The sequence below is a fragment of the Coloeus monedula genome (assembly GCF_965178545.1).
Source record: "Coloeus monedula genome assembly, chromosome: 6".
Taxonomy (NCBI): Eukaryota; Metazoa; Chordata; class Aves; order Passeriformes; family Corvidae; genus Coloeus; species Coloeus monedula.
In genome coordinates this window covers 788207-857964 of record NC_138786.1, presented here as the reverse complement: position 1 = coordinate 857964, position 69758 = coordinate 788207, and the positions used below count along the sequence as shown (strand labels likewise).

General features: G+C 53.9%; 2 protein-coding genes and 2 long non-coding RNA genes across 4 annotated transcripts; 1 reads left to right on the top strand and 3 right to left on the bottom strand.

Annotated features, from left to right (window-relative positions):
* Positions 1–10131: 10131 nt before the first annotated feature.
* Positions 10132–11052, bottom strand: LOC309574587 (mas-related G-protein coupled receptor member A8-like; the record flags this gene model as incomplete). The annotated part of the gene is made up of 1 exon (XM_082284370.1): positions 10132–11052. The coding sequence occupies one exon, from the start codon at positions 11050–11052 to the stop codon at positions 10132–10134; it is 921 nt and encodes a 306-aa protein (XP_082140496.1).
* Positions 11053–40283: 29231 nt separating this feature from the next.
* On the bottom strand, positions 40284–44957 carry LOC309574427. The gene is made up of 3 exons (XR_014226533.1): positions 44809–44957; positions 44512–44663; positions 40284–40395 (listed from the first exon to the last, which is right to left on the bottom strand). It is a non-coding gene; the product is annotated as an uncharacterized lncRNA (long non-coding RNA).
* Positions 44958–49557: 4600 nt separating this feature from the next.
* Positions 49558–51864, bottom strand: LOC309574422. Its single transcript, XR_014226526.1, has 3 exons — positions 51731–51864; positions 50710–50815; positions 49558–50011 (listed from the first exon to the last, which is right to left on the bottom strand). It is a non-coding gene; the product is annotated as an uncharacterized lncRNA (long non-coding RNA).
* An 11389-nt stretch (positions 51865–63253) lies between these two features.
* LOC309574418 (mas-related G-protein coupled receptor member H-like) lies at positions 63254–64317 on the top strand. Its single transcript, XM_082284094.1, has one exon. It carries the CDS (start codon positions 63348–63350, stop codon positions 64293–64295), a length of 948 nt encoding a protein of 315 aa, XP_082140220.1. The 5' UTR covers positions 63254–63347; the 3' UTR covers positions 64296–64317.
* The last annotated feature ends 5441 nt before the right edge of the window (positions 64318–69758 follow it).

Sequence of the window (69758 nt, the reverse complement as noted above, 5' to 3'; positions counted from 1 at the left end):
GAAAGGACGCGAGCAGAGATCCCCGCTGCCACTACGGCCCAGAACGAGGCCGAGAAAGCACCGAGACGTAACAAAGCCCTGTGACACAGGAGAGGATGGACACAAACTACAGAACACAGACACAAATGACACAACACAGACACGAGCTGAACCTGCCCAGCAATGGGCACAAGATTCCTAGAGCAAGATGAGCCAGAGGCTGGCGATGCCGAAGGAAAGAAGGCTCGATGGCAACAGCACGCGGCAGTGAAACGTAACTCCTTCCAAGAAGGCAGTGCCAAAGCAGCTCAGAGGATGCTTGAGAAGCTCGGCAGGCCTAGAGAAGGAGGCAATGACTGCCAGGTGATACAAAGGGATCCCTAGGGAAGGACTCTGCCACCAAAGGCTGAAGTGACTTTGCAAAACGTGACCATCCAGCAAGTGGCCAAGATGCCCACGGGCGGCTACGGCAGCGAGGAGGTGAAATGGAGACCGTGGCGATCGTGCCAGACCCGAAGGCGAGCTCCTCGGGCAAAAAGATCCACGATGACGGCGAGACTCAAAGGCCGATGACAGAGATGGGTGGGAACTGCCCTGCCCAGCAAAGGCTCGGGTGATGCTGAGGAGAAACCCTCTCCCTTTGCTTCCAAGGGGCCCTCTCACAACAGCCCTCTCCTCTAAGCTAACTTCCAATTGCCTCCTGGAACTCCAAAGGTTTTTCCCTTCTCCCAGCCACAGCTCCCAACACTTAGCTTTCTGAAGACAAACGGACAAAATCCATCCTTGGCAGAAAAAATGCATCAGCACCGCAGATGTCAACACGTTCCCCACGGTCCGCTTTGGCAGCTGCGAAAGATGGAGAACAAGGAGAAAATTCAGCCTCTGACAACACACGCCAAAAGAGACCCCTTCCGCAAGGCCCCCTCCCTCGAAACTGCCGAGGCTCAGCGCTTACCTGCTCTCTCCAAACTTCAGCTCCACACCTGCTCACGGGACCTAAGACAACAAAACAGAAAACGTCACTGTTGCCCTCCAGAAGAGCATCCCTGGGCTACTCCACACCACTGCCCCGGCTCACCTCAAATCCTGATCTGACTCTGGAGGTGGCCAGGACAAACCTGCACAATGAAAAGGGACACGCTCAGCACGCTGCCATAGACCGCTGGCCTATCAGCCACCCCACCTAAATGCCAACTCACCTGCTCGCCTCTGGCCCTTGGCACGCCCAGGGCGGCAGCAGCACCTGCAGAGAAGCAAAGCAAAACCACATGAAACATGCTGAGACACTGTGAAACCACAGCCTCCCTGCTCCGACTGAAGTACACCACACCTATACCTTAGGCTTGCACCCTCCAGCATCCAGGGCCAGGACATCCTGCAAGTGAACCACCTAAAACACACAAACAACAACGGATGCTTAGAGCTGCACCAAAAATTGAGACTGAGGCCATAACAACTCATTCTGTCCACTGGTCACAGCTCACCTCGCTCCATCGCCCTTGACTGCCAATATCCAGCATTACTTCCTGTGGGGGGGGAAAAAAAAAAAAAAAAAAAAAAAAAAGACATGGAACAAGGCTGTAACATAGTCACCATTGACACTGCCCCTGCAAAGACAAACAGCAACTGACCTTCCCATGGGAACCCCCCTCACCTGGTATGGGGCACTCTGCCACGGATTTAATCCATCTGCCTCTGAAAGAAAGTTATTACACGAGTCAAGGTGCTGCATGGTAACTTAACAGCTCCAGCCATCCTGCATCAATCTAGGAATACCATCAATCGAGAAATGAACAGTACAGTCTTAGTCCCATTACACCCACACCCCAGACTATGCAGCAGGGCAGAGCAGCTCCAGGCCAAGCACACACAGAGGCCTGTGATGCAGGAGATGACAAATGAGGAGATGCAACAAGGAGAGAAAACTCTCAGCAAGAAGAATGACCACAGGGACCGAGAGAAGGCAGAATGAGATGACCCAGGCAAGACCGACAGTGAGCCAATGAGGCTCGAAGAATCCTGGCAGAAGAAGATGCCAACAGAAGGACTCATTCCAGGAGCCACCTGGCAAAACCACAAAGATGGATGCCTGAGAACTGCACCATCAGCATCCTCTATCTATCTCCACATCCTTACAAGTCCTAATCTGCTATAATGGATCCCTGTGGTGCACAGCTGCTGATACAGCTCAGAACAAGACCATAAAAGACGTCCGACTCAACGCTTCTAAAGAGAGATGCGATTCCGATGGGCGGCCGAGCTCCCGAGTCAAAGGTTCGACGGTATCGGCACCGGGCCGAGGAATGCGGAGTTGGAGATGCTAAGGATGATGCCTGGCATTTTGGAATATCCCCTCAAAGGGGTAAGACAAAAGACATGCAACACAAAATGCACAAAAGACACAGAACACACGATAGACAAGTGACACGACACGCACCGGGACTGCTCTGCCCTGCACACCTCAGTGTTGTGATCAAAAGTGAGACTTCCCCTTTACGTGGCCTAAGGGGCTCTTTCTCAGACATCCCCGACTCCAAAGCTTATTCAAAAACCCCTCCTGATGAGTCCCGACCCAGCACCCTGCTTTCATCCCCTCTGTGGGGTGTAGCCCTCGACTTATCCCTCGGATGTCTGGGGATGTGAATCCACGTCGGGTGCCAAAGACGGCCGCCTCTCCACCTGGGAAGTTCCTGCCCTCAGTGAGCTGTTCTCTCTTTGCTGGCTACAGTAAAGAAAACCAAACATCAGTGCATGAGCTGAACAGCACATCAGCCAAAACCCAACAATTCCACTACTCACCATCTCCTAAGAATGCCCGGGTCCTCGGCCCGCCTGCTCTGGCCACGCTCAGAGGCCGACGCCGTCGTCGCAGGGTGCACCTGAGTTAAGAGGAGACAAGGTTCCGTGGCATTGCTGAAACCTGAGTGGGACCTCGCTCCTCCTCCCCACCTCCCCAACTTGCTGCAAATCCTCAACCATTGCTGAAGGCTACCCAGACAGCACCTCCAAATGGAAAAGGCAAAAGCTTCATCACAGATTCCTGTAATACTTCCAGAGGGCTCACAAGAGCAGCTTGAGGGTGCCAAACCAACGCTGTCAGCTGGTCAGCAAGGGGGCTCAGCCCTGGTAGGCAAAATACAAGTGGAACACCTGGAACACACAAATGGATGCTTAGAGCTGCACCAGAATTTGGCACCCAAGCAATAACAACCGGTTCTGTCCACCAGTCACTGCTCACCTTGCTCACTTGACCTTGACTGCTGCTATCTGGCTTCACTTCCTAGAAAGAAGGACAGAGAACAACCCTGTAACACAGCCACCCTTTATACCACCCCTGAAAAGCCAAGCAATGACCAACCTTCCCAGGGGGAGAAGGGACAAAACAAAACAGAAAGGCACGTGCCCACACAGGGTCCAAAAGCGTCACATTGCCGGGGGAGTTTCCATCTGAAACCGTTCCACTGTGACCTCTTTCCACAAGGGTCTCTGTCACATTGGACCAGCAGTTTGAATGCTGCACACCACCTGTAAAACACACCAAAAAATGCTTACAGTTTCATCACTGATACAGCAACTCCAGTAGCACCCAGCTCTGTGCTGGAATCAATGCTCATCTCAGTTGCTGGTACTCATCCTGCTCACGGGTCCCCTGGTGCCCATACCCCACTCCACCTACCCCCCACTCTACTCCACAGGACAGAGCAGTTCCAAACACAAACACAAACAACACATGATGCTACAGTGTGACACAAGGATGATTAAAAAAGCTCTCAGCAAGAAGAACAACAGCAAGGATCGACACGATGCCAAAAGAGATGGCCAATGGTATGGCAACCATGGACACAGGAGGCTCTAAGGAGCAGAAGAAAAGACTGGAACAGTGACCTGTTCTAAGAGCTGCCACTCACAATGATCAAGATGGCTGTGAGACAGTGCCACATTCAGAATGCTCCCATATCCTGACAATCTTACAAGCCCCAGGACATTACAGCTCACAGCTGGAAAGGATGGATGGCAGCACAGCTGGGAACAAGGCCTCAAAAGACATCTGACTCGGTACTTCTGATCTGTGATGGCAAGACACAGCCAAGCCCACCATAAAAGAACAAATGAGATCGGCATCGTGCCAAGAAGAGTGAATGTTTGAGCACCTGGAGATGATGGCTGACACTTGCAATAAGCCCCCTGAGGGGAAAAGGCCTCCGAGATCTGATCCAAGGGAGAACAACAACACAGAAGACACGCTGGACAACACAACACAGACTGGAACTGCTCTGTCCTGCACACCCTATGGTCTGATCACAAGTAGAGCCACTCCTTTCAGCTGGCTTAAGAGGCCCCTTAGAGGACATCCCTTTCCCCTGTGCTAAGTTTTAAATCTCTCCTGGGAATTTCCAACCTGCTATCCTCCCATCTCTGGATCCCAGCCCCCAACTTAGCTTTTGGATGACCGGTGACATGAATCCACACTGGACACAAAAGGAGTCCACCTCAGCTGTCTCAGAAGGCCCCGTGATGGCTGGGTTAGCCTCTTCATCAGCTGCAGTAAAGAAAGCCAAAATCAATGCCTGAGTTTAGTAGCCAAACCCCAACAAGTCAGCTACTGACCATCTGTCCTAAGGGCACCCATGTCCTTGAGCATCCCTCTTCATCCCAAGACAAAGGTTGTGGCCATCATTATAATGGACATCTGGGTTAGCAAGAGTTATGTGGTGTTTCTGTGTGCCTTAAAACACGTAAATGCATCTGCTGTGCTTGCAGGAAAGCCTGACAAGGCCCCTGAATAGACACCATTTCCCACCACACTACTTTCAAAACCTCTCCTGGCACTTCCTAACTTGCTACCCTGCTCATGCTCCCTCTCACAGTTGCAATCCTCAACTTACCTATCAGAAGCCTCCAGCTCAGACATCATCTCTAACACAGGGCAGGTTCCTCTCGTGGCACAATGAAGCTGCTGAAAATTTTGAAGTGTCATACTTGACACAAGCTGGAATTTCAAGGAGTTGCAATGCTCCTAAGGAAAAAAAAACAACAACAAAAAAACCAAACAGGAAATTACAGAAGCACCTTACCACCCCTGAACACTCACCCCAAAACCATGAGTTTAAATACTCCCTGCACTCAAAGCCATCTTCTTCATGGGGTCTCCAAAGCCTCTGCTGCTTTAGATGCCAAAACCACCTCCTAAAATACAGCCAACACAACCTGAAAGAGCTCCTTCAATAAAAGAACAGAAGAACTCTTCCCCCACCCCAGCCCACAAACACAAGGAGCTCCTGGGCCCCAGGGCTGGGGTTAATTGACCCCTGGCCGGGCCCGCCTCTCGCTCCCACCACGCCCGGGAAAAGGGAGGAGGCAATTTTACCAGAAGGGATCGAAGCCCTGGGAGGAGCTGCAGCTGTTTGGCTGCTCTGCCTTAAATTCCAGGTGAGCAAAGGGCTCCGTAGATGCCTTCTGTTTTCCTACAGCTGCATCCACTGAAAGGGTAAAAAAGCTTCTTGTTTTGGCAGCGTAGACAGATGAGTTGCATGATTCCTTGTTAAGTTCTGTAATTGGTCATTAGGAACTATTGAGTAGTACTCCATACAGGACTGTGTAGGGTGGAGAAGAATAGTAATAATTTACATGGTGTAACTCCTGTTGGGGCCTCTAACTAGTGCTGTATTCACTATAAATGAAACTAAAAAAAGAATGGGCTCTCTGGCAGCAGGAGGGTTTTGTGTGTGCTGGGCTCTCTCCCTTGTGAGAGATTGGGTGCCAGTACCCAGCTAGAAGTGCCCTGAAATACAGATTTAAATTCTTAAAATGCTGAAAAAGGGGGAGCTTCCTTCAACTGAACCCCTTAAAATGAGGGACTAGGGAGTGTTTGTCTCTACTTAAATAGATGCCATGGCAATAAATGGGTTCTCTTCTCTGAATCCCCTAAAATACAGGAAAAAGAGGGGTTTCCCTTATTTCAGGTCTCTCCAGTGATAGAAGAAGGGGTTTTTTTCCCCCTCAATTCAAACCCTTAAAAAGGAGTGGCAGCAGGGCTTTTCCCTCAATTTAAACCTTGGGATGATGAAAATGGGGGAGTTATGTTCGATTCCAACCCATAAAATTGCATTGTCAAGGTTTTTCCCTTTTATTTAAACTGGAGAATACTGGAAAATGGGGATTCCCTGTCAAGTGATACCCCTAAGAGCATGGAAAAGGCAGGGTTTCCTTCAAGTGATACCCTTAAAATTGCAGAGGAAGGGGATTCCCCCTCAATTTAAACACAGACAATTATGGAAAAGGAAGCTTTTTCCCTCCGTTTAAATCCCTTTTCTCCTCATAACCCCCCTTTTTTCTGGGGGCACTGGGGAAGGGCTGCCAAGATGAAAGGGGAAAGTGGAATGTTTCCCTGGGACCCCACATGCTGCCCTGCCTGCTCAGGTGCTGCCCCTTGGCACGAGGGGTTTTCCCTGGGCATTTTCTGGGAGCAGTGCTCTGTGCCCAGGTGCCTCCGGCTGCTCCCCAGCTCCTGCCGGATGCTCCGACCATTGTCCCTGGAGGGACACTCGGGATGCCCCCATTGCCCCTCTGGACCAGCAGCTCCCTGCACAGCTGTGCCCGGGGAACCCTCGGAGAGCGGCCTCTGGCAGGAGCCGCCCCCTCCTCATCCTGGCCGCTCACACCTGGGGCTGCTGCGCCTTGGAGCAGGGGCTGAGGAGGAGAAAGGTCCTGCTGCTCCTTCCCTGCCCTGCACAGCCCTTGGTGTGCCCCTGAAACACCGGGGTGCCGGGCTTTCCTTGCTGTGGGAGACTGGGTGGTTCTTTGATCCCGGACTCTGCTCTTCCCCGGGCACGGCACATGGACAGGGGGCAGAGATGGGCCCTCAGAGGAGCGGGGGCTGCTCCTCGCTCTCGGGGCGCCGCGGGCGCTGCGCAGCCTTCCCCTTTGACTTCGCAATTCCTCATTTTGTGCCTCCTTTTCCCTTGGGGATGTGCCCGGGCCGCATTCCAGCGGCCGCCACGGCAACAGCGCCTGCGGGCGGTGGGGTGGGCGGGGTTTGCCGCGTGATTGACGGGGCCAAAGGCCAATGGGGAGCGGGGCGGGCCGAGGTCTGGCCAATGGGGAGGCGGGGCGGGGCTGCGCGCGGCCAGTTGGAACCGGCGGGAGCGGTTGGGGCGGGCGGGCACGGACGGGCCCGGGCGGTGAGCGAGGAGCGGGAGAGCGGGATGGGGAACGGGATGGGGAACGGGATGGGGAACGGGATGGGGAACGGGAACGGGATGGGGAACGGGATGGGGAACGGGATGGGGAACGGGGGGGAACGGGATGGGGAACGGGGAACGGGATGGGGAACAGGGGAACGGGATGGGGAACGGGAACGGGATGGGGAACGGGGGGGAACGGGATGGGGAACGGGGGGGAACGGGATGGGGAACGGGGAACGGGATGGGGAACAGGGGAACGGGATGGGGAACGGGAACGGGATGGGGAACGGGATGGGGAACGGGAACGGGATGGGGAACGGGATGGGGAACGGGATGGGGAACGGGATGGGGAACGGGGAACGGGATGGGGAACAGGGGAACGGGATGGGGAACGGGAACGGGATGGGGAACGGGGGGGAACGGGATGGGGAACGGGGGGGAACGGGATGGGGAACGGGGAACGGGATGGGGAACAGGGGAACGGGATGGGGAACGGGAACGGGATGGGGAACGGGATGGGGAACGGGAACGGGATGGGGAACGGGATGGGGAACGGGATGGGGAACGGGGGGGAACGGGATGGGGAACGGGGAACGGGATGGGGAACAGGGGAACGGGATGGGGAACGGGAACGGGATGGGGAACGGGGGGGAACGGGATGGGGAACGGGGAACGGGATGGGGAACGGGAACGGGATGGGGAACGGGAACGGGGAACGGGATGGGGGAATGGGGGAACGGGATGGGGGAATGGGGGAACGGGATGGGGAACGGGACGGGGAACGGTGGGGGAACGGGACGGGGAACGGGATGGGGAACGGGGGAACGGGATGGGGAACGGGGGAACGGGATGGGGGAGCGGGGGAACGGGATGGGGAGCTGGATAATGCCAGCGCCTTCTCCTGCTTTAAAACATCACCTGGAGCCCGAGCTCGGGGGGTGCAGGCAGCTGAATTCCAGGGAACTCTGTCAGGTGCCCCCAGGGGCATTGGGGGGGCTGGGGGATGAGGGTTACAAACAGCAAATTCTATGGAATATAAACCTGTCCTTGTCCCGACTCTGCTGAGCTTCCCTGGAAGCTCTGCTGGTTCCTGGCACAGCTGGTGTTAAATAGGCAGCTCTGCATGGGAATATCCATGCTCCAGGAGGCACTGGGAGGTCAGTGGGTTTGCTGCTCCTTTTCCCTTTGTTACCTGTGGCTGCCATTGCTGGTGTTTGTTTCCCTGTTACACACACACATGCCAGTGAAGGACTGTGATTCCTTCTCCCACAGCTTTGCCTGAAAGCCCCTTCATTTCAAAGTTAGAATCATTCGGAGGGAAGGGGGTCATATTCTGCATTCCAAGGGAGATTCTCTCCTTGTCTTTCAAACCAAGACAGCTCCTTCTGCACTTGCCTTGGGAGATGCTCCCTGGCTGAGTTGTTCTTTCCCGAACAAGAGGTTGTACCTTGGAAAGTTTCTCCTTTCCAATGCACAGGAAAATGGGAGACAGGGAGAGAAAAACCCTCCCAGATGTGGGAGTTGCTCTGCTCTCTTCATTATTCACAACTCTGTTAATAAATGCTTTTTAGGATGTTCAGCCTCACGTGTGTCTCCAAAGCCTGACTCACCCCCCACGGCTTTCCCTCTCACTTCCCTTTCCAGAACCTGTGGAACGTTGGTTTCCCCTGGATTTGAGGCTGTGGAAAAAGGAGGGACAACTTCCCCCCGAGTAAGAGATGGGGCTGCTGCCCAGCTCTCTCCCAGGAGGGATGAGGAGCTCTTGGCACTGTCAGCATCATCCCAACCATGGCAGGCAGCAGCCTTAGGAAGGGCTCTGCTATGAGACAGGTACCTGCCCTCCTCAGACAAGGCAGGGGCTTTAGAGTGGGAAAAAAGAAGGAAATGAGGCATTCTGGACACTGTTCACCAGGGACAGGCTCTGCAGCAAAGCCCAGATATTATTTAGTCACCACATTCTGGGGTCAGAGTTCCCACGTTGGAATGAAACAAAAGCAATAAATGCGAATTTCATGTAGGGGTAGGACCAAAATGGCAAAGATCAGCAGAGCCTGGATTGTGGCTGAAGCTGCTGTGCAGAGTCGCTGTTCAGCTCCTCCTGAGGGTGGCCAGGTTCAGGATGGAGGTGCTGAAGGGCTTCCTTGGACATGGATGCTGGGCAACCAGAGGACGGCCCCGTTGTGCAGGACAGCAGCACAACCCCCTAATTTCTGTGCAATCCAATGGTCCAAGCTCCTGCTGACGTCAATTTCCATATTTCCAGCGGGTTTTGGTCACAGGCACAAGAGTTCAGTGGAGTTCACCTCTGAGCCTGCTCTTTACTCAGAATGATTTCATTCTGGAATGAAGGGATGTGACAAATTGCCACTCCAAGAGGAAGGGAATGTTGCTGTCCCTGCCCAGCTCTGCAGCCCTACCTGGTGTCTCTTCCCATCACCGGGAATGCAGGGCCGGCTCTGCCGGCCAGAAGGGGAAGGATGCTCCGTGCCATCCCGAGCCCTCTCCTGCCACCCAGAGGCACCAGCCCCGCAGAGATTTGGGGAATCCCCGCTGCCCCGTGCTGGCTGTGTCCCCAGGGCTTAACCTGTCCCACCCTCTCCGGGAATGAGATCCCTCAAAACACCATGAAACTCATCTGCTGAGCCAAAGGAAACAGAGTTTATTCCCTGGAGCCCAGAGGCAGTGAGGGTCATTCCATGGGGAATAGAGCCAGGGAACAGGACTGAGCCCGGCTGCACTGCTTGGAGCCACGTGGAGGCGGGAGGGAGGAGGAAATCCATGCTCCAGTGTGCTCCCTGCAGAGCATCCCTCCCACATTGCCCGTGGCACTGACCCTGCTCCCTTCTCCTGCAGGAATACAGGCCGGGGGAGGTTGATATTCTGGATATTTATAAATCCGATGGCTCAAGGAATCCCTCAGTCACTGTCCCGGGGTCCTTCAGGAGCTATGGGGAAGGGATCAACAGGCTCAGACCCCCGTGTCTCTGTTGGTATCCTTGCTGTGGGCAGTTTTGTCTTTCCGTTCATCAAAGACCCTCTGTAGCGAGAGCCGGAGGGACCCCACAGAGCAGGGGCTCCAGCACCTCCCTGCCAAGAAGTAGATGAAGGGTTTGATGGTGCTGTGGATGCAGGTGAGCAGGAAAAAAACCTGGGAGGACACAACGATGTAACCGAGCTGCTGCAGGAAATTCAGGAGGCTCAGGAGGAGAGCCAAGAGCACAAGGAGGAAGACAACGACATCGAACCTCTCGGGTTTCTGCTGCTGGGAGCCACACTTGGCTTTAACGATGTTGATTGTGCTGGAAATGGCCACGGGTGCAGCAAAGAGGAGCAGGATGACAATGAACATGGAGGTGAGAACCACCCGGCAGTGCTCCTGCTGGTGTGATGGGCACAGGAATGTCACTGTGGGAATGGCAGTGAAGAGAGCGAAGAAGGCCAAGCATTGAGCGCCCCACAGCACCCACATCATGGGATAGGGAAGGTCACAGTGGCAGCAGAGCTTGCAGAGCTTTTTCATGTCCTTTTTGGTGCTCATGGCTGTCATCCAAAAGAGCACCCAGTAGCAGGAGATCACTGACACCAGGTAAAGGAAGCTCACGTACATCAGGGGCAGGATAGGAGAGCAGGACACATCCTCCAGCACGAAGACCAGGGCGGAGGAGAGCACAAGGAGGAGGAAGATGAAGTCGGCGACAGCCAGGCCAAAGATGCTGGCAGTATGACCTTTCCATCTGAGGAGGCAGAAGAGAGCCCCATTCCCAGCCAGCCCACAGAGGCTGATGAGCAGTGTCACACTGTGTATGGCCACGTCAGTGACATCCATCTCACATAGATCAGCTCCTTCGGTGGGTGACGTGGGAGGTGGGGACACGGAGCTCACCTCCATGGATGGACGCTGGGCAGGCGCTGGGATGTGGCCCCGGCTGTGGTCAGAGTGGATGGGCAGTCAGTGCTTGGAGAATCCAGGGATGGACCAAGCGGCTCCTCAGCAGCTCCCTGCAGTGGGAAGGATTCGGTGGAGAGAAGTGAGATGTGCAGGGGAGGAGGGTGGTGGGAATGGTGGGGTGGGAGATGGAGGTGGGAAGGTTGGGCTGTGCAGCAGTGGATTGATAAATAACATAGAGAATAAACATTTTCAGTTCCCTGATGTTGCTGAAAAGACCAACTGTGGAGGGTATCTTTTCAGCTTTATACCGGCTAGGCTAATAGTTTAATGCCTTAGAAAACCTCGAGCAGCCCAGAGAGGTAGCACGGGCAATCTAGCACTTCAGTAGCTCTAAAATCGGTATCTGTATCAGCTGCAGAGCAAATACCATCAGCAGAAGCAAACAGGGAGAAATATAGATGTCTGCTCGCTCAATTTCCCGCCGTTAGAAGCTTTCAAATGAGACAGACGACAAGAGGTGTTCACAGGAAGGAAGCTGAGCCAAGAGAGGACGGGGCCTCTCTCGATTTTGTCTTTTATTCGGAGAAGGTGAGAGAGGAGGACTGGGGGCGGACCCGGGGTGACCGGCAAATCAGACACTGCTAAAGAGCTTGAGTTACATTTGGTTTTGCCCACGCTTAGAAGAAAGAACCTCGGAGCACATGGCAGAGGCAAGTGTCTTGGGGAGGGGAAGCTCAGAACAGGCAGTAACAACCAACTAGTCAAAAAGATGAAAGAATTTAAATGTGTGCACCCAGGGCTAGAAATGAGGCTGGAGCCGCTGCAGGAACAGATCAGGAGGCCTGCAGTGGTTCTGGGGCAGTTCTGTAACAAGAAGCAACAGTGCACACCCAGAAAAATAGCTCAAGGCAAGGTTACCTTTAATACTGAAGCATTCCGTGAGTATGACCAGCAGAGACCCCTCTTAATGAATCTGCAGGACCATCAAAAGACTTCCAGGAGGAGGTGAATGCATGGAAATTCGTTCTAGGAAAGTGATTGTTGTGTATTAGATAAGAAACAGATTTGAATGCCTCTGTGTGTTTATAATGGATAAAACCCTGCTGTAAAGTCTCCCCACACACAGAACAAGGAGAGATCCTCCTGTGTGTCCTGCACAGGTAAAGAATTCCTGCTTCCTCACATTTCCCATTGTGTTAGAAAGTTTGTTCTGGCTCATTTGGGTATCAAGATACAGACAGGATGCACAGGAAAAGAGGCGGTATCTGGGGAGGGCACTGCGGTCACCGGGAGAGGGTGGCAGGAACAGAGCAGCTGCAGGAGGAGAGGAAGGTGGGGCAGGGAGGAAGGAGAACATTCCACTGACCTGTTCAGTGTGGGGCAGCAGCAGGCACAGGGGCTCTGTCCCCATCAGCGGCGCTTCCTGGCACCCCTTGCTCCTTTGGGATCCGTATCCTAAAGCGGCTCCTCCCAGGTCAGGAACACGAAGGAGAAAGTGCCCAGATCACCAGGAGGTGCCCACTGCTGTGCCACCAGCTCCTCTCCGTGCCCTGTCCTCGTGTTGCTCCCCCAGGGAGGGTGGAGTCACGGGGGAGTTGGAAATTGTGACTCTAGGTGTGTCAGAGCTCCACTTGCCCAGAGTTATTTGTCTTGGGGGTTTTTTTGCTACAGATGGTTTTGCATGAACAATTTGCATGAACAATTTTGCAAAGGTTCATGATTTCCCCCTGGTTAGAAACACTCCTTCCCTGCAGCATGTCCCATTCCCCGACTACACTCCCTCTCCCAACAGGCTCCTACCATTCCTCATTTCTCTTCCCTGAGGGGTCATGGTCCCTCCAGCAGCAGGGGGATGCTGGTGGCATTGGAATGCTGGCTATGCTGGCTGTGTTGGTGAGGAAGATCTGTACTTGTCAGAAGCAACTCCGATTCTGGGAAGAGCTCCGGGATCATTGCAAAACCTCTCCCGGCCCAAGGAAGCACAGCGGAGCTGCTCCCTGTCTTATCCCCATCCCATTCTCATTCCTGCTCTCCATCACCATCGCCACCCCATCGCCACCCCATCCCCACCCCATCCCCACCCCATCCCCATCCCATCCCCATCCCATCCCCATCCCATCCCATCCCATCCCATCCCATCCCATCCCATCCCATCCCGCATGTTTCCTGCCCGGCAGCCTCTCCCCACCTTGAAGCGCTGCCCGTCGGGCTCTGCTGCTCTCCAGCGCGGACATTTGGGATCGGCAGCATCCAGAGCCTTCCTGACCCCTCCTGACCCCTCGCACACGCCCAGAGCCCCCCGGGGCCGCCTTGCCCCCGACAGCCCCGCTCCTGCCCCGCTCCAGCCGGGACCAGGCACATCTTTGCCGTGGCACTCCCGGAGCAGCCGGGGCCGTGCTGAGCCCCTGGGCCATCCTGCCCGTGCCGCCTGTGCCGGTGCCAGCCCAGCTCCGGGCACTCGGGACCATGGGTGCTCCAGGCAGGTGAATGTGGCCTAGGAACAGCTCTCTGGTCAAGTGAGCAGCAGAGGAACTGAAGGATGCTCTTCCCCGGCACAGCTGCTGCTTTGTGCTCTGGGCCAGCGCTGCCGCTGCTGGGCTTCCTCGGGGAAAACAGCTCCTTTAGGATGGGCTTTGCTGCAAAGCTTTCCCTGAGCTGGGTGTCTGCAGGAGGCAGAGTCGGGATACCAGTGTCAGGAGTTTTCCATGGTTTCCAGGCTCTTGTCCACAGCACGTTCCGGGCAATTTGCCAGCGTGAGGCAGAGCAAAATGGGTGCAATTGGACTCTGCAAATGCAGTTCAGGCAGACGTTGATCTTTTAACTTTTCCATGGCAGCTGCGAATTCTTGGGCATTTGGGAGTCTGCCTTGACTTGCAGGGATTGAAGGGTTTAGGTGTGGAATTGTTTGGCCAGCTTGCTCCAAGGCATGGTGTACTTCTGGAAGTGCCCCCCAGCTCCCAGGCCCGAGGGGCTGCTGGCTGGGTGCTGGTTCTGCTCTGCCCTGGGAACTGGGAGCCCCTGGGAGGGCTGGGGGTGACACCTGCACATGGGCTGGGGAAGCCTGGAATTGTATCGCAGCACTTTTCTATGCAGCTCTATGGGCCGGTGTGTCAATTTCCATATTTCCAGCGGGTTTTGGTCACAGGCACAAGAGTTCAGTGGAGTTCACCTCTGAGCCTGCTCTTTACTCAGAATGATTTCATTCTGGAATGAAGGAATGTGACAAATTGCCACTCCAAGAGGAAGGGAATGTTGCTGTCCCTGCCCAGCTCTGCAGCCCTACCTGGTGTCTCTTCCCATCACCGGGAATGCAGGGCCGGCTCTGCCGGCCAGAAGGGGAAGGATGCTCCGTGCCATCCCGAGCCCTCTCCTGCCATCCAGAGGCACCAGCCTTTTTTCCACAGAGTGTGTTTGTTTTGATATAAACAGTAATGAGGGAGCCCAGGCCTAAGCAGAACAGGCTGGGGCAGAGCAGCTGCTGCAGAGCCCTGTGAGCCCAGGTGACAGAGCTGCCTCCAGCTGCTCCTTGGCCCCAGTGTCCCACGCGGGATGCTTGAGTTATCCACTGAGAGCCCCCTTGAGACTGGAGCACAGTAAATCTGCCTGTCTGAAGGGCAGGATTGTGTCCTAAGTCCCTCCTCATTCCTTCCTTTCCTCAGGCCCCACCATTGTGGCTTGGGTGGCAGTGGCACGTTGGAAAGCCCTGGGGGTGCCAGCTGGGGGTGAGAGCTCGGGGTGCCAGCCCAGGCTCCACCAGCACTTGGCCCACACTGGGGCACAGATTGAGAGATGAACTCTTGGAAGCTTGTCCTGAGGAGGATGAATGGTACCTGCTGGCGAAATTCAGTGCTTTCACGGAGCTGTGATAAACCCCAAAGTCTTAGACTGCCAACCTACAGCCTCTGCACCGTCACATTCCCCAGTTGCATTTTGTATTGGAATTTTACCTGCTCCCACCTGCGTCCTCCTGCTGGCAGTGCCAGCAGCCCACGTGCTGCCTCTCCTGAGAGCAAGTTCCTGCCTGTTTCCTCTCCCAGCCCCAGCTCTTGCTTCCCTCTGGCAGAGGCAGCTTTAGGTGCAATATCCTGATGTTTCTGCAAGTGGGTTTTGGAATAAACCTACACACGGGATGTCCATGGGTTGCTGCTATGGATTCTGTGAAAGGTGATCAGGAAAAGCAAGTTCAGAGTTACTCAGGGGATTCTCTGATTCCTGCCCATCTCACGGAGCTGCTCAGGGTGAAACTACTACTCCCATGCCTTTTATTTTGCTCCTCTTAGTGCTGGTTTTTCCCCAGGTAAGTCAGTGCTGGAGCAGCCCTTGTGGGTTTATCTGTGATGAGCAGTGGTTGTGTCTGCACACGGAGATAGCAGATTCCAGCTGTAGTGTGCAAACGTCGGTGCTTTGTGCCTTAGTGCACAGCCACATTTGTCAGCTGACAGGGCTGATGCGATGAGAAAACCTCGCACTCTCCAATAACCTGAGCACAGGCACTTCCTGCGTTGTTACATTTAACCAAAGCTCTGATAAAAAATACTACATTAATTTTTCTAATGGAGACCAGATTCCGCATTATCATCATTTACGTTTTTGGATAGTCTTTGATTGACTCTGGTGGGAAGGGAGGTGAATCAGTATCTTGTACTTTAGGGAAAGATCTAGGGGAGAATTGAATTGTACTTCCTTGGAATTCACATCACCCGCCCTTAGTCGGAGATGTTGATCTTGAGAACAACAAGCAGAGAACAGCCCAGGAAGGGCTGAACGTGACAAAACAGTGCAGAGCATAAAGAAATCCTCTTTGCTGTGTTCATCATTCTGTCTTCATCTTGGATTGTTTCCACCCTTCTCCTCCACCTGGAAGTCACAAGCATCCTGCAGTGGCAGGTACTCTGGGTTCTTCTGCCAGGAGTAGTCTAAGAACAGCTTTTGCTGGGAGCAGCTCTGACCTTGCTGAAATCACTGCTGAAACCTCCCCTGACTCTTGCAGTGCCAGAATTTCAGGGTGCCAGTGGTGAGGCAGGGACTGAGCCTGGTTCACTGTCCCCAGAGCTCAGGTAGTACAGGACAGTCAGGCCAGTAAAGCCCCTGCTCAGGGCTGGGAACGAGATCCTGGCCAGCTTTCCCTCTCTGCCCCTCTCTGCAGTCCTGCTGGCCTATGTCATGCCCTGGGGCCACTCTGCCGTTGCTCAAATGGCCAAAATCCACTCATCCAGGAGTGGGAAAGGGAGGGAGGGCACAGGAATTCATCTTAGGTGGTGAGGCCTGGAAATTTTCAAGGCAACAAATTGATCTTTGGATAATTACAGCAGAGCAGAGAACACGGTGCCATGGGCTCTGGCAGGGCTGTGCTCAGCTCTTTGTTCTCTCCCGGGTCCAAAAGTGTGACCAGTTCCAGCAGCAGCAGCAGCAGCAGCAGTGACAGCTCAGCCAGCGACTCCTCTGACAGCCAGGACTCCTCTACCTCCTCCGAGGACAGTGACAGTGAGGACAGCTCCTCCTCCTCCTCCTCCCCCTCCCCCTCCTCCAGCAGCTCTTCCTCCTCCTCCGACTTCGACTCGGATCCGAGCTCCTCCAGCAGCAGCAGCAGCAGCAGCTCTGAGGATGAGCCCCCAAAGAAGAAGAAGAAGAAGAAGAAGAAGAAGAAAAGCTGGGGAGCTGCAGGACTGGTGTGGAGTGGGGGACAAGCCCCTCCCAGGGGCTGGAGCACACGGCTGCCAAACATTCAATGGTCAACATTTCTACTGCTCACACTTTCCAAGTGTTTTGCCTAGTTGTTCCTAGGACATGGAAGGTATTAAATGGCTTCCTGAGACTTACTGAGAGAGTATTTTTGTGCTTTATCATTTTATGGAAGATTTTACTTTTTTAGTTCCAAGAAAAATTTTTTAAAAATCTATCATCAGATTCGTTGATATGACCTAAAGTCCAGTAACCTGGATGCTTACATGCTGGAAAGCAAAAGCTTTTTATTGCAGGTTATGTTGTGCATCGTGTGCTGTTCCTCTGTTAATGACAGCTTCACTTCCATTGAGAAAATCCTCTCCAGCTGTTAAAAGCAGAAGTTTTTCAGCGCTGCTGTGGAGCTGTGGCATTGTTGAAGCTGAATGCACAACGTGTCCCACACAGAGCCTCCCATCTCATCAGCTGGTGCCAAATGGATTCTGTGCTGCTGAGCTTGTGTTCCAGTGGCTTTTCCTGACGCTTCCAGGTCCAGTCTTAAGTGCACCATCCAGCTGAGCTGTGTTGGTTTGTTACTGATCAATGGAGTGCTTGTCCTGCCCGCAGGCTCTGGGCTTTTCACTCCCCTGTGGCCTTGGCTCGTGCGTTGGAAGTGTTTGCTGAGACACAGAGTGTTGGTGGTGGGAAGCAGCAGCTCAGTGACTTGGGGCTGCTGCTGCTTTAGGAGTTTCATCTTTGTGCCTTTTTTTTGTCAATTCGGTGTGCCCCAGTGAGACAAGGGCTGCAGTGGGTGTTCTGCAGAGCTCCAGCTCAATATTGCCACGCAGCAAAAGCAGAGAAATAATAACAGCCACAACTGGGCACTGTTCTCACTGGATGCTCAGTAAAAAAGAGACTCCTTGAAATAAAGGGCTCAAAGGAAAGTGTTTCCCTTTGCATGTGTGAAATGCAGGATTGCCGAGTGACAGTCTGCAGAAATTCAGTCATTCTTTCTTTGTGGGAACTGCCCTGGAGAAGGAAGTGAGTGCAAAAGCCCCACAAGCCCTACAAAAGCAGATGCAGACAGGCTGCAGAGCAGGGATTGCTGGATGCAGAGTGGGAGTTCTTTGTTCTTCTGGGGGATTGAAGCAGTTGCCATTAGGATTTTATTTGGTGATGCAGTCTCCTGAATTTCTTCTTGTCGGAGTGCCCTTTGTGGGGAGGGGGCATCACTTGTGGAAGAATTCTCAAGTATCTTGGTTTAGGTAAAATACAGTAACTAAAGTATTTTTTATAATTTTTATGGAAAAAGTAGTGCATAGACTTCCTTTGGAATAAACTGTGCTTATTTAAATGTTTGCAAATCCCTATGTTGTGTGTGTGTCTGTGAGCACTCCTGTGTTTTACAGAACACGCTGCAGCCTGTAAATAAAACTACCAGAAAGGTGTTGAAGTCTTGTGGACTGAATGTACCATTGAATGGGAAAGTGAATAAATTATTAAGCAGCAGTTGCTAAGTGGATGCTTCCTGCAAATATCTGAAATCTTTGTGGTGTTTGTGTGCAGGTTTCAGCTGGAGTTGCCCTGGCATTGCCTCCCAGAGGGGCAGGATTGCTCCCCAGGAAGTTCTCCAGCCAGAAGTCCCTCTGGATCCAGATTATTTTTTTAAAAAAGTTTAGTTTGTCTTGGCTTTTTCTTTTTTTCCTGCCCTTTCTGGTTTGTCTCTCCATGTTCTTCTTTTACAGAGGAGCCCCTCCCCAGCCTGGCCAGAGCCGCAGCCTCCTTCATGTGCCGCTGCCTCACTCGCTGCTGCTGGTGCTGGCTCAGGAATGTGCTCAAAGCCCGGCTAAGCAGGAATTGTTCCGGGCCTGCTCTGTTGAATCGCTGCCGCCGCGAGCAAAGCTGCCCCTGCTCCTTGAGGGGAGCGCTCGCTGCAGCCCGGCAGGAAAAGAGCCCAGGAAAAGCCGCGCCCTTTGCAGGAGAAGCGCTGGGAGCAGAGGGGAGAGCGGGAAAAGGCAGCGAGAGCAGCTGGGCGGGCGGGGCGGCATCAGCGCTGATCCCTCCGCGGGCAGGAGCGCATCACAAATAGTCCCTCCGGCGGATCCCTCCGCGGGCAGGACCGCAGCGCCGCGGGTGCCTCCGGCGGATCCCTCTGTTATAAATGGGATTGTGATGTTGGCTTTTCGCATGTTCCATCGTTGTTATGAATGGGAGGTAAAGAAATTCAGGCAAATTAAATTTAATAAAGAAATAGATTTTATTCCGCGGCCGAAAGATCGGTCACACAGAAAGCCACGATGCAGAAAAGCAGCCCCGAGCCCGGGGTCGGAGCTGGGTGAACACGCACAGATCTGACCTCTATCGCACCAGAGCTCCCAAGTTCACGGGTGCTGCTTCGGCTGGTTCCTTCTTATACAGTTTTTGGGCAGAGTCCGAATTAATTCTATTTGTCTCGCAATTTAGCATATTCATGATGTTTTCTTGTCCCGGAGTTGGGCTGCACAAAGCCTTTCCTGGGTCAGATGAATTGTCCATCCTAGATGATGAATGGGCCATCTCTGGTTCCTGGAACAGTTATTTTTCGTTTCTGGAATGTCCGATTCCTTATCAGATGAGATGTAGATATCAGAAGGTGGTGATCAAGTCGTCATGGAGCAAATGTCCTGGTGATAAGATCCAACCCCACCTAGGTGGAATCCTCACTTATTGTGAGACAACTTCTTTTAGTGTTGTGAAATCTTTCTCTCAGAAAGGCAGGTGGAGGGATTTTGAAACTGTCTCTACATGGTCTGATTACATTCTAGTTTTATACATAATAGCACGAATTACATACTTTTTTCATAACAAAACCATCCCAAAAAACCTACTTGACAATGATTATCACCATCACAGTGTGGAAGGCGATGAAGTAAAGCTTGGCAGGCTGAGCTGTCACGTTGGCAAATCCACTGGCAAAGAGTGGAGCGGGAGTTAAGGGAAAAGAGGGAAGGAGGAGCTGAGGGAGGAACCGGGAACCCAACAAAGCCCTCTGAGGGCCCATCTCTGCCCCCTGTCCATGTGCCGTGCCCGGGGAAGAGCAGAGTCTGGGATCAAAGAACCACCCAGTCCCGCACAGCAAGGAAAGCCCGGCACCCCGGTGTTTTAGGGGCACACCAAGGGCTGTGCAGGGCAGGGAAGGAGCAGCAGGACCTTTCTCCTCCTCAGCCCCTGCTCCAAGGCGCAGCAGCCCCAGGTGTGAGCGGCCAGGATGAGGAGGGGGCGGCTCCTGCCAGAGGCCGCTCTCCGAGGGTTCCCCGGGCACAGCTGTGCAGGGAGCTGCTGGTCCAGAGGGGCAATGGGGGCATCCCGAGTGTCCCTCCAGGGACAATGGTCGGAGCATCCGGCAGCAGCTGGGGAGCAGCCGGAGGCACCTGGGCACAGAGCACTGCTCCCAGAAAATGCCCAGGGAAAACCCCTCGTGCCAAGGGGCAGCACCTGAGCAGGCAGGGCAGCATGTGGGGTCCCAGGGAAACATTCCACTTTCCCCTTTCATCTTGGCAGCCCTTCCCCAGTGCCCCCCCCCAAAAAGGGGGGGTATGAGGAGAAAAGGGATTTAAACGGAGGGAAAAAGCTTCCTTTTCCATAATTGTCTGTGTTTAAATTGAGGGGGAATCCCCTTCCTCTGCAATTTTAAGGGTACCAGTTGAAGGAAACCCTGCCTTTTCCATGCTCTTAGGGGTATCACTTGACAGGGAATCCCCATTTTCCAGTATTCTCCAGTTTAAATAAAAAGGAAAAACCTTGACAATGCTATTTTATGGGTTGGAATTGAGCATAACTCCCCCATTTTCATCATCCCAAGGTTTAAATTGAGGGAAAAGCCCTGCTGTCCCTCCTTTTTAAGGGTTTGAATTGAGGGGAAAAAACTCTTTTTCCATCACTGGAGAGACCTGAAGTAAGGAAAACCCCTCTTTTTCCTGTATTTTAGGGGATTCAGAGAAGAGAACCCATTTATTGCCATGGCATCTATTTAAGTAGAGACAAACACTCCCTAGTCCCTCATTTTAAGGGGTTCAGTTGAAGGAAGCTCCCCCTTTTTCAGCATTTTAAGAATTTAAATCTGTATTTCAGGGCACTTCTAGCTGGGTACTGGCACCCAATCTCTCACAAGGGAGAGAGCCCAGCACTGACAAAACCCTCCTGCTGCCAGAGAGCCCATTCTTTTTTTTAGTTTTATTTATAGTGAATACAGCCCTAGTTAGAGGCCCCAACAGGAGTTACACCATGTAAATTATTACTATTCTTCTCCACCCTACACAGTCCTGTATGGAGTACTACTCAATAGTTCCTAATGACCAATTACAGAACTTAACAAGGAATCATGCAACTCATCTGTCTACACTGCCAAAACAAGAAGCTTTTTTACCCTTTCAGTGGATGCAGCTGTAGGAAAACAGAAGGCATCTACGGAGCCCTTTGCTCACCTGGAATTTAAGGCAGAGCAGCCAAACAGCTGCAGCTCCTCCCAGGGCTTCGATCCCTTATGGTAAAATTGCCTCCTCCCTTTTCCCGGGCGTGGTGGGAGCGAGAGGCGGGCCCGGCCAGGGGTCAATTAACCCCAGCCCTGGGGCCCAGGAGCTCCTTGTGTTTGTGGGCTGGGGTGGGGGAAGAGTTCTTCTGTCCTTTTATTGAAGGAGCTCTTTCAGGTTGTGTTGGCTGTATTTTAGGAGGTGGTTTTGGCATCTAAAGCAGCAGAGGCTTTGGAGACCCCATGAAGAAGATGGCTTTGAGTGCAGGGAGTATTTAAGCTCATGGTTTTGGGGTGAGTGTTCAGGGGTGGTAAGGTGCTTCTGTAATTTCCTGTTTGGTTTTTTTGTTGTTGTTTTTTTTTCCTTAGGAGCATTGCAACTTCTTGAAATTCCAGCTTGTGTCAAGTATGACACTTAAAAATTTTCAGCAGCTTCATTGTGCCACGAGAGCAACCTGCCCTGTGTTAGAGATGATGTCTGAGCTGGAGGCTTCTGATAGGTAAGTTGAGGATTGCAACTGTGAGAGGGAGCATGAGCAGGGTAGCAAGTTAGGAAGTGCCAGGAGAGGTTTTGAAAGTAGTGTGGTGGGAAATGGTGTCTATTCAGGGGCCTTGTCAGGCTTTCCTGCAAGCACAGCAGATGCATTTACGTGTTTTAAGGCACACAGAAACACCACATAACTCTTGCTAACCCAGGTGTCCATTATAATGATGGCCACAACCTTTGTCTTGGGATGAAGAGGGATGCTCAAGGACATGGGTGCCCTTAGGACAGATGGTCAGTAGCTGACTTGTTGGGGTTTGGCTACTAAACTCAGGCATTGATTTTGGCTTTCTTTACTGCAGCTGATGGAGAGGCTAACCCAGCCATCACGGGGCCTTCTGAGACAGCTGAGGTGGACTCCTTTTGTGTCCAGTGTGGATTCATGTCACCGGTCATCCAAAAGCTAAGTTGGGGGCTGGGATCCAGAGATGTGAGGATAGCAGGCTGGAAATTCCCAGGAGAGATTTAAAACTTAGCATAGGGGAAAGGGATGTCCTCTAAGGGGCCTCTTAAGCCAGCTGAAAGGAGTGGCTCTACTTGTGATCAGACCATAGGGTGTGCAGGACAGAGCAGTTCCAGCCTGTGTTGTGTTGTCCAGCGTGTCTTCTGTGTCTTTGTTATCTCTTGGATCAGATCTCGGAGGCCTTTTCCCCTCAGGGGGCTTATTGCAAGTGTCAGCCATCATCTCCAGGTGCTCAAACATTCACTCTTCTTGGCACGATGCCGATCTCATTTGTTCTTTTACGGTGGGCTTGGCTGTGTCTTGGCATCACAGATCAGAAGTACCGAGTCAGATGTCTTTTGAGGCCTTGTTCCCAGCTGTGCTGCCATCCATCCTTTCCAGCTGTGAGCTGTAATGTCCTGGGGCTTGTAAGATTGTCAGGATATGGGAGCATTCTGAATGTGGCACTGTCTCACAGCCATCTTGATCATTGTGAGTGGCAGCCCTTAGAACAGGTCACTGTTCCAGTCTTTTCTTCTGCTCCTTAGAGCCTCCTGTGTCCACGGTTGCCATACCATTGGTCATCTCTTTTGGCATCGTGTCGATCCTTGCTGTTGTTCTTCTTGCTGAGAGCTTTTTTAATCATCCTTGTGTCACACTGTAGCATCATGTGGTGTTTGTGTTTGGAACTGCTCTGTCCTGTGGAGTAGAGTGGGGGGTAGGTGGAGTGGGGTATGGGCACCAGGGGACCCGTGAGCAGGATGAGTACCAGCAACTGAGATGAGCATTGATTCCAGCACAGAACTGGGTGCTACTGGAGTTGCTGTATCAGTGATGAAACTGTAAGCATTTTTTGGTGTGTTTTACAGGTGGTGTGCAGCATTCAAACTGCTGGTCCAATGTGACAGAGACCCTTGTGGAAAGAGGTCACAGTGGAACGGTTTCAGATGGAAACTCCCCCGGCAATGTGACGCTTTTGGACCCTGTGTGGGCACGTGCCTTTCTGTTTTGTTTTGTCCCTTCTCCCCCTGGGAAGGTTGGTCATTGCTTGGCTTTTCAGGGGTGGTATAAAGGGTGGCTGTGTTACAGGGTTGTTCTCTGTCCTTCTTTCTAGGAAGTGAAGCCAGATAGCAGCAGTCAAGGTCAAGTGAGCAAGGTGAGCAGTGACTGGTGGACAGAACCGGTTGTTATTGCTTGGGTGCCAAAATCTGGTGCAGCTCTAAGCATCCATTTGTGTGTTCCAGGTGTTCCACTTGTATTTTGCCTACCAGGGCTGAGCCCCCTTGCTGACCAGCTGACAGAGCTGGTTTGGCCCCCTCAAGCTGCTCTTGTGAGCCCTCTGGAAGTATTACAGGAATCTGTGATGAAGCTTTTGCCTTTTCCATTTGGAGGTGCTGTCTGGGTAGCCTTCAGCAATGGTTGAGGATTTGCAGCAAGTTGGGGAGGTGGGGAGGAGGAGCGAGGTCCCACTCAGGTTTCAGCAATGCCACGGAACCTTGTCTCCTCTTAACTCAGGTGCACCCTGCGACGACGGCGTCGGCCTCTGAGTGTGGCCGGAGCAGGCGGGCCGAGGACCCGGGCATTCTTAGGAGATGGTGAGTAGTGGAATTGTTGGGTTTTGGCTGATGTGCTGTTCAACTCATGCACTGATGTTTGGTTTTCTTTACTGTAGCCAGCGAAGAGAGAACAGCTCACTGAGGGCAGGAACTTCCCAGGTGGAGAGGCGGCCGTCTTTGGCACCCGACGTGGATTCACATCCCCAGACATCCGAGGGATAAGTCGAGGGCTACACCCCACAGAGGGGATGAAAGCAGGGTGCTGGGTTGGGACTCATCAGAAGGGGTTTTTGAATAAGCTTTGGAGTCGGGGATGTCTGAGAAAGAGCCCCTTAGGCCACGTGAAGGGGAAGTCTCACTTTTGATCACAACGCTGAGGTGCGCAGGGCAGAGCAGTCCCGGTGGGTGTCGTGTCACTTGTCTATCGTGTGTTCTGTGTCTTTTGGGCATCCTGTGTTGCAGGTCTTTTGTCTTACCCCTTTGAGGGGATATTCCAAAATGCCAGGCATCATCCTTAGCATCTCCAACTCCGCATTCCTCGGCCCGGTGCCGATACCGTCGAACCTTTGACTCGGGAGCTCAGCCGCCCATCGGAATCGCATCTCTCTTTAGAAGCGTTGAGTCGGACGTCTTTTATGGTCTTGTTCTGAGCTGTATCAGCAGCTGTGCACCACAGGGATCCATTATAGCAGATTAGGACTTGTAAGGATGTGGAGATAGATAGAGGATGCTGATGGTGCAGTTCTCAGGCATCCATCTTTGTGGTTTTGCCAGGTGGCTCCTGGAATGAGTCCTTCTGTTGGCATCTTCTTCTGCCAGGGTTCTTCGAGCCTCATTGGCTCACTGTCGGTCTTGCCTGGGTCATCTCATTCTGCCTTCTCTCGGTCCCTGTGGTCATTCTTCTTGCTGAGAGTTTTCTCTCCTTGTTGCATCCCCTCATTTGTCATCTCCTGCATCACAGGCCTCTGTGTGTGCTTGGCCTGGAGCTGCTCTGCCCTGCTGCATAGTCTGGGGTGTGGGTGTAATGGGACTAAGACTGTACTGTTCATTTCTCGATTGATGGTATTCCTAGATTGATGCAGGATGGCTGGAGCTGTTAAGTTACTATGCAGCACCTTGACTTGTGTAATAACTTTCTTTCAGAGGCAGATGGATTAAATCCTTGGCAGAATGCCCCATACCAGGTGAGGGGGTTCCCATGGGAAGGTCAGTTGCTGTTTGTCTTTGCAGGGGCAGTGTCAATGGTGACTATGTTACAGCCTTGTTCCATGTCTTTTTTTTTTTTTTTTTTTTTTTTTTTTTTTTTTTTTTTTTAGGGAGTAATGCTGGATAGTGGCAGTCAAGGTTGATGAAGCGAGGTGAGCTGTGACCAGTGGACAGAATGAGTTGTTATGGCCTCGGTCTCAATTTTTGGTGCAGCTCTAAGCATCCATTGTTGTGTGTGTTTTAGGTGGTCCACTTGCAGGATGTCCTGGCCCTGGATGCTGGAGGGTGCAAGCCTAAGGTATAGGTGTGGTGTACTTCAGTTGGAGCAGGGAGGCTGTGGTTTCACAGTCTCTCAGCATGTTTCATGTGGTTTTGCTTTGCTTCTCTGCAGGTGTTGCTGCCGCCCTGGGCGTGCCAAGGGCCAGAGGCGAGCAGGTGAGTTGGCATTTAGGTGGGGTGGCTGATAGGCCAGCGGTCTATGGCAGCATGCTGAGCGTGTCCCTTTTCATTGTGCAGGTTTGTCCTGGCCACCTCCAGAGTCAGATCAGGATTTGAGGTGAGCCGGGGCAGTGGTGTGGAGTAGCCCAGGGATGCTCTTCTTGAGGGCAACAGTGACATTTTCTGTTTTGTTGTCTTAGGTCCCGTGAGCAGGTGTGGAGCTGAAGTTTGGAGAGAGCAGGTAAGCGCTGAGCCTCGGCAGTTTTGAGGGAGGGGCCTTGCAGAAGGGGTCTCTTTTGGCGTGTGTTGTCAGAGGCTGAATTTTCTCCTTGTTCTCCACCTTTCACAGCTGCCAAAGCGGACCGTGGGGAACGTGTTGACATCTGAGGTGCTGATGCATTTTTTCTGTCAAGGATGGATTTTGTCCGCTTGTCTTCAGAAAGCTAAGTGTTGGGAGCTGTGGTTGGGAGAAGGGAAAGGCCTTTGGAGTTCCAGGAGGCAATTGGAAGTTAGCTTAGAGGAGAGGGCTGTTGTGAGAGGGCCCCTTGGAAGTAAAGGGAGAGGGTTTCTCCTCAGCATCACCTGAGCCTTTGCTGGGCAGGGCAGTTCCCACCCATCTCTGTCATCGGCCTTTGAGTCTCGCCGTCATCGTGGATCTTTTTGCCCGAGGAGCTCGCCTTCGGGTCTGGCACGATCGCCACGGTCTCCATTTTACCTCCTCGCTGCCGTAGCCGCCCGTGGGCATCTTGGCCACTTGCTGGTTGGTCACGTTTTGCAAAGTCACTTCAGCCTTTGGTGGCAGAGTCCTTCCCTAGGGATCCCTTTGTATCACCTGGCAGTCATTGCCTCCTTCTCTAGGCCTGCTGAGCTTCTCAAGCATCCTCTTAGCAGCTTTGGCACTGGCTTCTTGGAAGGAGTTACGTTTCACTGTCGGGTGCTGTTGCCATCAAGCCTTCTTTCCTTCGGCATCGCCAGCCTCTGGCTCATCTTGCTCTAGGAATCTTGTGCCCATTGCTGGGCAGGTTCAGCTCGTGTCTGTGTTATGTCATTTGTGTCTGTGTTCTGTAGTTTGTGTCCATCCTCTCCTGTGTCACAGGGCTTTGTTACGTCTCGGTGCTTTCTCGGCCTCGTTCTGGGCCGTAGCGGCAGCGGGGATCTCTGCTCGCGTCCTTTCCCGGATCGGGCTCATTCCGGCATCTTTACAGTTTTGCTTTTGGAGAGCAGAAGGAGTACACAAGATGTTCTCATCCATCTTCCTTCTCACTTTTGGTAGTATCTTCTTTTCCTGGGCCATGGGCTTCTCAATGAAGTGTATTAGGCCCTCCTCACTGTGGTAGTTCCATAGGTTCCATTGCCTCAAAGCATGTCAGGCTCAAGAATTTATCTTCTGGAGAGTTATCTCAAGTCCTCGTGTCATCTTTGCTTCTCTTTGGTGTGCTTACACTTGGAGCTGCCCTGCCCTGGCACGTAGAGTCGTGGCTGGGTTGAACAGTTGTAAAACTTTGTGGTTCATCTCTTGTCTATGGGGTTTTGTGTAGAAAACTTATGGGCCTGGTGTATGGGGATAACTCGGAGCTGTCAGCTCCTTGTAGACTGCCTCATGTTGTCTTGCAGGTCCCCAAGGCCGATTCCCATCCCTGCAGTCACTGATGCTACCGCTTTTCCCAGAATCTGCCCTTCCACGTCATGGAGCAGCAGTTGGAAGATGTGTTGAAGTGTCTTTGTCAGTGGAGTGTTGTGAGTAAGGGCTGCAGTCAGTGTGTGAGCTGAAGAAGGGGTGTCTGTGAGAGTGTGTGTCTGTCTGTGTGTGCGTGTGTCAGTCTGTGAGAGCGTGTGTGTTGACTGGTTCTAACCTTGTGTGTGTGATTTTTGCCTTTCAGGTTTTTCAAGTAATTCTTAACTTTATAATAACACACCCACCTGTGAGCTTTTTTTTTTTTTTCCCCCATCTGAGTTTTGTTTTTCCTTGGTCCCATCCTGTCTGCAAGGTGATGTTCATTGCCAAGGTTTGGGTGCAGCCAAACAAAGAGCCTCCCTAACAGGGTGGAGAGTACACAGTGGAGGTTAGGAATACAGGGAAAAGGTGCACCAGCCCTTACACCACCCCTAACAGCACCATTTTCCCCCTACTGTCAGCACAGTGCAGTGACCCTGGTGATGCCTTTTCCTGGTCTTAAAATCAAGAGTCAGCCACGGTTAGAAGGGGAAAAGGGATTTTACCTTGGTATTTATTGTAAGGATCCTTAGGTGCACACATCCAGGTCATATGCATCGAGATGCACCCCTCCCAGTCTGTCTTTTTTCCCCCCAACATCGGGTATAACATTATAGGTTATACTAATTAGCAGATCTATCAAAGATTCCCCCATGAGAGGCTCAAGTGAGCCCCCCTCCCCAAGGAACCTTCCCCTGGATGGTTCTATCTTGGTTTACAGAATGTGTTCTGGAGAGGACCTTGGGGTGTGGGGCACACTGATCCCTGGCTACCAAGCTTCTAAAATGTTGAGTCTCTCAGCTTGACAAACAAGTCCAAGAATGTAGGCAAAAAGCACTAGGAATACAGAAGTTGTAAGAAGGTATAACAGGGGTATAAAAGAAAAGGCAAAAATCTTCATGGCATCAATTCCCCCCTTTTAGAGACTAACAAAACTCTATCTTGTCTAGTCTGTACTCTATTCTTTACCCACAGAACTGGTTTACACAACCAGCTGCTCCACAGGAAATTACACAGATAATAACTACACTTACAGCTATTATGAATATTTCTTTTACCCAGGCCCCGTTTGGTAACCATGAGGTGAGGGTATCAAAAATATGATCAAAATTTAAGGTGTTATTTCTAGAAGCTACTTCATGTAGAATTTGAGTTCCCTTCCAAATCTCATCCCAATCTTTCTTAATTCTTCCACTTTGGTCCGCATAAGAACACCAAGAGGTATTGACAATAGCACCTACACCTCCTTGTGCAGCAAGTATGAAATTGAGAGCTATCCTGTTTTGCATCACTGCACAGGACAGACTGTCAGCTTCCTCCTGTAAGGCTGAAATTGCAGCTGCAGTGTGCTGCTCAATACATTCAATGGCAGCTGAGATGTTTACAATTGCTCTCTCCAGTTCAACTACTCCATAAGTGGGTACAAGGGTTCTGCTTATGCTATGAAAAAGTGTGGGACATTCAATGAGGGGTTTAAGAGATCTTTTTCTCCTCTCATTTGGTTTTTCAAGATGGTCAAACATTGTTATATTTGGGACCACAGCCCCAATAGCCCAAGCCTGGTCTTTGTTCACGGGCATAACTTTCCAGGCCTTATCACCCCATATCCAATACAACCCTGTCCCAGTGGCTGAGCCAGTCTCCACCCTGTCACTTTCATCTTTGCTGCAATTTTCGGGTCTATTATTTCCCTGAAATGGGTCTAATGACAATATGAAGGAAGAACAGCTTTTCCTGTGGTGTTTACAATTGCACAAGGAACCTTATAGTTTGCACGCTCCACCAGGCCCCTCAGGGTCATGGGGGGCAGAAGGGTGCTATTAATTGGTTCCCACGTTTCAGTGCAGTTCTCTTCCATTAAAATGCCAATCAGTGGCCAGTGACCCCTCCCATCTAGGGGTGGTAACTGAGTACAGATCCAGCAATTGCTCTTACTAAGAATTTTGGACACATTTTGGACCACAGTCTTATGCAAATCATGGGGTGAACCTTGACCAATGGTTACCAGTTGGGCAAACAGCAAACATGTAAAAACCAGTTTAAACTGCATCTTTCTGATTTGGATCAGTCTCTGTCTTCTTGGTGATTTTGGGAGCAGAAGCTCTCTTCACCCTGGAGTAGTGAATCCAGGGTCCCTTGCCAGCAACCTTGACCGCAGTAGAAGTGCTCAGCAGAACTTGGAAAGGTCCCTTCCACTTGGCTTGCAAGGGGTCGCTGTCCCAGCACTTGATGTAGACCCAGGCTCCAGGCTGGAATGGATGAGCAGCTGTGTCCAATCCTATTGGTTTGGAGAACACCACGAATCTCTGGAGCTTCTGCAAAGTGGAACTCAGAGCCATTAAATATTTCTGCAAATCGTTTTTACCTCTCATACGAACTTCCCCAGGGATCTGTGGAACCTGGTATGGCCTGCCATATAATATTTCATAGGGACTGATGTTGTCCCTTTGCCTTGGCTGTATGCAGACTCTCGGCAAGGCTCGAGGCAGGCCTTGAACCCTTGTCATGGATGTCTCTTGACAAATCCTGCACATCTGGGTGTTGAGGGTCCCGTTCCTGCGTTCAACTTTGCCACTTGCCTGGGGCCTGTATGGTGTGTGCAGGTCCCAGGTAAGTCCCAAACTCCTGCTAACTTCCCCAACCACTGTTGCAACACAATGTGGTCCCCTATCTGATGACATTCCCAAAGGAACCCCAAATCTTGGTATTATATGGTCGAGCAAAGCTTTCACTCCTTCTTTTGCTGTGTTGGTGTGACAGGGGAAAGCCTCAGGCCATCCACTGAAGGTGTCAACCAGTACCAGTCTATACCTGCATCCCTCTTTGTGTGGCATCTCAGCAAAATCTATTTGCCAATAATCTCCTGGGAGATCTCCTGTCTTTATCACCCCTAACACAACTCTCTTGCTTGTGTCAGGGTTGTTTTTACAGCAGGTTTCACACTTGTTTGTTACAGATTGTACAATATCAATCCTTCCTCTCCCTATCACTACTTTCCTCAAATGTTTTAAAAGATTTTCTGTTTCCCAGTGGTGTAAAGGCGGATAGTCAAGAGTCAGGGATCAAAGGTCAGGGATGAAAGGTCGGCTAGTCAAGGAATGGGTCAAGGGGTCAAAGGTCAAGGCTCGGGCTCAGGATTAGAGGTTCCAGCATGATTTTCCGTGGTGGTTCCCAGTGTGGGGACACGGGGTGTGGGGTCAGTGGCGCCGGGGGCGGGCAGGAGCCCCGTGGGCAGTGGCCGGCAGCGGCGGGGACGCCTCCGTACGGTCGCGCCCCTCCAGTGCCAGCAGAAGCCCCCCTGCGCCGTGCGGTGCCCGGCCCCACTCCTTGCCCTCCCCGCCGCTGCCTTCCCGCACTCCCACCGCACCCCCTGCTCCCCTCCAGCCCAGGGAAATGCAGGAAAACACAAAATCATCGAGGTGGAACAGTCACCGGAGCTGCCCGAGCCATCCCCCCGCCTGAAGGCGGCAGCTGCCCAGAGCCAGGGGCACCCAGCAGGATGCAGCTCCTCTTTCCCAGGAGCTGGAGGCAGGGTTTCCCAGGCAGGGGGAGCAGGGAGAATTTCAGCTCCCAGCAGCTCTCTGTGAGTGCTGGATGGACTCTGGGCTGAGCCAGCTGGGAGGTGTGGGTGGTGTTCATGACCCCAGGAGCTGCTCAAATCCACCTTAAACTCCTGGAATGGTCTGTGCTGGCAAGAACCTTACAGACCATCCTGTTCAGCCCCTTGCCATGGTCAGGGACACCTTCCTGGGGTGTCTGTACCAGAGTGGTGGAATGGGCAGGACTTTCTCCCTGAGCCCAGTCCCAGGCAAGATTGGGGTTCCCATGGGAAGAAGCCTGAGAGCTGCATTTCCGGAGCTGGGAGGGTCCATGCCTGGGAGTGTTTCCAGTACTGCTCTTTGGCTTTTTCTATAAAAAATGGGCATGATGTTTCTCCCCAGAGCAAGGTGGTTTTCCCTGGATTGTTGGGGTTACGCTGTTAACAATCTGGTTTAGACCCAGGAAAGCAAAGCAAGCTACGTCTCTGAGCATAAACTGGAAAGAACCTGGAAGGTTCAAAATATCCCCAGAAATGAGATTAAAACCAAACGAGGTCAGATGTTGTTGCCAAAAAATGGATGTATTTTATTTGATAGTAAAAGAGGCAAAGAAAAGGGAAGAGAAAAGAAAGAAAGAAAAGTGTGTGTGTGGGGGGTGTGGGAGCAGGGAGAGGTGGCGGGGGTAGGTGGAAGCCCATCACCCATCTGAGGGTGCCAGCGACGTCTCGTTGCTCCCCTCCATCCGCTCTGCTGCTGGTGAGGGTCCCCCGTGGGCGCCGTGGCCATCCCGCTCCATGCTGCCCCAGCCGAAGGGTGCAGAATTCCGTGGGTTAATGCACACTTTGGGCCAGCTGGGAACGCCCACGTGCCTCTCTTGCAGGGGCCGGCTTGACGCTGTCCCTTGCAACACTGAGGGTCTGTGGCATCATCTCTGGTGCTCTGCTGCAGGCTCTGGGGGCCCCTGTGCTGGGCCATGTCACCCCTTCTGCTGTGGATGAGCTTCCTCCCCCCGGTGAGCACCCCTCAGCCGGGCTCTGCACAGTGCAGGATGGGCGGTCACTGCACCTCTGACCAGAGGCTTTTCCAAGGTACCCAGAGCCTCTCCTCCCTCCACCCCTTGGTGCCAGGGTCTGTGTGAGCCTGGCACCTGATCGCCCTGGGGCTGTGGTCCCCACCTTGGAGGTGTTAAGCCCATGCTCAGTGAATGTCCCCAGCCCTGAGTTGTTACTTTATCTTATCTTCATCAGCGAGCGGTGTCAGGCCTCAGGGCCCCATTCAGGGTGTTGCAGTCTTCTCTTCAGCTTCTGTAATTCAGTTTTAAAAGTCCTTTAAGAAAATGTTTAAGAGAGAAAATATAATGTTTCAGTCTCTGACAATCCACCCCGTGACTTAAACTTTTCTTCTGATGTTTCTTCAGTTTGTGGGTTGCCCACAGTGGCTGATTTGTAGAGTGGTTAGTAAGAGAAAAGATAGAAGGAGTAACAATGCAAGTAATACAATAGTTATTCCAATCGTCAAAAATGTGAATTCCAATTATTAATCCAATGCTTATTAGTAAGCGCCTCCCACCCCGTGAACCCAAAAATCAGTTTTCTTTATTTGACAGTGGGTGTGAGAGATTCCCCAATATGGTGTTTCTTGGATGTTGCCTTAATATGTCTTGAAATTGATCATGGAGTTACACAGCGGGTTTTAATTTTTAAATTCCTAATCTAATTGCACCCTGGAACAAATGTGAATATGTTTGTTGAAAATGTGTGCTTTTGCATACTTCAAGGCTGAAAACTAGGTTGTTTTCTTGACTGCATTCACATATAGTTGGAAGAATTTCGTTGGTAGTATTCCTGCTCCGCTGGGTAAGTCTATGAAAGAATTAACTTTTATCATATTAAATTAAAAATATTTTCATACAAAGATTTTCATGCAAACACGTTTCTACATCACAGCTATGTTTCATTTATCAGGGAATAGATTATAGCACTGTTGTAATTTAATTTTGACACAAAACAGAAGCTGTAGTTTTATTATTGGTGGGATTAAAAAAAAAAGCCAAGAAAAACAAGAAGAAGGAAGAAATAAAAAAGAAATTAATTTTCTTTTAAATTTAGTTGTTCTTTTGAACTTTAGTAGCCTGATTAAAAGAAGTGAGGTAGAATTAAAATGTTCTTGGACATAGGAAACTTAACAGTACATTAAAGATGTTTAAGTAGGTTTGAGAGTTGGTAGAAGGCTGCTTTTCATTTAATCTTACATTCTGTTAGGATTTTTTAGTTCACTAATTGATAATTCTTGAAGAGAGAAAAGAATTAGCCAAATTATAATGATTCCAAGGTAGAACTGGGAAAAACATATATGTAAGATTTCATTTATGTATATATTCTTGTACCAACTCTCAACAAACAAACAAACATTCATAAGACCTTTTGCCACACTATCTCAGCAAAAGAACTCAACAATATATAAAATTCAATTGATTTGCTTGTAATGCAAACACAAATTGCAAACATTAACAAATTAATTGACGAGGCAAGCAGTCAGGATGACAATTTAAAAGTTGCATTGGTTCTCACACAGCTCGATCTCATCTGTTGGTAGGTTCCTATAAAAGAAAAGTAAAAATTCGGCCTACTGCAGACTGATCTTCAAACAAAAACTTCTTGTCGTTATTAGAAAGTCACAGAGCTTAAAGTGAAGAGATGGTTATCACACCTAGGTGTGAATGTGCTGCTTGCAGTTTTGCTGCTCCCAAATTCATTCTCCTTCAGTGCAGGGATGTTTGGATTCCTAGAAAGAGAAAAGAAGCTTCCCAGGCAAAATATGCCTGTGTAAAGCAAGTTGTTAATTGCATCAATTTATTATTATTATTAGGTTTCATGTCCCACAGTTTGTTTTTCAATGGGGTCTCCTCCAATTGATTGGATGTTCTGTGGAGTGAGTGGTTTAGGCATTCGGGATGCCTTTTTCTCCTCTTTTTTTATTTTTTTTTTTTCAGGGCATTTCTGCCTGGAGCAATTAGTCTTATCAGTTTTGCAGATAACATTTGCTCCTTTTACTCACCCAGCCTTTTTTTGTGTTTTCATTGCATTTTATTGATAAGATTCTAATTTTGCCAGGCTTATGGCCAAATTTCGATTTTTCAGTAGCCATACAGGTATCGTTTTGGTGGTAATTTTCTGACCCTTGCCAGTTTTAATTCAGGGTCTACATGCTACTGTAGACCACACTTCAGAGAATGTTACAGGTTCAAAACTTCTCAGTTTTTCCCCCTGTAAAGTTCTCTCTCATTTGCATTCCAAAACTTTCTTTGGACATGACAATCAAGTTCAGGAGCCGGTGGATGGTTTTGCCTGCAGCCTCTTTTAACTCTGGCCCTGCTAGCAGAGCAGAGAATTTAAACAACACTGACTACTTGGATGTTACAGAAACCATTTCAGTGCACAGACCATCCCCGCAGAAGATGACCTGGCACCACATTCGTTCAACAAAGGAAACAAAGCTTATGCACTATATTTTATGCTACCACGAATTTGGGGGTGATCTTTCCCAGAGGGTGCCCAGCGTAAAGCAAATTTACAAAAGTCTCACCCCCCACTCTGGGAAGGTACCTCTTCTACCAACCCAAACAAAGTTACAAACACCGCAGTAGTCTCTCTCGAGGGACACCCCTTAAAAATTTTCTCTAAGGTCCTACTCCTTCCACCTCGTGGGCACCTAGTGTTTACCAAAGTTACAAGTCACAAAGTAAAAAATCTCAGTTACGAGTCGCAAAATAACTTTGCAACCTCCCAGGTCTTTCACCTACAGGAGTGCCGATTTCCCAGACCTTGGGCCTCGGGGGCACCGTTTAGGCACGGGTGCAAACACACAACCAACCAACCAAAGAATAGACTAAGACAGAGTAAGAAAGGTAGAGAGGTGTTAGGAAATGTTTAAAATGATCGATCCTAAGTATTAGCAATTCATTGATTTTTGGGAAACAACACTCTCATTTTTAGGGGATCCTGCCGACTACGCCATTAAGATGTTACAATCCGGTTTAGAGCCAGGAAAGCAAAGCAAGCTAAATCTCTGAGCATAGACCAGAAAGAACCTGGAAGGTTCAAAATATCCCCAGAAATGAGACTAAAACCAAATGAGGTCAGATGTTGTTGCCAAAATGTATTTTATTTGATAGTAAAAGAGGCAAAGAAAAGGGAAGAGAAAAGAAAGAAAGAAAAGTGTGCGTGGGGGGTGTGGGAGCAGGGAGAGGTGACGGGGGTAGGTGGAAGCCCATCACCCATCTGAGGGTGCCAGCGACGTCTCGTTGCTCCCCTCCATCCGCTCTGCTGCTGGTGAGGGTCCCCCGTGGGCGCCGTGGCCATCCCGCTCCATGCTGCCCCAGCCGAAGGGTGCAGAATTCCGTGGGTTAATGCACACTTTGGGCCAGCTGGGAACGCCCACGTGCCTCTCTTGCAGGGGCCGGCTTGACGCTGTCCCTTGCAACACTGAGGGTCTGTGGCATCATCTCTGGTGCTCTGCTGCAGGCTCTGGGGGCCCCTGTGCTGGGCCATGTCACCCCTTCTGCTGTGGATGAGCTTCCTCCCCCCGGTGAGCACCCCTCAGCCGGGCTCTGCACAGTGCAGGATGGGCGGTCACTGCACCTCTGACCAGAGGCTTTTCCAAGGTACCCAGAGCCTCTCCTCCCTCCACCCCTTGGTGCCAGGGTCTGTGTGAGCCTGGCACCTGATCGCCCTGGGGCTGTGGTCCCCACCTTGGAGGTGTTAAGCCCATGCTCAGTGAATGTCCCCAGCCCTGAGTTGTTACTTTATCTTATCTTCATCAGCGAGCGGTGTCAGGCCTCAGGGCCCCATTCAGGGTGTTGCAGTCTTCTCTTCAGCTTCTGTAATTCAGTTTTAAAAGTCCTTTAAGAAAACGTTTAAGAGAGAAAATATAATGTTTCAGTCTCTGACATACGCACTGGCTGTTTGACAGCTCTTTGTCCTGAATGGAGGAGCGAGGAACGGGGGATGCTCCCGACTGTCCCAGGGATGTGGGAACAGCCCAGTTCCAGTGAGGAATGTGACGCCCAGCTCGTGGCGTGTGCCCTGAGATGGTCTTTGCTGTTGTTTTGTCCTTAGAGCCTGTTGGAGTGCTGGCCTGGATTTGGGAGGAGCCAAGTAGCCTGGAGCAGTGAGGTTTTTCCTGTCAGAAATCCATGCTGGGGATGTTTTCCCTGGCTGTCCCAAGGGGAAGGAACAGCTCTGGAGTTTTTGCAGCCACAGGCTGGGGATGCATCCCCTGAAAACCAGTTCAGGATCATTCATCTGACTCTGTCCCTGACCTGTGGCTTTCAGGGAGCCTTCTGGTTTCTTCCGGATATTCCTAGGAGAGGATATTCCAGCACCTGCTTTTTAAGCCAGGAATTCCAAGCCCAGTAAGTTGGTCACATTCTATGGGAGCTGCCCCAATGGTGGGATGCAGAGGGCACACCCCACGCTGCTGTTTGGGACATTCCTGACTGGAACGGGAGCCAGCTGGGCATTTTGGAGCACTGAGGCCACCAGGGCAGCCTTGAGTGGCATTCCCAGGCAATGCTGAGACATCCCATGCCTGTGGCAACACATGCCTGATGTGGAGCAGAGAGAGGAAGGGAGAAATTCTGAGTTGATGGGAGGAATGGAATTGGGCTTTCCAGAATGGAATTGGTACAGGTGCTGATGGGATCATGGAACCATGGGGTGGCTTGGAAGGGACACAAAGACCCTCTGGGCTCTGTTATCCCATCCCATGGCAAAGAACACTTCCAAAACTGCCTCCTCACCCTCATGGAATGGCAGTGGGTGTTGGGAGCTCTGGCAGGAGCACCTGGAGACCAGGTAAGAATAGCAGTGGCATTGTTTTGGCTGCTGCTGGATGTAGTTTTCTCTTTTCAAGATGTTCCTCTGATTGATGTTTTCACAGTAGTTTTCTAGGCCTCATTTAAGGATAATTCCAAGAATTTGGAAGTAGTTAGAAAAGAGTGAGGAAAAAAGGTGACCCTGATCCGTTTCTAGTAATTCTGAACTTCTCTTGCAGCACCGTTCTGGGGGAAAGCTGGTGAAAGGATAAAGATGCAGAGGAGCAAGTGTTGTAAACCCCCCTGCCTCCCTGACAGAGCAAACCTTTCTGCAATCCCAGTAAATCTCTTGGAAAATCTGTGGGATCATAAGGTTTCCCAGGAAAGGAAAAGTAAGGACAGAGATGAGGAAAGAGGCTTCCAATTAATGATTTGATGGAGGTAGGAATGATTCTTGTATGTTTGATGCACCCTTTTTTATTCCTGGGATAATTTTAAATGATTTCTTTAAAAGATAATTTAGATTTGGGAATTCAAATTAGAGAGGAAACGATGCAAAATAAATGCAGGGAGAGATCACAGAATCATCCTGGAATGGCAGAATAGTTTGGGTGGGAAGGGACCTTAAGGATCACCTCATTCCATCCACAGGGTGCTCCAAGCTGCGGCCAGCCTGGCCTTGAACACTTCCAGGGATGGGGCAGCCACGATTTCCCTGGGTTTACGGGCACAAGAGGAAATTTCCAGCAGGAACTGAGGGGTTTCCCTTGCTCTGCCTGGCCCTAGCAGGGCTTTGGGAGGCAGAGGCTGTGGGAACAGGAGCTTTGCCCACTGCCTTGGGGGAGTCTCTGATGTCCCAAAACCCAGCAGAGCAAGTGGTTGTGGTTTAACATCCCGTTCAAAGGAGATGCCAGGCCAGGAACGGGAATGGACTGCAGAGCAGGGATGGTGCCCAGCAGAGGGGTGACTGTCCAGGGGGTCCCAGCAGTCCATCCCTGCTGCCCAGGTTTGGGATGAGCAGGCTGGTGAGTGTCCCTGTGCTTGCTCTGCAGGATGAGGAAGCCAGGCCTGCTGAGGAGGAAGATGAGGAGGAGTGGGAGGATGGAGACAGCGGCCACCAAAGGCTGGGGAAGGCACAGATCCAGGTAGGAGACGTTGCCTTGCGAGGAGAGGGACTTGTGTGTCCCGTTGGAATTTGGGGCGTGAGGCCAGTGGAACAAAGGCTTTGATTCCATTTTCTTGCTCGGGTTTTCACGTGCCTTAAGAGAGCTTTGTGAAAATGTCATTATTCCTGATTGAGTCCCTGAAAAACAGGGATTGAAGCTTTCAGAAGGGGCCCAACCCTGCCTGCAGGTATCCAAGTGCAGCCCCCACTCCCTGTTTTTGTGTACAGCTGGGATGAGCCCTCAGCTGCTGTTACTTGCCAGCTCACAAGTTGTGTAGCTCAGAGTCTCAGCCATGAAGGGCCAGGCTGTGTTTAAAACAGCCCAAGGTACCAGAGCTGGAGTAATTTCCTAGCAGGTAACTTGACTTGGAAGCTGCATTCTAAAATTTGTCCATGTTTATTTTATGTCCCACATGGAGACACCTAAAGAAGCAGAGGTGGGGTGTTCCTAAGAAAAGAACATCCAACTTCTTTGGTGGTAGAGGGCTTAAAATTAAAGTCTGAGTGGAGGTGCCTTTAGGACACTTCCATTCCAGTATCTGAATGGAATTTAAATGAAGTATCCAAATCCTGACAAGCTTGTATGAACTCCAAAGCCTCTGCAAGTGGTTTACAGCCAGGGAGGGAAATAAGAGTCTGGAGTCTCTCCCCAAAACCTGGCTGCTGGTTTGTTTGGCCAGGCATAGGAATAATTGTGTATTCCCTGGGGCTCTCCTTATGGGGAGAGGTTTACTTATGTGCCCTGGGTTTATTCAGTGCATCTTCAAAGTGATGGAAACTGATTGCATTGAAATGCCAGGGGTGCCAAATGTTTTCCCCAGGCAGAGCTCGGAGCCAGCCCAGTGGGAAGGGGTTTAGTGGCCATTTTCCCGCTCCCTCGGGGCAGCAGCACTGGAGCACTCGCAGCCACCCGTGCCCGAGGTGCCGAGTACTGGCAGGAGGCAAAGCCAGGGACTGGGCAGGAGGAGCTTGCAGTGCTCCTGGAATCGCAGAGCTGGAGCTGTGGGTTAGAACTGCCAGGAGCTGCTGCCTCACTCAAACCTTGTTTAAAGCTCAGCATCCCTCCTGCTCCCTTGGAATGATTGTTGCTTCTGTTGTTGCTCTTTCCCGATCCATTATGATTATTATTGTAAATTCCCACTCCATTTCTTCCATAGCCCTTTGCTTCCCAGAGGTGGTGCTTTAGGCAAGCCCCTCCAGCCTGGGAAGGGGCTTTTGGCTCCAGACTCATTCCCAGTCCCCATGAGCAGCTGGAGCTGTGCTGTCCCCAGCAGGTGCCTTTCCTTCCTTCCCTGCTGCACTTTGGCTTTTTGAGGGCTCTCTGGGGGGCTGAGGGAGAAGTTCTTTGTCATTCCAGGGCAGCATAAGCCCTGATCCCACTAAAAGCAGCAGGAATCATTTCATCCTTGTTTTTGGATACACCTTTGGTGTTTTCTCTCTTTTGCTGACACTGTGTGGTGAAGCAGCAGCTCCCTGGAATAATTTTGATTTGTGAAACAATGAATTCCCTGCTGGAATCCCAGTCCCAGCCCCCCAGATCCATGTGCAGTTTAAGGCCTTACACCCTGACCAGGACAAGTTCCTGTCCTTAGACATGGAAACCAGGGGAAAACTCAGACTGGATTGGAGCCAGCATCCAGAATGGGGAGAGTGAGGCAGCGTGCTTGGCCCAGGCTGGGGCTGGTACAGGGGGTGTTCCCCATAGGATGACACCCGTTTGGAGCAGATGCTTCTCTTTCTTTGTCCAAAGTCCAATGGCAAAGGAGTGAAGAACCCACAAGTGGGGCCTGGAAGGAAAACAGTTCTGTTAAAATTAGGCAAAGAATGCACTAAGAAAAAATGGACATCCTTTTTATGTATGAAAGAAAGTAGGGGAAAAATGTTGAAAATGAGCTCTTTTATTTGGTGCCACCTCTCATTTGTTATGGAAAAAACCCTCTAGTGAGCAATCAGAACAGGAGTGGGAAAGCCAGGAGCCTTTGACTTCCACAGTGGACTTAATTGCCATGCTTAATTTCAACAATTTCTTCTCTCTCTCAGGACAGGAAACCTCACTTAACTTGTCCCATCTTTGCCAAAAGCTTTGGTGTTTGAGCAGCCAAACCCAATGGGCTCTGGCCCCACCAGCCTGTACTGGAGGGCCCCTGGTCCTGCCCATGGTGTGGGATGAATCCCCAATTGTCCCCAGAGGGGGCTGCCCTGGTCCCTGCAGTGCCCAGCACCTGAGACACAGAGAGAGCCCTGTCCAAAGGGGCTCCTTGTCAGGAATGTGGCAGCAGCCCCAGGAGCAGGCTGGAGGGGAGAACTGGGGCTGTGTTTGAGACTGACCAGCTCAGCTCAGTGTTTACCTGTGGGGGGAGTTTGGCCCCCCACGCTGAGTTGAAGCGGGATCAGGGTGACAGATGCTGCATTTTGGGCACCCTGAGAGTTTCTCTCCCCCTTGGAGATTTCCTGCAGGGATGGGGCAGGGCAGGGAGCAGAATTAACCCTGCACCTCCCGTGGGCACTGCTGGCCTTTGTCTCTCTGCTGTGCCATCAGCCTGTGGGAATTTGCTGCTGCCGCTGCCACCCCACCTGGGGGCTGCGTGCTCCTGGCAGCCCTTCCCAGCCCCACACCCGAGCTCCAGCGCTGCCTCCAGGCTGTGTTGGGAGAGTTTGCTGGGAATGTGCCTCATCCCTGGGAGTATCCTTTCCTTCCAGAGTGGCTGGATGGAGCTTCTGGGTTTGTCAGCTTCAGAGTTTGCTTGCAAAAGTCACTGCAGGGAAGAATGACAAGGAGGTTTGTCAGAGTGCTGCTGTCAGACCCCACCTGCCAGTCTGTGCTTTGGCTTGGAGGTTGTTGGGTATTGGCCCTGCAGGGAATGAATGTCCCCTTCCCACCTCAGTCCAGCAGATCCCAAGGGCTCTTCTGGAGTACTTACTCTTTGCTTCCCTTTGGGATAACTTAATCTGCACCCTTCCAGGAGCAATTCCTTGGCTTCTCCTGGAGAAAACCCCAGGGCAGAGGCAGTGTGCAAAGGAGCCCCGAGCTGTGCTTGGAGCAGAGAGTGCTGAGAGCTGCGTGTGCCTCTGCTGCCCCAGGCTGGCAGTATCCCCATGGCACAGACTGGGCAAATGGCATTAGAGGGAGCACAATCCCTTCCTGGAAGAGGTTTTCTCCTGTGCAGATCAGGCACAGGGCAGGAAGGGAACTTTGGAGATCAGCTGCTTTCCCCCAGAAAGCATCACTCACACCAGCATGGATGACATGACCTGTGCCCACTGCTCACCATGCACCCAGCCAGAATCAAGAGCAAAGGTGGGTTTGGGTGTGAGCACTTGAAATAACTTGGAAAGAGAAGCAATCACCTTTTGCTGCTTCTTTCTTTCTTGCAGATGCTGCGATTGCCTCTGGGCACATGGGCTGAGCTCTCCCTGCAGGGGACTGTCAGGCCTTACCAGCTGTGAGGTTGTGTTCTTCTCAGTGGGGAACTGGAAATAATTATTAATTAATTAATTAATTGCAGAAGTGTTTGCTGAACCTTTCCCCTTTCCTGGTAGATCTTCTCTTTCTGCCTCTGAATTTACAGCTGTTCCCTGGTGTCATTGGCCCTGCCTGAATTCCTTGCAGCTCCTCACTGGGAAAACCTGGGATAACTTTGAGGGGACAGAGGAGACATTTTTAGCTGAAAACCTGGGGTGGCTGAAAGGGGACACAAGAATTGTTTGTGTAGGAAAATGGGAGGGGATGTCGAGGGGAGTGAGGTGGCATTTTTGAGGGAAAAGCTGAGGTGATGTTTAGGGCAGAGAACGCACATTTTTGGGGCAGAAAAGAGTTAATATTGCACAGGAAGGAAAACTTGGGGGGTAAAATTTGATGTAATCTGTAGGGGACAGAATGAATGTTTTGGTGTAAAAATGAGGTACTCAGTAGTAGACAAATAAGGAAAATTTTGGAGGCAAAATTTGACAAAATCTCAAGAGCAGAGAATGAACACTTGGAGGGAAAAATGAGGTGATGAGTACTGAGCATGGGGGAAAATTTGGGGGCTAAATCTGAGCTAATCTCTAGGGGAGAGCATGAACACACTGAGGTAACATGAGGGAATCAGTTGTGGGCAGGTAGGGAAACTTGTGTAAAAATAACCTTAAATAAGCTGTAGAAAGAACATTTTGAGGTCAAAATGAGGTAATCAGTAGTAGAGAGATGGAAGACTTTGGGGGTAAATCTTGATAGAAGCTACATGGTAGAAAGTAAATAAATATTGAGGGAAGAATGAGGGAATCAGTAGTGGACAGGTAGGGGAATTTTGGGGGGTAAAACTTGAAATAATCTAAAGGTTGAGAATGAATCTTTTGAGGTAAAATGAGGTAATAAGTTGTGGACAGTTAAGGAAAATTTGGGGGGTTAAACTTGAGGTAATCTCTAGGGAGAGTGTGACCACTGACATGAACTGAGGCAGTCACTGGGGCAAGGCAAGGAAATTTCAGGTGTAAAACTTGGGAAGATCTGTAGGGCAGAGAATGAACATATTGAGGAAGCAATGAGGTGATCAGTAGCCAACATTAGGTAGAATGTGGGGGGCAAACCCTGAGGTAATTCTGTAGGAATAGTAAGGGTTTTTGAGAAAAAATCTGACCTAATTTGTAGGGGGCAGAATGAACATTTTGGGGATAAGACAGAGATAACCTGAGTGGTTTTGGTTTTAAAATCTAGTCAGTGTACAGGGGACAAAATAGACATTTTGGTAATAAAATCCGAGTTCATCTGCAGAAGAAAGAACTCATGTTTTGAGGTAAAAAGGAAGCGATCAGAATTGGACAGGTAGGGAAAACTGAGGGGGTAAAATGGGAGGACATCTCTAGGAGAGAGCAGGAGCATCCTGAGGTAAACTGAGGGAATTGCTGTGGACAGGTGGGTAAATCTGGCAGGTAAAACTTGAGGGAATCTCCATGGTAGAAAATGAGTATTTGGAGGTAAAAATGAAGTACTCAGTGGTGAAGAGGTACAGAAAATTTTGGGGATAGACTCTGAGGTGATCTGTAGCAGAGAGAATGCACTTGATGGGGTAAACTGAGGTAATCACTTATGGACAGGTAGGGAAGTTCGGAGGGGTAAAAACTGAAAGCATCTGTAGGGCAAAGAATGAAAAGATTGAGGTGGGAATGAGGAAAGAGGTAGTGGACAGGTGGGGAAAGTTTTGGGGGCAAATCTTGTGGTAATCTCCAGAGCAGAGAAAGAATGCTTCCCTGTAAAAAATGAGGAACTCAGAAGGAGACAGATGGGGACATTTTGGGGGTAAAATCTCAGGTCATCTCAAGGTGAGGGAAGGACTATTTGGAGGTCAACTCAGCACTCACTGTGTCTTCCTTCCTTGGCAGCAGCTGGCAGGGAAGGGAGAAGAGGCCTCAGGCTGGAGAGGGGCAGGAGAAAGGCACTGTGGGCAAAGGCACCTCCCTGGCATCCCCAGGGCACCTGTGGGGAACACAGTGGACACTTGGGGAGCAAAGGGAGGTGATGGCATTGTCCCTTTGGGGGATGCTGGCATTTAGATCATTCCATCCATTTGCCTGCTGACATTTCCCAGCCCAGGGGCTTTGGCTGCCAGGGCAGCACAAAGATTGTTCCGTGGGTGGTGCGCAGATTTGGGGGTTGGCTTTGCTAGTTCAGATGAATTCTACCCAAAGCCCTGAATTCCCTGCTGAATTGCCACTGGAACAGCCTCCCAGTGCCTCCTGGAGCATGGATATTCCCATGCAGAGCTGCCTATTTAACACCAGCTGTGTCAGGAACCAGCAGAGCTTCCAGGGAAGCTCAGCAGGGTCAGGGCAAGGACAGCTTCATGTTCCATAGAATTTGCTGTTTGTAACCCTCATCCCCCAGCCCCCCCAATGTCCCTGGGGCACCTGACAGAGTTCCCTGGAATTCAGCTGCCTGCACCCCCCGAGCTGGGGCTCCAGGTGATGTTTTAAAGCAGGAACAGGCGCTGGCTGGACACGCTCCCAGCCCCTGCTGAGGCAGCCCCTGTGCCCACGGGAGGACTTCTCTCCCTGCAGGAGTTGATTTCATTCCAGAGCCTCAGGAGTGGCCTCTGCAAGTTCTTTTCCCTCAGGAAAGGGATGCACATCCCTGCCTTCAGGGCACCTGCAGTGGGAGCCACCTGGGAAAGCTTTCCATCAGTTGTGCAGTTCCAGCTGGCTCCCCAAAAACTCCCAACTCAATCCAAAGAGATTTCTCTGACTCTGACCTTTCATTTGAAGGCATCTCTGAGGGCATTGCTTGGCATTTCATTGCTGTGGGGGAAGCTTGCCTTGGCTTTAACACTGCTGAGGGATGATGGCCTCAGGCTGGAAGGGAAGGCATTTTGGGTGGCTGGGACATAGCTGGCAGGAGTGTGGGAGGTCAGCACTGGGAATTGCTGTCTGAGCCCCTCTGCAAACAGCCCATTCTGACATTCCCCAGTGCCAGCTGTTCCTTGGGGCATTTCTGGGGTGTCAGTGGGGTCTGTCGGGGCTGAAGCATCTCTGGGTGCCTGTTCAGAGCAGCCCCTGGCCGAGGGGCCGCGGGCAGCCCTTTATCCATGTCCATCCCAGCGCTGCCCGGGCAGCCCAGTGCCCGTTCCGGGGATGTGTGTTTGGCACACTGCGTGCCACGGGCAGGACACTGCAGGCACAGCTCCTCTCTGCAAATCCAAAGCACAAGAGCTGCTGCTTCCCTTCCTGGGCCTCCCGGCCTTCTCCCTGCCCCCATTCCCTGCCAGCTGGGACACACAGAGGGAGCACCAAGGAACACTCCTGGCAGTGAGCAGGAGTCACTGAGAGCTCTGTGCATCTGGGCCACAAAAGCTCCCCAGCCTCAGCAGCCACTGGGATTTTGGGCTGTGAACACTCACCTGAGGGAAAGGCCCCTCTGCAGGCAGGAGCAGCCCTGACACTCTCCAGAAGAACTTTGGCCATGGACCAAGTGAACCCTCAGGCCTTGCCTTGCTCATTTCTCCCTGGAAAGGGCCATGGAATGAGCACCTTTACAGCTGTTGGGTAAATCCTGGAAAGGGCAGGAAATCAGGGTTATGGGATGAGTTTTGTGCTGCCACACAACTAACTGATCACCTGTGTTGTTCCATGATCAGGGGCTGGGGTGTAAAGCAGCATTAGCATAAAAGAAGGAGCTGTATTTGCATAGGAATTACCTGGCTGGCACTTGGCATTCCTATCCTAGGCAGGACATTCCCAGGAGCTGAGATTGGCTTGGTTGGAGCAGTGTACTGAGAATGCCCAGGTGTGGGTTCAATCCCCAGAGGAGCCATTCACATAAGGGTTCGACTTGGTGGTCCTTGTGTATCCCTTCCCACTCCGGATCTCCTGTGCTCTAGAAATAAAGAATAAACAGTTTCCACTGGACTTTGAAACCCAGAGGTTTTTGCATTGGAGCGTGCAAGCCCCAGAGAAAGCGGGGGGGAGGAAGGAGAGCATCAGGTCTCACCCGGCAGGTATCGGATGAGCGGCCCAAGCAGCAGCGAGCCCCGGCGAGGCCCCGGTCCCGCAGCGGGCGCAGTCAGAGCAGGAGCGGCAGCAGCGGCCTCGGCGCCAGCGCCCGGCCCGGAGCGGCTCGTCCCGCTGCAGGCGCGCTGGTTGGGCGGGGGCGCGGCGGGCGGGAGGCCCCGGGGGAGCGGCCCGGGGCAGGGGGAGCGGCGGCCTCGGCAGTGCCGGGGCTGGGGGAGCTCCGCGTCCCCGCGGGGGCTGCGGGCGGGGCCGGGCCGGGAGCGCCGCCGCTCCGGTTGCGCCAGGGGGCGCCCCACAGGGCGGGCGGCGCTGAGGGAGCGGCGGCCTCGGGGGGGGCCGGGGCGGGCACGGGCGGTCCCCGCGGCCCGGCCGCTTCCAGGCGCGATCCAGCGCCTGCTGCGGGGAAGCGCCGCCCTCCCGGCGGGCCCGGCACCGGCACGGCCCCGGCTCCCCGCGGCCGCAGCGGGAGCGTAGCCGGAGCTCCGGCGGGACCCCGGCCCCGCGCTGGCCGCAGCCGGAGCGGCAGCGCCGGGCTCGGCGCCAGCGCCAATCCCGGAGCGGCTGTTCCCAGCCGCGGCGATCCCGATGCCTAATGCCATCCCCCATCCCACCTCAGTTCTCCGAGCCCGGCAGCCGCACCCCGCCCGCCGAGCGACAAGCGGCTCGGCCCGGGACCCCCAGCAAACACCGACAGGACCCGGACACGAATCCCCGGGCCCGGGTCCCGTTCCCGGTCCCACCTCAGCGCCTCGGGCTCGGCGCAGCGCCGGGAGCAGCCCCCGGTGCCGGGCTCCGCACAGCGCTCCGAACGACGGTCCCGCCGCAGCCCGGGAGGAGCAGGATGAGCATCCACCGCACAAAGCGGAGCGGGCGCGGATCCGCCGGCATTTACGGGCGCGGGCGGGGCGGGGCGGGCCCGGCACAGGTGTGAAGGGCGGGGTCCGCACAGGTGCGCGGGGCCCCAGAGCGGCTGCGCGGGGCGGGGCCGAGGGGATTTAAGCCTCGGGAATCGGCCCCGCCGCCATTTGCTCCCTCGGCGCTCGGTGGGAGAGGCTGTGGCCGGGCCGGCCTCTATATCTCTATATCTCTATATCTCTGTGTTTCTTTTCCTTTATATTTGTCTTTACCTCTCTTCTTCCAACCCTCTCCGTTCTTTCCCCTCTGCCTCCCCTCCCCCACCCCCTACACCCCCCCCTTACCCCCCCCCTCTCCCCCCTAGCCCTCCCCTCCCTCCCCCCCGGCCCGGTCCCCCCCATCCCCCTCCCTGTCCCCCTACACACCCCAACCCTGCCCTACCCCCCCACCCTCTCTCCCCTTCTCCACCGTTCCTTCCCCCCCATCCCGGGTCCCCCCTGCCCCCTCACCCTGCTCCCCTTCCCCTCCCAATTCTCCCCACCTGCCCTCAGTCCTCCCCCTCCGTCCCCCACCTTTGCTTCCCCCTCTACCACCTTCTGTTCCTCTTTCCTCTTTCCCCCTCTGTACCTTGACCCCGCCCCACCTGTGCTCCGTCCTCATCCTCCCCCCCCTCCTTTCCTGTCCCCCCATCCCACCTCTCCCTGCACACCCCGAACCCCCCACCTGCGCTCCTTCTTTGACCCCCTCTGCTCCCTTCTTCCCGTCCTCTGTCCCGTCTTTCCCCCGCAGCCGCGGGGCTCGGGGCGCCGGAGAATAAAGCCCAGAGGGCCGGAGCCCGGCGCCCCTGCCCTCGCTGGAGCCCCACACGGGCCGGGCCCGCTCGGCGGGTCCCCCGTGCAGTACAACAACAGCGCCGGGGCTCCGGCTTTCCACACATCACACTGGGGATCCCCTCCTCAGGAGGGGTTCCCGGGGGGGGTGGTGGGTTTCGGGGAGGGTGGTGGGTTGGGGTAGGGTGGGCCCCCTCCTGAGGAGGAGGTCCCGGGGGGGTGGGGGGTCCGGGGGGGGTGGGTGGGGTGGGCCCCCTCCGGAGGAGGGGGTCCCGGGAGGGGGTCAGGGTGGGCCCCCTCCGGAGGGGGGGGTCCGGGGGAGGGGGTGGGGCGGAGGGGGGACTTTCACCCCCCTCCAGTCCCCGCCCCCTCTCCCGGACCCCCTCCTCCGGACGGGGCTCACCCCGGCCCCCTCCCCGGGACCCCCTCCTCCGGACCAGGGGGGGGGGGGGGCGGGTGGGGTGGGGTGGGGGGGCCGGACGGGAGGGGCTGTTGGTTTGGCCTGTGAGCTCTATGTCTGTTCATGCCGCAGAGTGACGTGACCCCCTCTGCTTCCCCCCCACCCCACCCGCCCCCCTCCCTCCCGGGGCCCCGGTCCGGAGGAGGGGGTCCGGGAGAGGGGGCCGGGGGGAGCCCCGTCCGGAGGAAGGGGTCCGGGAGAGGGGGCGGGGACTGGAGGGGGGGAAAGTCCCCCCTCCGCCCCACCCCCTCCCCCGGACCCCCTCCTCCGGAGGGGGCCCACCCTGACCCCCTCCCGGGACCCCCTCCTCCGGAGGGGGCCCACCCCACCCACCCCCCCCGGACCCCCCACCCCCCCGGGACCTCCTTCTCAGGAGGGGGCCCACCCTCCCCGAAACCCACCACCCTCCCCCCGGGAACCCCTCCTGAGGAGGGGATCCCCAGTGTGATGTGTGGAAAGCCGGAGCCCCGGCGCTGTTTTTGTACCGCACGGGGGACCCGCCGAGCGGGCCCGGCCCGTGTGGGGCTCCAGCGAGGGCAGGGGCGCCGGGCTCCGGCCCTCTGGGCTTTATTCTCCGGCGCCCCGAGCCCCGCGGCTGCGGGGGAAAGAGGGAAAGGGGAGAGTCAGGGAGGGATGAGGGGGGTAGGGAGAGGAGTCGGGGTGGGTTGGGGAGAACGAGGGGGGAAAGGATGATGGACAGAGGAGAGGTAGAGGGGGAAGAGAGGGGAGTCGGGTTGGGGAGCGGGGTACGGAGAGGGGAGAAAGGAGGGGTACGGGGGTCGGGGATGCGCAGAGGAGCAGGGAGAGAGGGTGGGGGGCGCTGGGGAGAGGGCAGGAGGGGGGCTGGGAGAGAGAGAGAGGGAGGGTGTGGGGAGAGAGAAAGAAACTGGGGGAGCAGGAAAGAGGTGATAAGCGGGGGAAGAAGGAGGAGGAGAAGGGCAGGAGAAAGAGGGGGAAGAAAGAGGGGGAGCGGGGGCCTCTCCCGGGCCACGCCAGGGGAGCCCGGCCCGGCCGCAGCCTCCCCGAGCTCTGAGGGAGCAAATGGCGGCAGGGGCGATTTCGGGGCCTTAAATCACCTCGGCCCCGCCCTGCGCAGCCGCCCTGGGACCCCGCGCACCTGTGCGGACCCCGCCCCGCACCTGAGCCGGGCCCGGCCCCGCCCCTGAAGCCGCCCCCGGCCCCGCCCGGCCCCGCCCGGGACCGCCCCAGAGCCCCGGCCCCGCCCGGCCCCGGGGCCCGCCCTGCCCGGCACGGGGGCGGCTCCATCGCTCGGGGCCCCGCCCCTCTCTCCCGGGCCGGGCCCGCCCCGCGCACCGGGGCCGCACCGGGGCCGCTCCCGGGACCGGGGCTCCGGGTCGTGCCGGCGGCCGCTGCGGGTCCCGGGCGGTGCCGCCTCTCCCCCGGCGGGATCGGGGCTGGGATCGGCACCGGCAGGAGCCGCTCCGGGACGGGCGCTGGGGCCGAGCCCGGCGCTGCCGCTCCTGCTCCGGCCGGCTCTCCGCGGGGAGCCGGGGCTGTGCCGGCGCCCGGGCAGCCCCGGGATCCCGAGCCGGGCCCGACGCGCCGGGCCGGGCTCCGCTCTCAGCCCTGAGCCCCTCCCGGAGCCCGCCTTGGGCCCCACGACGCGGCCCCGGGCTCTGCCGCCAGCCCCGGACGCGGCGCTGAGTCGCTGCTCCCGAGCTCTGCGTGGGGCCGGCGAGCCCGGCTTCGGGCTGTGCCTGAGGCAGGACTCGGAGCCCAGAGACACACACTCGCCCTGGCCCGAAGAGCCCGCTTTGAGCATCAAAACACGGCACTTGGCCTTTAATTCAGGGCCAGCAAAACGCAGCACTTCCGTTTCTCTTTGTGAGCCCAAACACACAGGACTCGCTCTCTTCCTCAAGCCCTGAGAACAGGATTTAGTCACTGTTTCTGAGTCCCAGCTCTGGCCATACCAGCCTGCTCTCAGGACTCCACAATGCAGGATTTAGTCTCTGCTTTTAAGCTCTGCGCCTGCTTTTGAGCCCCCAAAACGCAGCACTGGGTCTCTTTTTGTGAGCCCAAAACCGCTCCTGTCCCTCGGGTTCGGAGCCCCCAGAAGTGCCCGGGGCCACGGCTGGACCCCAGCTGGGCACCAGCAGCTGCTCCCTCACCCCCCATGGGATGGGGAAGAGACCAGAGACAAAATTCCAGCTCAGAGCAGTTTAATAATGGAAACCAAGACAAATGCAATCATTTGAGAGTAATGACAACACATAGTAACAGTGAGAGCAACAAGAGCAGTGGTAACAATAATGAACAGGAAACAGAGAAAAGCCCCTCCACACCCCCCCCTTTAACATTATAAATCCAAAATTTAATCCAGAGCAACACAAACTCCCAGCGTGGGGCATTTCCATATTCCTGTTCCTTTCTCTGTGTTCTGTCCTGGGGATTTGTGGACTGAGGGAGGCACTGGCTGCTCCTCTGGCCAAGGGGAAGGCTCCTGTGCTATTGCCATGAAGGGAACACCTGGAATTACTGCCCTGGGAGCCCAGTCTGGTCCTTCCAGTGACTGGGGGGCACCCAGAGGGTCTTTACACGAAATGAAAATGACATCCTGGTCCAGTGCATTGACAGCAGGATTGGACACTCCTGGCCAAGGTGACCAGTCCGTGGGAGTCGCACCGGTGACCATCCAGGGGGGATTTTAACTTGGAGACTTGCAGATTTCAGCGTGCAGAAGCTCCAATTCTTTTTGGCACCTCTTGTTTAAATGTCTCCCCACTGGAAGAGGTCAATTAGTCTTTTTACTGACCTGACTGCCAGAGGCAGGGAAAAACAATCAGCATTCCCTGAACGCCTCCAGCACTTCCATGTCCACCTGCAAGGAGTGGCCGATGGGCAGGAGCCTGCCCAGAACAGGCTCAGAGATGGGGCTTTCAACCCAAACCATTCCATCATTCCATGATCTCTGCCTGTATTGATGTTGCACTGTTCCCTCTCCAATTTAGATTCCCAAATTTAGATGATTTATTCAAGGAATCATTTTAAAATTATTCAGGAATAAAAAGGGAAGCATCAAACATACAAGAATCATTCCTACACCCACCAAACCATTCTTAACTGGAAGCCTATTCCCTCATCTCTGTCCTTGTTTTGCTTTCCTGGAAAACCTTGTGATCCCAGAGTCTCTCAGAGCGATGTACTGGCATTACTGGAAGGTTTGCTCTGTCAGAGAGCCTGGGGGATTTACAGCACTTGTTCCTCTGCATCTTTATCCTTTCATCAGCTTTCCCCTGGAACAGTGCTGTGAGAGAAGCTTGGAATTACCAGAAATGGATCAGGTTCACATTTTTTCCCCACCAGTTTTCAACTGTTTTGAAATGTGCCCAGGAACACTGCTGTGAAAGGATCAATCAGAACATCCTGAAAGAGAAAACCACCTCCAGCAGGAGCCAGAATGATCCCATTTCTGTTCTTACCTGGTCCTGCCAGAGCTCCCAACAGCCATTCCCATTCCGAAACAAGAGCTATGGAAGGCATTCCTGCTGTCCGTGAGGGTGAGGAGGCAGTTCTGGATGTTCTTTGCTGTGGAACCAGACAACAAACAGAGTGTAAATGATCCTGGTGGTCCCTTCCAAGCCAAACCAGCCCGTGATTCCATGCGTGGATCAGCACCTGTCCCAGCTCCATTCCAGAAACCTCCTCCCACTAACCCAGAACTTTCCTTTTTCTGCTCAACATCAGGGATTTGCTGCCGAGTGCCCCGGGCAGGGGATGCCTCAGCCTTCCCTGGGACCGCAGCATTCCCTGGGCTGCCTCAGCATTCCCTGGGCTGCCTCAGCATTCCCTGCGCTGCTGTTCCACGCCCATCCCGTGGTCCAGCGCCGTTCCGGGCTGCAGTGCCGGGCTCTCCCCACGGGGCGGCAGCACCGGGAGCGAGCAGCCCCGGCCGGTCCCGCTGTCTCGGGGCAGCTGCGCCTTTAACCCGCCCTGAGCCGGCGGGGCCGTGAACACAGCGGGCACAAACCCCACTGCAGATTAACCCAGATTTTACCCCAAAATGTTCATTTTGTCCCCTACAGAATCCGCCCCGGAGCGACGCCTTGGGCCCCGCACGGCCGAAGCAGCTGCGGTGTCCCGTGCCCGCAGCTCCCGCTGTGCCGGGACAGCGATCCCTGTGCCAGGGCACCCATCCCTGTGCCAAACACCCATCCCTGTGCCGGGACACCCATCCCTGTGCCAGGACAGCGATCCCTGTGCCAGAGCACCCATCCCTGTGCCAGGGCACCCATCCCTGTGCCAGAGCACCCATCCCTGTGCCAGGGCACCCATCCCTGTGCCAAACACCCATCCCTGTGCCAAACACCCATCCCTGTGCCAGGACAGCGATCCCTGTGCCAGGACACCCATCCCTGGGCCGGGATACTCATCCCTGTGCCGGAATACCGATCCCCCGCGGCCCCCGCCGTCCGCTCGGGGCTGTCCCCGTTCCCCGATCACCTCCGAGCCCGGAGCACCCGCCCCGGTGCCCCCGGCCCGGCCGCGCTGCTCCCCGGGCTCCCCGCCATTGCCGCTCCCGGCGAGGAAGGGCGGAAGTCACCGGTACCGCACCGATGCGGCGATCGGGTCCGTGGCTATTCGACCTTCCCAAGATGGCGGCCGGAAGGACCCCGCTCCGTCGATTCGGCTGCCTGAATGCTCCCGCCTGCCCCAGGCGCCGCTGGCCCCACAGTCGGTGTCCGCAAAGCGGGAAACGCCTCAGAAAATTGTGCTGAAAGCTCTGGGTTTGTGTCGGCGTCGCGTTCAGGCAGCCGAATAGACGGACCGGGAGGCCTTTCAGCCGCCATCTTGAGAAGGTCAAAAAAGCTGCGTAATGAGCGCCATCTTTGGTGTGGCAATCCCGTGACTTCCGCCCGCCGTCGCCATCTTGGGTGCTGCCAGAAGCCACTTCCGGTTCGGCCGCCATCTTTAGTGTGGCACACCTAAGGCCCCCCCGCCTCACAACGGCGTCTGTCTATTCGGCTGCCTGAATCCGGCCCCGACTCCAACACCGGCCCCGCGCTTTCCGCGCGATTTTCCGCGGCGCTTCCCGGTGCGAGGACACGGCTGGCGGGGTCAGCGGCGCCGGAGGCGGGGGACGGCCCCGCGACCGGCGGCAGGCATTGGCAGGGACGCCTCTCAAAGGGTCCTATCGCGTCCGCCATCTTGAGTGTGGCGGAAGTGGCACCCGCCCTCTGCAAGGTCCTGGCAGCTGCTAATAAAGCGTCACTTAGCGCCATCCCGAAAGCGCCCAACTGCGCCTTCCTTTCCGAGCCGCCCTCTCGAGAGCGGCACATTGGCATCTCTATTCTGACCGTGCCCGCCCGGTGCCTCCCGCCCGGGTCGCGCTGCGACCGCGCCTCTGCTGCCCGGCAAAACCGGCCCCGCCGGGCCGCCCCCCGCGCTGTCATTCCCCGCGGTCGCCGCCCCGCACGGCGCCCGCTCCTTTCCATAGCTGTGGCCCCGCTCATGCACGGCCGTGTCCCTCGGCTCCGAACCGCCCTTCGCCCCTCCCCTCCGCTGACAGACCCGGCCCCGCTCGCTCCCGCTCCTTGCCACGCTCGGCAGCCACCGAGGCCGCCGCCCTCTCGGCTCAGCCGGCACCGGGCGGCAGCAGCGCCGCCCAGCTCAGCCCGGGGGCAGGCACAGAGCACAGGGAAAAGCCGGCTCCGGGCGCTCTGCAGCTCCTGCAGCCCGAGCGTCTCGGCTCCTGGGGCCAGGCGCTTGCTGCTTTCCTTCCTACAGAAAAACGCCGGCTCCTTATTCTCAAAACCTGCGGATCTCTATTCCCAGCTTCTTATATTGCTGTATGCGACAGAGTAGAGAGAGAGGGCTGGCTCATTTCAAAATGAATTTACATCTAAATTAGTAGTATTTGTCTATAGCTGTAAAAATGAAGAACTTAACAGCTTTTAGTATTTTACACTGTCATACACACATCCCTCCCAGTGGATTTTCTGGCAGTTTTGGGCCCCTCTGGGGGAGGACACCCAGCACTGGCCCCCCTCATTCCCCACTCACCTGCTCCTCCACCGCATCGTGGCTCTCCCAGGGACATTGGGGGGGCCCAAGTGACATTCAGAGCCCCCGAGTCTCCACCCCCTCCCTCAGCCTTTTTTCCTCACCCCCAAAGAATGCACAAAACGAGACAAACTGCCCTGGACGGCAGCACGGCACTTTCATAAAGCCATTTCCATGCAAACATCCCCCAGAAAGGGGCTCGGCAGGCACAGCCAAGGGGGGCAGCCCCCAGCAGGCTCGGAGCTCCTCCCCAGCTCCGGTGTCCCGGGCTGGCACGGGGGCAGCGGCCCCACGACGCTGCCGCGGCTCCCGCTCCGGCTCCGCTCCTGCGCTCGGGGCAGGGGCAGGAGCTGTCCCATCCCTTCCCTACCGCGCCGCTGCTGCCCCCGCCAGGCTGCGGCTCCGGGATCCCAACCTGCGCTCACGGACACATCGAGCGCTGCGGGGGGAGCACGGGGGAGAGACCAGGAGAGGCAGAAAGAGGGAGCGGGAGCAGAGGGGACACAGGAGGAAAAGGAAGAGCAGGCTGCAGGATGAAACTGAAAAAAACCCCACCTGCGATGGGCAGCACGACAGAGAGGGATTAAAAAAGAACAGGGCCAGGGGACGGGACAGAAGGATCCCGTGAGAAACAACGGCACAGGGAGCACGACGGATCCCCCGAGAAGAAAAAGGAACAGCAGTGAGGCATGGAGAAGGACAGAGAGAAAGACGGAGCGCTAAACACACAGCAAAGACAGAGGGATAATACAGAGACAGAGAGGGAAACAAGGACAGAGGGAGGAAATGAGCGCGGCACGGGGGCGTGCGGGGAAGACGGGCAAGGTGCAGCAGAGGGATGGGCAAAGAGAGGGATGGGCAGCAGGACAGGGGCTCCCAAGAGAAGGGTACCGTGAGGGAGAGGGACCGAGCAGCCAATGCAGACAGGGACAGGCAAAAGGACAGCGAGAGGGACAAAGAAATACAGTCAGACTGCAGCACAAAGGAAAGAGGAGAGCAAGAAAGAAGGAAAGAGAAAGATGCGGGCGGCGAGGGAGACACAGAGAGACAGAACAGGGAGAGGGATTGAGCAGAATTTATTCAATAAAGGTCAGTATGGATTTCTTAAAAGAACACCAGAACATCCCTATCACGGAACTCTGCTGCCTGCTTCAACTTCACAGCTGTCGGGGAATATTTCTCCCCCCTCTCCTCTCCGCGGTGTTTATTAAATAAAGATTGAGTACTTATTTCTTAAAAGAAAAGAGAGAGTGAAGCAGTGAAAGGGAATGGCATGGGGAGCACACAGGACAAGAAAGCAACACAAAGGACACAGTGGACAGAGAGAAGAAAAGAGGTGGAAAGTTGGATGGAAGGCTGAAAGAAAATCAGGAGCAAACGCCAGGACTTTAATTAGAGAGGGTGGCTGACGAAGCTGCCAGTAAAGCAGCGGCTCACACAGAAGCTGCTGCTGTCACGGCTCGGCCCGGCACTCACTAATTAACATCTGTCTCCGGGCAGGGCCATGAACCCCCTGCTGCAACAGGAGGGGAAAGCCGAGGGGATGATGCGCACCGAGTTCGGTGCCGCTCAGCCCCAATCCCAGCCCGTGGCGCCAGGGAACGCACCCCGATCTCCGAACCTTCTCCCAGGGAAATTCCACCTTCACCCCTTCTCTTCCCCTCCCGGTGTCTCCGTGGGCCCGGAACAAACACGATGAGAGGTTTCTCTGTTGCAGGTTCTTTGGAAATCTTACACTGACTTTGAGAGGGAGCAAGAGGAGGAGAAGACAACCAGGAAACTTTACTGCCAACCAACATCAAAGCCCTCGCACCGGAGAAGAACGAACGGCTCGTTTTTACGCGGCCAAATTCCTTCCAGTTTCAGCATCGTCTGTTTCCCGGCCCTGTGAGAACTGCTGGGCACAGCACCACGAGTGAAATGCTCTCGTGTTCAGAAGGCACAACTGCAGAGAACAGACAGCAAAGCCGTCTCGAGGCAATTTGGGCACACAAAATCCCCCTTTTTGCACCCTGAGCTTTCTGTTAAGCCACACCTGAAATTCCCAGTTTCTCCGTACTCTGCCCCAGAGCTTCCCTCTCCCGTCAGTGCCGTAGGCAGGACTGATTCCATACTCACAAACCCCCCTTGCCACGAGCGGCGCTCTCTGCCCGCCAAGGACACGGCACCGGGCAGGGACATTTCTCCCACTCCCCGGCAGAGACCTCCTCCTGCCACATCCAGGGAACCGCAGCCGCTCAGGGAACACCAACTTGGTCCTGGCCTGGGAACAGGACAGGGACAAGGAACACTTTGAAGTCATTCCCACCTCGGTGCTGTCCAGACCCGGCAGAAAGCACTTCCCACACCTCTCCTGGAATTCTCTTCCCCGGCCCTTCCAGCTTCGGAAGCTTCTGTGGGAGCCTCAAATTTCGGTGCAGCTCAGAAGCTGCACGCGCCTAAAGCATCTCCACGGGAACACGAAGCTTCCCTCGGGCATTTCGTTTCTTTATCCCAAATATTCTCCCCACTCAGCCACAACCTAGAAAGAACAAAAGGGAAAAGAAGGAAGACCAATTAATTCTGACATAAGGAGTCTTGACTATCCCAACACACTGCCAGGTGAAAAAACATCCCTGCCCCTCTAACAAATCCCCCTGATACTGTCTCCATTCAGGATCAATTATTTAAACGTTGTATTAAGGAGCGTAAGAACACAACGCTTGGAATTCTCAAAAAAGGCTCAGCTCGGCTGCTCCAAGCACTTTCCCACCCGGGGAGCTGAGCTGTCCCAGATTTAAACGCCACGTTTGATCCAAATCCGACAGAAATCTGATCTTGTTTGGCTACTGAGCTTTCCCAAAAGCTGTGCAGTCAAGCCTGGAAATCCTCGCTGAAGCTTTGCCATGTCACATTGGGATTTACCCTTGGGAAAACCCCACTCTGAGCACTTGGGTTTCAAGAGGTTGCACCCGATGTTACAGACACAGAATTCCTGTGGCGTTTGGCATTTCCTGCACCTCCAAACACGTGAAAAGAATGAAGTGCAGAGTCCCAAGGCTCCATTATTGCCCTTCTCCTCACATCCCTTTCCTCAGCTGCACGTGGCTTTGTGCCTCCTCTGAAGGGCTGGAAAGGAATTTGGGAACCCCCCCTCAGCTCCTTCGGTTTTCAGCTTTTTCTCTGAGGCAGCCCAAAAGGCAAACAGGAAAAAAAAACAAACCCAGAAGTGCACAAAATCCCAGCCCCTCCCAAGATGCAGCTCCTCACACCACACCTTGGGAGAATCCCTGGTGCTTCCAACACCGCTGCAATCCCACCTGGAGCTGAGCTTACAGGGTGCTCTGCCTAATCCACATGCAAGCCTGGATAGCCCAAAGCCTGCAGGAAAAGAGGAGGAAAAGTGAAGGGGAGAGGGGAAAAAACGGAACTGTGGGTTTTCCCCGTGTTTGCAACAGGATTGAAGGGCAGGATGGAGAGGTTTTGTGGAAAAGAAGTACCAAAGGCTGCTTCATTGCCAGCAATTAGCGCTGCTCAGGTTGAATCCAAGAGGACAAATGCACCAGGATCAAACAGGAGCGGCCGACAGGATGGGTTATGACACAGATCTGTGAAGCTGGAGCCTTCTTTCTTCTCCCGGGCTCTCCCAGAAATTCTCCATGGCCGGACGTGCTCCTGCTCTCCCCGCTGGGGAGGGTGGACTTGGATAGCCCGGGTGACTGGTGAGCCTAAACCAAGAAAGTGATGCAGTGATCCAAGTGTTCTTCCTGAGGAAATGACATATTCTCTGGACCTGGGATAACCTATCCTGTAGATACAGAAATGCTGCTAGCAAGGATTTTCTTGCTATTTTCTAAGCCCGTGAGAGACTTTTCTCTCTCACAGAAGAGGCAGCAGAGTTCTGTAAACAGCCAAACACCTGCAGCCTTGAAAAGTCTTGTTTATGGTACAGTAGGAAAATATTTGGACAATGGATGTTTTAGGATTTTAGCCAATCACCCCAAGGGGTGGCTGATCCTTTGTCCAATTAGACTGTGAAGAAAAAAGTCTATAAAAGAGTTTGTAAAATAATTAAATAAATCAATCTCGCTGCACAATTCCTGCTGCTGGATCTTCTCTCCTCCTCCCTATGGCTGCAGGACACGGTGATATACCCTAGGGGTGCAGTAATACTATCCCATGGCTTTCTCCAGGAAGGGTCCCAGCTGGATATGGTCTCCCACAAAGGATTCCATAGGGGCTCACCTTTTGCTTGGAGCTTGGCTGAAGTCCTCAGCAATGCCAGGGAATGTGGCCATTGGAGGCTTTGGGCAGATCTGGCTCATTTGCCTTTTTAGGCTTTGCTTCCTTCTCTCAGCCTTCCCACTGGATTGGGGTCTCCAAGGAATATGGAAATCCCATTGGATTCCTGCTCTTTTGGACATTTTTTGTACCGTCCCTGTACAAAACGAGGCCCCCTGTTCGGATGCTTTTCCCCACCGCTCCCCGGCACTTTTATCTGCCGGTGCATTCCCTGCGTTGCTTGGGCTCTTCCCAGCTCTCTGAGCTCCTTCACAAGGCAGGAGATCGATTTGGCCCAGGAACTAAACCCTCCCGAGGAATTGTCTGATGCCATCTCTGCATTTGACACCTGATCCTTGTGCTCAAAGGATCCCTCTTTCTTCCCTTCAGCCAATTCCAAGGCTCGCTGCCCCCAGCTGCGATCAGGCCCCAGCCTGATCCCTGCAGTCTTCCCTGCCGGGATCCTGCTCAGGAATCCCTGGGCTACAAATGTAAGAATTCATTCTTCCCACCCCTGCCCAGTTCCAAAGGATTTGGTGTCTGCCTTACCCGGCTGGAGCCTGCTTCCAACTCTGTTCTTGCTGCTTCTGCTGCTTTCCATTGCCCAGGAATTCCACCGATGGAGTGACAGCATTTTCCAGCTCCTCCAGGATTCCCTCTGTTGTGTTTGGGTGCTGGAAGGATATCAAAACCAGGGCCTCACTATCAGGAATTACATCCCTGGATTTGTTCCTTTCCAAGTGTCACCTCTTCCCAACAAAGCACTGGACATCCAAGGAATAGAGAAATTGATGTGCTGACCACTGCTTACTCCTCTGGAATGTCAGAGCTTGGGAAAATGGGCAGCTGGAGCTTTTCCTGGTGCTACCCATGAAGTGTATTTTACCTAAGAGCCCCTGCCCATGCCTTTGCCTGTATCCACCAAAAATCCACCTGTTCATTCCCCAGCTGCTGCCTCCCTCTTTTCCTTTATCCCACAGAATTTTAACAGGTGAATATTCCCCTCTGCAAGAGCACCTTTCATTCCAAACCTAAGAACAAACGAATCATTCCTTTGGATATTAGAATTCCACTGAGAGCAATGGATGCAAAATGATCCTCTCCTGGCCCCTGCTGCATTCCTGGAGCAGGGATTCTTTCCCTCTTTCCCCCACACCCTGCGGTGCCCGCCCTGCCCTGCCCCCTTTTCCGGCTTTGTTCCACAGCTTTTGTTTCCACCTCTTGCATCCTTTCCCTCACTCCAGGAGCTCCCAGCAGTTCCACACCCTCTTTTCTCCCATCCTGATCCTTTCTCCAAGAACAGAGCTGTGCATTCCAATTCCCTTCTCTTTTCTCTGACAATTCCCACCAATCCACACCTAAAGCTGACACAAGGAACACTCAGTGCCCACAAATGCAAATCCAGACCTGGCCATGCCTAAACTCTGAACACACAATCCCCGACCATCTGCATTAATTCAAAGCTAACATTTAGGACACAGTTCAGGCTGCAGCACAAAGTCAATGCAGACAAAGGCTCCACAGGAAACGTGGGATTTCCTTCCTGCAGTGGCATTTATGGCTGAGCAGATCAGAACAAGGCCTGAGCACACAGGACTGGAGAATAAACACCCAGCAACAACCCCTGTGCTCGGCAGGGGCCTGGGGCATCCCAGTCCAGGCTATTGGCTTCTTTTCCTTTTCTTCACCGCAATTAACCTGTAACAGGAACTTGTGAATCCATCCAGATAAGGAGACATTTCCTGAAACAGATCCTCCATAGAAACAGGAACAGAGAAGCTCACTGCCACATCCAAAATCCTTCAGCAAAGCACTTGCAAAAGCAAAGGTGCTGAGGGATTCCCAGGAGCACCAGGGAACCCAAGTGAAGGGGGGAAACCGGCCCACGGCAAACAGCTGCCACTGCTTTGCACTCCAGGCGCTCTGCAAGCGCAGCTTCCCTGGAATTTCACCCTCAGCATCTCTTCCAAGCTCCACAGGGGAACAAACAGGGACTCCAACATCTCCTTCCTTTGTACTTTGAGCAGCACAGGCCCACCAGGAGGAACCGGAATCCAAAGGCAGATCTAAACATGGGACTCCCACTTGCCACTCTCTCTACCTTTTCTCCAGCTTGGCCCTGGGCTGGGAAACAAATGACAACAAACGTTTAAAAACCATCCTTGAGGTGTCTTGAGGATGCCCAGGCCTGGCAGAAAGCCCTTCCCACCAGCCTGCCCAACATAATCAGGTGCAGCTGCATACCCCAAACTGCTCCTGAAATTTGTGCCACACTGATTCAATTACTTGGTTTACTTCTATGAAGTCATTAACTCTAGAAAAAAGGTTTATCGAAATCTGAGGGCTCCAACTAATTCAGGGGACATTTTCCTCAGACAAACAACTAACCCAATGAACTCCTGTGCTGAGAGTTCACCCCCCATCTCACGGGCACCGGCCATGTCACAGCCAAAACCTTCCCCGGACCCAGCACAGCGCCCTGGCCCTCCACACACGGGCACCTCTGGGAGCCATGGGCCAGCAATAGCCCAGCGCCTCTCAGGGGCCTGGGCCAAAGAGCTGCAGCAGCCGGAGCGCCCCGGGGAGAGAGAGGAACCCGCGAGTTCTGCACCCACGCAGCACAGGAGGAGCTGCCCTGGCCCAGCTCTGCCTCCTGTGCCAGCAGCAGCGCGGGCGCAGCTCTCACCCACCAGGGCTGCAAGGGGCAAGCGCCTGCGCCCAGCTGGGCACCGATGTGGCGCGGCCCCAGCGCGCTCCGCGAGTGCCCCCCAGGAACAAAGGGCAGCACCAAACGAGACTCACCCACAGCGCTCCCAAAAACTCTCCAGCACCATTTGCTGCTTCCCTCTCGCTGCCAGGGCCCAACAAGCTCTGGCTCAGGTCCTGTCCCAGGCTCGCCGGTGACCTTGAGAGGAAAAGGTTATGTTCAAATTCAAGCAGGAGCTAAAAACAACAACAGAGAAGCACAGAACGAGACAAATTATCTTCCACCGCCCTCAGTAGCCTCAATTCAGGAGGGTCGGCAGAAACTCAAGAGTTGCACAGGGCAAAGGTCCAGGTGTACCTTTAGATACATTCAAACATCCTGGAGCCCTGGGCTTTCCTAGTGCCTCGGTACCCAACGTCAGGGGGGGAAACCATCCCAGTTCAGGCTTCCCCAGCCCATGTGCAGGTGTCACCCCCAGCCCTCCCAGGGGCTCCCAGTTCCCAGGGCAGAGCAGAACCAGCACCCAGCCAGCAGCCCCTCGGGCCTGGGAGCTGGGGGGCACTTCCAGAAGTACACCATGCCTTGGAGCAAGCTGGCCAAACAATTCCACACCTAAACCCTTCAATCCCTGCAAGTCAAGGCAGACTCCCAAATGCCCAAGAATTCGCAGCTGCCATGGAAAAGTTAAAAGATCAACGTCTGCCTGAACTGCATTTGCAGAGTCCAATTGCACCCATTTTGCTCTGCCTCACGCTGGCAAATTGCCCGGAACGTGCTGTGGACAAGAGCCTGGAAACCATGGAAAACTCCTGACACTGGTATCCCGACTCTGCCTCCTGCAGACACCCAGCTCAGGGAAAGCTTTGCAGCAAAGCCCATCCTAAAGGAGCTGTTTTCCCCGAGGAAGCCCAGCAGCGGCAGCGCTGCCCCAGAGCACAAAGCAGCAGCTGTGCCGGGGAAGAGCATCCTTCAGTTCCTCTGCTGCTCACTTGACCACAGAGCTGTTCCTAGGCCACATTCACCTGCCTGGAGCACCCATGGTCCCGAGTGCCCGGAGCTGGGCTGGCACCGGCACAGGCGGCACGGGCAGGATGGCCCAGGGGCTCAGCACGGCCCCGGCTGCTCCGGGAGTGCCACGGCAAAGATGTGCCTGGTCCCGGCTGGAGCGGGGCAGGAGCGGGGCTGTCGGGGGCAAGGCGGCCCCGGGGGGCTCTGGGCGTGTGCGAGGGGTCAGGAGGGGTCAGGAAGGCTCTGGATGCTGCCGATCCCAAATGTCCGCACTGGAGAGCAGCAGAGCCCGACGGGCAGTGCTTCAAGGTGGGGAGAGGCTGCCGGGCAGGAAACCTGCGGGATGGGATGGGATGGGATGGGATGGGATGGGATGGGATGGGGATGGGGATGGGATGGGATGGGATGGGGATGGGGATGGGGATGGGGATGGGGATGGGGATGGGATGGGATGGGATGGGATGGGATGGGGATGGGGATGGGGATGGGGATGGGGATGTGGTGGGGTGGGGATGGGGATGGGGATGGGGATGGGAAGCAGCTCATCTGTTCTTCCTTGGGCCCGGGGGAGATTTTGGCAATGATCCTGGAGCTGTTCTCGGAATGGGAATTACTTCTGACAAGCAGCCACCTGCCTCACCAGCACAGAAAGCACAGCCAGCACTGCCAGCATTCCAGTGCCACCAGCACCACCAGCATCCCTCTGCTGCTGGAGGGACCATGGCCCCTCAGGGAAGAGAAACGAGGAATGGTAGGAGCCTGTCGTGAGAGGGAAGGCAGCTGGAGAATGGGACATTCTGCAAGGAAGGAGTGTTTCTAATCAGTAGGAAAGGAGGAGCCATTTGAAAAATTGTTCATGTGGGGCTTCTGACAAAAGCCACTTCCTCTGTAGGAAAGAAAACCAAAACAAGTAACTCTGAGGAGGTGGAGCTCTGACAAAGCCAAAGTCACAATTTCCAACTCCCCTGTGACTCCACCCACCCTGGGGGAGCAACACGAGGACAGGGCACGGAGAGGAGCTGGTGGCACAGCAGTGGGCACCTCCTGGTGATCTGGGCACTTTCTCCTTCGTGTTCCTGAGCTGGGAGGAGCCGCTTTAGGGTGTGGATCCCAAAGGAGCAAGGGGTGCCAGGAAGCGCCGCTGATCGGGACAGAGCCCCTGTGCCTGCTGCTGCCCCACACTGAACAGGTCAGTGGAATGTTCTCCTTCCTCCCTGCCCCACCTTCCTCTCCTCCTGCAGCTGCTCTGGTCCTGCCGCCCTCTCCCGGTGACCGCAGTGCCCTCCCCAGCTCCTCCCTGCTCTGCCCTGCTCTTCAATTCTGCATCTTGATACCAAAATGGGCCGGAATAAACTTTCTAAAACAATGGGAAACAGGAGGAAGCAGGAATTCTTTACCTGTGCAGGACACACAGGAGGATCTCTCCTTGTTCTGTGTGTGGGGTGAGACTTTACAGCAGGGGTTTTATCCATTAGAAACACACATTGTCATTCAAATCTGTTTCTTACCTAATTCAAAAAAATCACTTCACTAGAACTGATTTCCGTGAATTCAACTCCTCCTGGAAGTCTTTTGATGGTCCTGCAGATTCATTAAGAGGGGTCTCTGCTGGTCATATTCACTGAATGCTTCAGTATTAAAGGTGACCTTGCCTTGAACTGTTTTTTCTGGATGTGCACTGTTGCTTCTTGTGACAGAACTGCCCCAGAACCACTGCAGGCCTCCTGATCTGTTCCTGCACCGGCTCCAGCCTCATTTCTAGCCCTGGGTGCACACATTTAAATCCTTTAATCTTTTTCACTACTTGGTCTTTCAGCAACACTGGGGAAATGAAAATGTTTATTCTCTATGTTCTTTATCAACTTCCTGCCAAACAGCCCAACCCTCCCACCTCCCTCTCCCACCCCACCATTCCCACTGCCCTCCTCCCCTGCACATCTCACTTCTCTCCACCGAATCCTTCCCACTGCAGGGAGCTGCTGAGGAGCCACTTGGTCCATCCCTGGATTCTCCAAGCACTGACTGCCCATCCACTCTGACCACAGCCGGGGCCACATCCCAGCGCCTGCCCAGCGTCCATCCATGGCGGTGAGCTCCGTGTTCCCACCTTCTGCCTCACCCACCGAAGGAGACGATCTGTGTGAGACAGATGTCACCAACGTGGCCATACACAGTGTGACACTGCTCATCTGCCTCTGTGGGCTGGTTGGGAATGGGGCTCTCTTCTGCCTCCTCAGACGGAAAGGGCGTACTGCCGGCATCTTTGACCTGGCTGTCACTGACTTCTTCTTCCTCCTCTTCGCACTCCCCTCCGCCCTGGTCTTCCTGCTGGAGGATGTGTCCTGCTCTCCTATCCTGCCCCTGATGTACGTGAGATTCCTTTACCTGGTGTCAGTGGTCTCCTGCTACTGGGCACTCTTCTGGGTGACAGCCATGAGCACCAAAAAGGACATGGAAAAGCTCTGCAAGCTCTGCTGCCACTGTGACCTTCCCGATCCCATGATGTGGGTGCTGTGGGGCGCTCAATGCTTGGCCTTCTTCGCTCCCATCATTCTCATTCCCACGGTGGCTTCCCTGTGCCCATCACACGAGCAGGAGCACTGCCGGCTGTCTCTCATCTCCACGTTCTCTGTTACCCTGCTCCTCTTTGCTGCACCTGTGCTCATCACCCGCATAATCAACATTATTAAAGCCAAGTGTGGCTCCCAGCAGCAGCAACCCAAGAGGTTCGATGTTGTTGTCGTCCTCGTTGTGCTCTTGGCTCTCCTTCTGAACCTCTGGAATTTCCTGCAGCAGCTTGGTTACACCGGTGTGTCAAGACAGGTTTTTTTCCTGCTCACCTGCATCCACAGCACCATCAAACCCTTCATCTACTTCTCAGTGGGGAGTTCCTGGAGACCCTGCTCTGTGGGGAGGTGCTGGATGCTCTGTACCGTGGGGTCCCTCAGGGAATCCCTCTGGAGAGTCTTTGAGGAGAGAGAAAAAAACACTCCCAGCAGCAATGATCCTGCCATGGACTCGGTGATCTGAGCCTGTTGATCCCTTCCCCTGTGCTGCTGAAGGACCCCAGGACAGTGACTGAGGGATTCCTTGAGCCAACTGATCAATAAATACCCACGGGATCAGCCTCCCTGGGGTGGTTTATTCCTGCAGGAGAAGGGAGCAGGGGCAGTGCCACGGGCGATGTGGGAGGGATGCTCTGCCGGGAGCACACTGGAGCATGGATTTCCTCCTCCCTCCCAGCTCCACGTGGCTCCAAGCAGCACAGCCAGGCTCAGTCCTGTTCCCTGGCTCTATTCCCCATGGAATGACCCTCACTGCCTCTGGGCCCCAGGGAATAAACTCTGTTTCCTTTGGCTCAGCAGATGAGTTTCATGGCGTTTTGAGGGAGCTCTTTCCCGGACAGGGTGGGACAGGTTAAGCCCTGGGGACACAGCCAGCACGGGGCAGCGGTGATTCCCCAAATCTCTGCGGGGCTGGTGCCTCTGGGTGGCAGGAGAGGGCTCGGGATGGCACGGAGCATCCTTCCCCTTCTGGCCGGCAGAGCCGGCCCTGCATTCCCGGTGATGGGAAGAGACACCAGGTAGGGCTGCAGAGCTGGGCAGGGACAGCAACATTCCCTTCCTCTGGGAGTGGGAATTTGTCACATCCCTTCATTCCAGAATTAAATCATTCTGAGTAAAGAGCAGGCTCAGAGGTGAACTCCACTGAACTCTTGTGCCTGTGACCAAAACCCGCTGGAAATATGGAAATGGACGTCAGCAGGAGCTTGGACCATTGGATTGCACAGAAATTAGGGGGTTGTGCTGCTGTCCTGCACAACGGGGCCGTCCTCTGGTTGCCCAGCATCCATGTCCAAGGAAGCCCTTCAGCACCTCCATCCTGAACCTGGCCACCCTCAGGAGGAGCTGAACAGCGACTCTGCACAGCAGCTTCAGCCACAATCCAGGCTCTGCTGATCTTTGCCATTTTGGTACCACCCCTACATGAAATTGGCATTTATTGCTTTTGTTTCATTACAGCGTGGGAACTCTGACCCCAGAATGTGGTGACTAAATAATATCTGGGCTTTGCTGCAGAGCCTGTCCCTGCTGAACAGTGTCCAGAATGCCTCATTTCCTTCTTTTGTCCCACTCTAAAGCCCCTGCCTTGTCTGAGGAGGGCAGGTACCTGTCTCACAGCAGAGCCCTTCCCAAGGCTGCTGCCTGCCGTGGTTGGGATGATGCTGACACAGCCAAGAGCTCCTCATCCCTCCTGGGAGAGAGCTGGGCAGCAGCCCCATCTCTTACTCGGGGGGAAGTTGTCCCTCCTTTTCCCACGGCCTCAAATCCAGGGGAAACCAACGTTCCACTGGTTCTGGAAAGGGAAGTGAGAGGGAAAGCCGTGGGGGGTGAGTCAGGCTTTGGAGACACACATGAGCTGAAACATCCTAAAAAGCATTTATTAACAGAGTTGTGAATAATGAAGAGAGCAGAGCAACTCCCACATCTGGGAGGGTTTTTCTCTCCCTGTCTCCCATTTTCCTGTCCATTGGAAAGGAGAAACTTTCCAAGGTACAACCTCTTGTCCAGGAAAGAACAACTCAGCCAGGGAGCATCTCCCAAGGCAAGTGCAGAAGGAGCTGTCTTGGTTTGAAAGACAAGGAGAGAATCTCCCTTGGAATGGAGAATATGACCCCCTTCCCTCCGAATGATTCTAACTTTGAAATTAAGGGGCTTTCAGGCAAAGCTGTGGGAGAAGGAATCGCAGTCCTTCACTGGCATGTGTGTGTGTAACAGGGAAACAAACACCAGCAATGGCAGCCACAGGTAACAAAGGGAAAAGGAGCAGCAAACCCACTGACCTCCCAGCGCCTCCTGGAGCATGGATATTCCCATGCAGAGCTGCCTATTTAACACCAGCTGTGCCAGGAACCAGCAGAGCTTCCAGGGAAGCTCAGCAGAGTCGGGACAAGGACAGCTTCATGTTCCATAGAATTTGCTGTTTGTAACCCTCATCCCCCAGCCCCCCCAATGTCCCTGGGGGCACCTGACAGAGTTCCCTGGAATTCAGCTGCCTGCACCCACCGAGCTCGGGCTCCAGGTGATGTTTTAAAGCAGGAGAAGGCGCTGGCATTATCCAGCTCCCCATCCCGTTCCCCCGCTCCCCCATCCCGTTCCCCATCCCGTTCCCCCGTTCCCCATCCCGTTCCCCCGTTCCCCATCCCGTTCCCCGGCTCCCCCATCCCGTTCCCCATCCCGTTCCCCCGTTCCCCATCCCGTTCCCGTTCCCCATCCCGTTCCCCATCCCGTTCCCCGTCCCGTTCCCCATCCCGTTCCCCATCCCGCTCTCCCGCTCCTCGCTCACCGCCCGGGCCCGTCCGTGCCCGCCCGCCCCAACCGCTCCCGCCGGTTCCAACTGGCCGCGCGCAGCCCCGCCCCGCCTCCCCATTGGCCGCCGGCCCCGTCAATCACGCGGCAAACCCCGCCCACCCCGCCGCCCGCAGGCGCTGTTGCCGTGGCGGCCGCTGGAATGCGGCCCGGGCACATCCCCAAGGGAAAAGGAGGCACAAAATGAGGAATTGCGAAGTCAAAGGGGAAGGCTGCACAGCGCCCGCGGCGCCCCGAGAGCGAGGAGCAGCCCCCGCTCCTCTGAGGGCCCATCTCTGCCCCCTGTCCATGTGCCGTGCCCGGGGAAGAGCAGAGTCCGGGATCAAAGAACCACCCAGTCCCGCACAGCAAGGAAAGCCCGGCACCCCGGTGTTTCAGGGGCACACCAAGGGCTGTGCAGGGCAGGGAAGGAGCAGCAGGACCTTTCTCCTCCTCAGCCCCTGCCCCAAGGCGCAGCAGCCCCAGGTGTGAGCGGCCAGGATGAGGAGGGGGCGGCTCCTGCCAGAGGCCGCTCTCCGAGGGTTCCCCGGGCACAGCTGTGCAGGGAGCTGCTGGTCCAGAGGGGCAATGGGGGCATCCCGAGTGTCCCTCCAGGGACAATGGTCGGAGCATCCGGCAGGAGCTGGGGAGCAGCCGGAGGCACCTGGGCACAGAGCACTGCTCCCAGAAAATGCCCAGGGAAAACCCCTCGTGCCAAGGGGCAGCACCTGAGCAGGCAGGGCAGCATGTGGGGTCCCAGGGAAACATTCCACTTTCCCCTTTCATCTTGGCAGCCCTTCCCCAGTGCCCCCAGAAAAAAAGGGGCATTATGAGGAGAAAAGGGATTTAAACAGAGGGGAAAAAGCTTCCTTTTCCATAATTGTCTGTGTTTAAATTGAGGGGGAATCCCCTTCCTCTGCAATTTTAAGGGTACCACTTGAAGGAAACCCTGCCTTTTCCATGCTCTTAGGGGTATCACTTGACAGGGAATCCCCATTTTCCAGTATTTTCCACTTTAAATAAAAAGGAAAACCTTGACAATGCTATTTTATGGGTTGGAATTGAACATAACTCCCCCATTTTCATCATCCCAAGGTTTAAATTGAGGGAAAAGCCCTGCTGTCCCTCCTTTTTAAGGGTTTGAATTGAGGGGGAAAAAAACCCCTTTTTCCATCACTGGAGAGACCTGAAATAAGGGAAACCCCTCTTTTTCCTGTATTTTAGGGGATTCAGAGAAGAGAACCCATTTATTGCCATGGCATCTATTTAAGTAGAGACAAACACTCCCTAGTCCCTCATTCTAAGGGGTTCAGTTGAAGGAAGCTCCCCCTTTTTCAGCATTTTAAGAATTTAAATCTGTACTTCAGGGCACTTCTAGCTGGGTACTGGCACCCAATCTCTCACAAGGGAGAGAGCCCAGCACACACAAAACCCTCCTGCTGCCAGAGAGCCCGTTCTTTTTTTTAGTTTTATTTACAGTGAATACAGCCCTAATTAGAGGCCCCAACAGGAGTTACACCATGTAAATTATTACTATTCTTCTCCACCCTACACAGTCCTGTATGGAGTACTACCCAATAGTTCCTAATGACCAATTACAGAACTTAACAAGGAATCATGCAACTCATGTGTCTACGCTGCCAAAACAAGAAGCTTTTTTACCCTTTCAGTGGATGCAGCTGTAGGAAAACAGAAGGCATCTACGGAGCCCTTTGCTCACCTGGAATTTAAGGCAGAGCAGCCAAACAGCTGCAGCTCCTCCCAGGGCTTCGATCCCTTCTGGTAAAATTGCCTCCTCCCTTTTCCCGGGCGTGGTGGGAGCGAGAGGCGGGCCCGGCCAGGGGTCAATTAACCCCAGCCCTGGGGCCCAGGAGCTCTTTGTGTTTGTGGGCTGGGGTGGGGGAAGAGTTCTTCTGTTCTTTTATTGAAGGAGCTCTTTCAGGTTGTGTTGGCTGTATTTTAGGAGGTGGTTTTGGCATCTAAAGCAGCAGAGGCTTTGGAGACCCCATGAAGAAGATGGCTTTGAGTGCAGGGAGTATTTAAGCTCATGGTTTTGGGGTGAGTGTTCAGGGGTGGTAAGGTGCTTCTGTAATTTCCTGTTTGGTTTTTTTGTTGTTGTTTTTTTTTCCTTAGGAGCATTGCAACTTCTTGAGATTCCAGCTTGTGTCAAGTATGACACTTCAAAATTTTCAGCAGCTTCATTGTGCCACGAGAGCAACCTGCCCTGTGTTAGAGATGATGTCTGAGCTGGAGGCTTCTGATAGGTAAGTTGAGGATTGCAACTGTGAGAGGGAGCATGAGCAGGGTAGCAAGTTAGGAAGTGCCAGGAGAGGTTTTGAAAGTAGTGTGGTGGGAAATGGTGTCTATTCAGGGGCCTTGTCAGGCTTTCCTGCAAGCACAGCAGATGCATTTACGTGTTTTAAGGCACACAGAAACACCACATAACTCTTGCTAACCCAGATGTCCATTATAATGATGGCCACAACCTTTGTCTTGGGATGAAGAGGGATGCTCAAGGACATGGGTGCCCTTAGGACAGATGGTCAGTAGCTGACTTGTTGGGGTTTGGCTACTAAACTCAGGCATTGATTTTGGCTTTCTTTACTGCAGCTGATGGAGAGGCTAACCCAGCCATCACGGGGCCTTCTGAGACAGCTGAGGTGGACTCATTTTGTGTCCAGTGTGGATTCATGTCACCGGTCATCCAAAAGCTAAGTTGGGGGCTGGGATCCAGAGATGTGAGGATAGCAGGTTGGAAATTCCCAGGAGAGATTTAAAACTTAGCATAGGGGAAAGGGATGTCCTCTAAGGGGCCTCTTAAGCCAGCTGAAAGGAGTGGCTCTACTTGTGATCAGACCATAGGGTGTGCAGGACAGAGCAGTTCCAGCCTGTGTTGTGTTGTCCAGCGTGTCTTCTGTGTCTTTGTTATCTCTTGGATCAGATCTCGGAGGCCTTTTCCCCTCAGGGGGCTTATTGCAAGTGTCAGCCATCATCTCCAGGTGCTCAAACATTCACTCTTCTTGGCACGATGCCGATCTCATTTGTTCTTTTATGGTGGGCTTGGCTGTGTCTTGGCATCACAGATCAGAAGTACCGAGTCAGATGTCTTTTGAGGCCTTGTTCCCAGCTGTGCTGCCATCCATCC

Bases quoted from the DNA above. Each gene is read 5' to 3' on its own strand.
- LOC309574418 (XM_082284094.1), top strand. From the start codon at position 63,348: ATGGCGGTGAGCTCCGTGTTCCCACCTTCTGCCTCACCCACCGAAGGA.